Source organism: Malania oleifera, chromosome 5 (genome assembly GCF_029873635.1).
Source record: "Malania oleifera isolate guangnan ecotype guangnan chromosome 5, ASM2987363v1, whole genome shotgun sequence".
Taxonomy (NCBI): Eukaryota; Viridiplantae; Streptophyta; class Magnoliopsida; order Santalales; family Ximeniaceae; genus Malania; species Malania oleifera.
Genome location: NC_080421.1, coordinates 89,778,640 through 89,850,728, shown reverse-complemented (window position 1 = coordinate 89,850,728; position 72,089 = coordinate 89,778,640). Strand labels below are relative to the sequence as shown.

The 72,089-nt window shown below is 37.0% G+C and overlaps 1 protein-coding gene across 2 annotated transcripts; it reads right to left on the bottom strand.

The window, feature by feature from the left end:
* Positions 1-35,662: 35,662 nt before the first annotated feature.
* LOC131156745 (CSC1-like protein At4g02900) lies at positions 35,663-65,498 on the bottom strand. 2 transcript variants are annotated; one of them, XM_058110660.1, is made up of 11 exons: positions 65,185-65,498; positions 64,812-64,961; positions 64,234-64,369; positions 62,578-62,679; positions 62,082-62,201; positions 61,848-61,928; positions 41,246-41,586; positions 37,649-37,894; positions 36,494-36,818; positions 35,968-36,201; positions 35,663-35,881 (listed from the first exon to the last, which is right to left on the bottom strand). In XM_058110660.1, the coding sequence occupies exons 1-11, from the start codon at positions 65,496-65,498 to the stop codon at positions 35,663-35,665; spliced, it is 2,268 nt and encodes a 755-aa protein (XP_057966643.1). The 2 variants fall into 2 exon arrangements, with proteins under 2 accessions (XP_057966643.1, XP_057966644.1); XM_058110661.1 differs by lacking the exons at positions 35,663-35,881; positions 35,968-36,201 and having other exon boundaries at positions 36,427-36,818; positions 41,246-41,582; positions 61,844-61,928.
* Between the last annotated feature and the right edge of the window lie 6,591 nt (positions 65,499-72,089).

Below are 72,089 nucleotides of genomic sequence, written 5' to 3'. Positions count from 1 at the left end.
CAAAGTAAAGAAGGTCACTGCACTTAAGGCATCATCAAGTTACTCAAGTGAAAGAAGTGATTCCGAAACGGATGATGACATGGCCTTTCTAACAAAGAAGTTTGGGAAGTTCTTGAAGAAGGACAAGAAGTTCAACAGAAAATTTTGGAACTCTAAATCGGAAAGAGGAGAGTCTAGCATGAAGAAAAAGAAGGAGGATCCACCAACATGCTACAATTGCCGAGAAGTTGGACACATCAAGCCTGAGTGCCCCAAACTCGTGAAAGCCTCAAAGAAAAAAAGAAGGCACTGAAAGTCGGTTGGGATACTCATAGCACTAGCGGTTTAGAATCCGAATCCAGCGACGACGCGATTGCCAATCTGTGTCTAATGGCACATGATGACCTTAAGGTACAATCATCAGTTTCATCATCTTCATATTATTCTAGTGATTTTGAAAATGAAAATGATATGATTTCATATGATGAACTGAAACAAGAATATCTATACTCTATTAAAATGCTTGAGAAGAAAACAAGGAAAATTTTCGAGTTGAGAAGCAAAGTCAAAGAACTTTCAAATCTAATTGAATGCCAAAATGAATCTCATGCATCTTTCATAAAAGATAAAAATTTGAAAATTGAGAAGTAAGAAATGAATTTGAAAGATAAATATGAAATTATTTGTAAATTTACTGAAAGACAAAACAATTTTGAAAAGCTCCTAGGATCTTAAAGAAATTCCCTAGAAAAGGAAAGACTCGGTTTTAATGGAAAGGAAAATCTAAAGAATAGACATCTTTACATGGGTTATTTTAGAAGAGATTCAAAGTCATATGTTCCAATTAAGAATTATTATAAAAATACTACATGCTTTAAATGTAGAAGGTTGGGTCACATACAATTCGACTGTCCTTTCAAAAATAAAGATGTAAAAGTTAAGAAAGTATGGAAGGTCAAAGGTCAATCTAATACTAAGTCTGATTGTGTCTTGCAAATATGCTTAAAATTAGCATCCTCAAAAGATAGATGGTATATGGATAGCGGATGCTCACTTCACATGACTGGGGATAAAGCGAAGTTCACATCCATCACACCCAAGGATGAAGGGTTTGTTACTTTTGGAGATAATGCTAAGGGAAAGATCAAAGGTATAGGTAAAGTCGGTAATGATTCCTCACTCATTATAAATGATGTTTTATTAGTTGAAGGTTTAAAACACAACTTATTGAGCATAAGCAAACTATGTGATAAAGGTTACAAAGTGTCTTTTGAACATGACAAGTGCACTATTGAACACAAAACTGATAATAAGATATTGTTCACTGCTAAGCGTCATGAGAATGTATATACCACAAGATTTGATAACTTAACTTCACAGAGCATGACATGCTTATCTGCTATAAATGAAATTAGCTGGATTTGGCATAGGAGACTAGGACACGCAAACATGGATTTAATCTTAAAACTTGTTAAGAAAGAATTAGTTAAGGGGCTTCCTAAGACTAAATTCGTGAAAGATAAAATATGTGATGCATGTCAACTGGGAAAACAAATAAGAACAAGCTTTAAGAAGAAGAAAGAAATCTCCACTACTAGGCCACTCCAAATGCTACACTTAGACTTATTTGGTCCAAACCCAATTCAGAGCTTAGGAAGAAAATCATACGCCTTTGTCATAGTTGATGACTTTTTAATATTCACATGGGTATTATTCTTAGGGCACAAAGATGAAGCATGCAAAAAATTTATAACCCTGTGCAAGAAAATCCAAAATGAAAAGGGATATACAATTACTAAAAATAGAAGTGATAGGGGTAGAGAATTTAAAAATCAAGGCATGGAAGGCTATTGTAATTCATTAGGAATTGCCCATAATTTCTCAGCTCCTAGAACACCACAACAGAATGGTGTAGTTGAAATAAAGAATAGGTCTATACAAGAAATGACCAGAACTATGCTTAACGAACATAAATTACCTAAGTAATTCTGGGCTGAGGTAGTGAATACCGCCTGTTATGTTCTAAACTGAGTATTGATTAGACCATCTCTTAATAAGATCTCTTACGAATTATGGAATGGCCATAGACCAAACATATCATATTTTCATGTCTGTGGCTGTAAATGTTTTGTACTTAGAGACAATGACCACCTATGAAAGTTTGATGTGAAATATGATAAAGGTATCTTCCTAGGGTATGCATTAGATAGTAAAGCCTATAGAGTATATAAAATGAACATTGACGGTCATAGAATCTATTCATGTAGTGTTCGATGAGTCAAATCCCTTCTCCAAAAGAACTGATGAAGATGAAATTGAATTAAACAAGGAATTTGAAGAACTATCCATTGAGAATGACCCAGAAAAGAAAAATGAACTTAAGGAACCATCCATTGAAATGGATCAAACTGAAAATGAGGTTAATGAACCACCTAGAGAATCGAAATATGTAAAGAATCATCCCATAGATCAAATAATAGGTGAACCATAACGTGGAGTAGTCATTCGATCCTCTCTCAAGAATATGATTAGTCATTTTGCATTTCTATCTTAAGAAGAACCTAAGAATGCGAGTGATGCTATAGAGGATGAATCTTGGGCGTTGTCCATGCAAGAAGAGTTAAATCAGTTTGAGAGGAATAGAATATTGACACTAGTTCCCAGACCTGAGGATTAATCAATCATAGGAACCAAATGGATATATAAGAATAAGAAAGATGAACATGGAGTAGTTGTGAGAAACATGCTAGATTAGTAGCTCAGGGATACAAGAAGAAGGTATAGATTTTGAAGAAACATTTGCACTTGTAGCTAGAATGAAAGCCATTCGAATGCTTTTAACATATACAACTTTTAAGGATTTCAAGTTATATCAAATGGATGTCAAAAGCGCATTTTTAAATGGCTACATAAATGAAGAAGTGTATGTAGAACAACCCTCAGGTTTTGAAAACCATAAGAATCCAGATCATGTTTATAAACTAACAAAAGCCTTGTATGGTTTAAAGCAAGCTCCTAGAGCTTGGTATGAAAGGTTAAGCGGTTTTCTATTAGAAAATGGGTTCATAAGAGGAAAGATTGATACAACTCTGTTCATAAAGACTAAGAAATAAGATATTCTCCTAGTGTAAGTATATGTAGATGACATAATATTTGGAGCTACGAATAAAGAACTGTGTGATGAATTTGTCAATACCATGCAAAATGAATTTGAGATGAGCATGATGAGTGAACTAAATTTCTTCCTAGGACTACATATCAAACAAGAAAAACATGGAATATTCATAAATCAATCAAAGTATATTAGAGACCTACTCAGAAAGTTTAATATGGAAGATGGAAAAAATACTAGGTACACCTATGAGCACTTCATTGAAATTAGACAAAGATGAACAAGGTATACTAGTAGATGTCAAACTTTATCATGGAATGATTGGTAGCTTATTATACTTGACTGCTAGTAGACCTGATATAATGTTTAGCGTATGTTTGTGTGCAAGATTTCAGTTTGCACCAAAAGAGTCACATTTTTTAACCATTAAACGAATACTTAGATACCTAATAGGAATAGTGGAAATTGGATTATAGTATCCTAAGTACACATCTTTTGAGATTCTCAGCTATTCAGATGCTGATTTTGCCGGTAGCAAAGTGGATAGGAAGAGCACAATTGGTACTTGTCATTTGTTAGGAAATTCCTTAGTCTCTTGGTTTTCCAAGAAGCAAAATTTAGTAGCTCTTTCCACAACTGAGGCTGAATACATAGCGGCAGGTAGTTGTTATGCTCAAACGCTATACATAAAACAACAACTGAAGGATTTTGGATTAAGTTATGAAACAATTCCTATAAGATGCGATAATACGAGTGCAAGTAACATCTTAAAGAATCCCATACTACATTCATGAACTAAGCATATAGAGATACGACATCACTTTTTTCGTGATCATGTACAAAAAGGGGATGTGACACTTGAGTTTGTATGCACAGATGAACAATGGGCATATATATTCACGAAACCACTTGCGGAGGATAGGTTTATCCAAATTAGGCATGAATTAGGTCTCATACATAGTCGAGAGGTTGTCTAGAATTATGTTAGATGATATAATTCAGGGGGAGCAACGTCAATTACGATGTAATCACTTGGTATCATAATAATCAAATGTTCGGTATTGCATTAATCCACAATTGGTATTAATAATTCGACATAACATTTAATCAACATTTGGTATCCTCATGTAATCTTTAAAATTTATGCGTTAGCACGAGGGACAGTTGATATCAAAAAGCATGAGAAGGATTTTTTTAAACTAATGATTGAACATGTTTAAAATGGTAAGATTTTTAAGGGGAGAAGAACATAAGGGTATGTCTACTCATGTTTTATTATTTTACACTTTTTTGTTGATGTCAAAAGGGAGAGAAAACTGGGAACAAAAATAATAGAAATCAGAACAAAAAGCATAAATAAGAGAAATTGAAAAATTAAAACTTGGTGTTGGGGAGAAATATTAGGAGCGAAAACTATTGGCAAAACTAATTGTGCAAAAGGGTATAATAACAAAAATTGTGGAAACATCATAAGCATATTGTCATTCATTGAATATTTGATGCATTAATTGAGGGGGAGCCTTGTTTGGCATAACCCATTATATATATTTTTGCTAGTGCATTTGTCATCATCAAAAAGGGGGAGATTGTTGACTCTACGAGCCCAATCTGGTTTTGATAATGACAAATCACGTGGTATTTGATCTATGCATTGAGTTTGTGAACATGACTTATATTAAGCATGCATGGAAGGATAACAAGTCATGGATTTAATTTGAGGCTCAACATATACCTTAGAATGATTTTAGACTCATGCATTTCATAAACATCATTAGGGGACATTGATGGACTTAGAAATAATGTCAAAACCCTGGAAAATATTTTTATAAAAGAGCCAAGAAAGAAAGCAAAATAGATTTCTGAACTGGAAAGAAAATATGCAAAATTGGGGACTTCGATTGACTGAACTTTAAGTTCATTTGACTGAAGAATTTCCTCAAACATCTGAAGAATAAGCTCGGTCGTCTGAAGTTTTATAGGTGAAAAACAGAAACTGGCAGAAGCACTTCGGTCGTATGAACTTGACACTTTGGTCGTCTGAACTTGACACTTCGGTCGTATGAACTTGACCTCGGTCGTCTGACCCTGTGTATAGGCTATTTTTTTTTCGAAGGATAAAATGACTTCAGTCATCTGGGCTCTTGACCTCAGTCATCTGAACTTATGGGAAAACTTAAAAATTTATTTTTTATTAATAGAACTCGCGAGCTATCTCAATGATCCAACGGTTGAGATGAATTCTAAGGGTAAGACACTATAAATACTGAATATCTAAACCCTAGTACGTTAGCTAAGACACACAAGAAGCGAAGAACACATTCTATTGAAAGAGAATAGAGGAACTTGTGTTGATTGATAAACGATTGTCTGCTTGTCACTCTACATTCATCTACGTTGGGCAAATCTACTCAGAATATCTAAGTGGAACTCAGTTACTCATTTGGTTCTTCATTCGAGCATTGAGGTTTGATAAATGATATTTTTGTTAAGAGTTAGTTGGATAGATGAAACTCTGTTATTTTATAAATCATGACCTCGCACCATTTAATACAACCTCGGGCCTTGCCCCCCCCCCCCTTTTTTTTACAAACTCGGGCCTCCGCCCTCTCACAAAAACCCCTGCATTTCTCAAACAGTTTTAGTAAATTTCGCAAACATTTGAGCATTACACAAACATACCCATTCTGGTATTTCCATAATTCTCAAAATAATATTCACCTGCCACACAATTTTCCAATTTAAAAACATAGCCCGTAAGCAACCATAAAAACATTGTATAAATGGTTTGTAGAATCAAATTGAACTTTCCACCGTTCATTTCTACTCAAAATATCATATCGTATATCTTAAGTTAAAAAATGAGCCTTTTCAACGGTTGGTTTTTAAAAGAATAATTGAAAACATAATGTACTCACTCCACAAACTTTTCTATTGGTTCAAAATCATTAAAACACTGCATTAAACATAGTCCATTTACCTATCTCCTGAAATAAACCAAAACGCTCAAAAACCCAAATCTCAACTTTTCATGAAAATGAGAATCTGTTCCATTAGTGCTATAGATCTTAGCTCTCTAATCCTTGCAGTAAATTTCGATCGTCGAAATGGGTGACGAACGATGAAGATTCGTAGAGAGAGAGAGAGAGAGAGAGAGAGAGAGAGAGAGAGAGAGGACTTGTCGGTTCTAGAGAAAGAGAGAAAATTTTGGGTTTCTTAACCTTTAAGCAATGAAAAATCCTATTTATAGGCCTTTTGACCCGGTCAAATTCGTCAACGAATTGGTCCCTTGTCGACGAACCATAGAAGACTATTTGCGATGAACCTCCTCCTTTGTCGATGAATCCAAGGCTGATATTTTTCCCTATCAATTGGGATCTCTTTGTCGATGAAACACTGAATTTCGATGATGAAGCACTAAAGGGCCTTCATTGACGAGAACAATGACTTCGTCGACGAAGCCTACAAAAATCCTTTTTTTTTTTTTACCTTTTTCTTATTTTTCGGGTTTAGGTCTCTACAATCTCCCCTCTTTATAAAAATTTCGTCCTCAAAATTTGTTAACTGATACCGAATGTACTCTCACTTACAACTTAACTCTACGGAAAAGTCGGCAGCTACCCATATAGCGGCTCTGGCCCAAGTTTGTTACATACCTTCCCTTAGGGCGAAGGAATACCATGGATACAACATAAAGTCTCGTTAAATCACACTCTCATACTAACCTCTCTCTCAAATACATGAAAGTAACTAGTAACCACACCACCTACCTTACTTGTCTGGAGCTAACCCTCTCCAAAGAGATGTGGGTACTTTTGGCGTATCTCGGCCTCTAACTCCCAAGAAGCCTCCTCTACTGCATGGTTCAGCCACAGTATTTTCACTAAAAATATCTCCTTAGTACGCAACTGTTGTACCTTCGGGTCCAAAATCTGAACCGGTACATCCTCATATGATAATGCGTCTCTGATCTCCAGAGGTTCATAACTGAGCACGTGCAAAGGGTTTGTCAAGTACTTTCTCCGCACGGATACGTGAAACACATCATGAACTCTGGATAGTGCTAGGGGCAACGCCACCTTGTAAGCAACTGGACCTATCCTCTCTAGGATCTCAAATGGCCCGATGTAGCAAGGGCTCAACTTCCCTTTCTTCCCAAACCTCATCACCCCTTTCATCCGGGCAATCTTCAGGAATATCTTATTCCTGATCTCAAACACTAACTCCTATCAGTGAGTATCCACATAACTCTTCTGCCGACTTTAAGCTACTCTAACCCTCTCTTTGATAAGCTCGACCTTTGCAGAGGCATGCTGGATCAGTTTTGGTCCCAATACCTGCCGCTCTCTAGCCTCATCCCAATATAACGGAGATCCACACCGGTGACCATACAATGCCTTATATGGTGCCATCTCTATACTGGCCTGGTAGATTTTATTATATGCAAACTCCATGAGTGGTAGATACCGAATCCAACTATCCCCAAAGTCTAGCACACACGCCCGCAGCATATCTTCTAAGGTCTAGATGGTCCTCTCTGATTGTCCATCCGTTTGCAAGTAAAACGAGGTGCTAAAAGTGAGCCACGATCCCAAGGCATCATGAAAACCCTTCTAGAACCAAGAGGTAAATGATAGGGCTCGGTCTAAAACTATAGAAACAGGGATGCCATGAAGTCATACTATCTCCTGCACATATAACTCTGCCTGCCTATTCATGGAATAGCTGACTCTGATAAGAATGAAGTGTGCAGTCTTTGTCAACCGATCCACTATAACCCAGATGACATTCTGCCCATGCATCACTGCAGGTAACCTTAATACAAAATCCATCGAGATGTGCTCCCACTTCCACTTGGGAATGTCAAGTGTTTGTAGTGGTCCTGCTAGCCTATAGTGTTCTGCCTTAACCTACTAACATATTAGACATTGCTCCACAAATCTAGCAATTTCCCTCTTCATGTTACTCCACCAGAATGATTCTCGCAAGTCTCTATACATCTTTGTACTTCCTAGATGAACAGTATAGAGAGAGAGCGATGAGCCTCCTCTAGAATGACCCGTTTAATATTGGCGTCATTTGGTACACAAATCTGGGTATGGAATTTTAATATCCCATCAACAAAGATATTGAAATCTGGCTTCAATCAATTATGCACTCCTTCCATGACCTCTACTAGCTCCACGTCTTCCTTCTAAGCTATTTTGATTCTCTCTCCCAAGGTTGGCTGAACAACTAAACTAGCGATGAACGCCTGTGTATCTTCTTCCACCAACTCTACTCCCAACCTCTCTAGGTCCATCACGATCTGATGCTATAGAACAACTGCTGAAACCAACACGCTCACCAACTTCCGGCTTAAAGCATCAGCTACCACATTAGTTTTTCCTGGGTGGTAACTAATGGTGCAGTCGTAGTCCTTAATCAGCTTGAGCCATCTACGTTACCTCATATTCAGCTCCTTCTAGGTGAAGAAGTATTTAAGGCTCTTATGGTCAGTAAAGATCTCGCACTTTTCACTGTAAAGGTAGTGTCGCCAGATCTTTAGTGCAAATACCACTACTGCCAATTCTAAATCATGCGTAGGGTAGTTCTTCTCATACTCCTTGAGTTGGCGAGAAGCATAAGTGATAACTTTACCCTATTGTGTCAAAACACACCCAAGTCCTTTCTAAGACACGTCACTATAAATCATGTAAGTAACGTCCCCTGATGAAATGGTCAACATTGGGGCTGTGACTAGACGTTGCTTCAACTCCTGAAAGCTTTGCTCATAATCATTAGTCCAGTCAAACTTATTGTTCTTTTTCGTAAGCTGTGTCAACGGACCTAACAGCCTAGGAAAACCCTCGATAAAATGGCGGTAGTACCCTGCCAGACCTAAGAAACTTCTAATCTCATGAACGTTCTTCGATCTGGCCCAGTTTATTACTGCTTCTACTTTGCCCGGGTCTACTGATACTCCTTCTTTGGACACTACATGTCAAAAAAATGCAACATGCTCAAGCCAGAATTCGCATTTCTTGAATTTAGCAAACAACTTTTCTCTGTAAATACCTGAAGTACTAGCCTCAAATGAGTTACATGCTCTGTAGGACTCCTTGAATAGATCAGGATATCATCTATAAATACTACCCCAAACCGATCCAAGTACTCGTGGAATACCCGATTCATCAGGTCCATGAATGCTGCAGGCGCATTTGTTAAACCAAACGGCATAACCAAAAATTTATAATGGCTATATCGGGTTCGAAAGGCCATCTTTGGTACATAATCTGACCTCACCTTCATTTGGTGATACCCGGATCGCAGATCAATCTTAGAGAAAACCTAAGTTCCCTTCAGTTCGTCAAACAGGTCAACAATACGTGGTAACGGGTATTTGTTCTTTATGGTTACCTTGTTTATCTCTATGTAATCGATGCACATCCACATCGACCTGTCCTTCTTCTTCACGAATAACACTGATACTCCCTAGGGTGATACGCTCAGTTTAATGAAACCGTTATCTTGAAGTTCCTGCAGTTGCTCCTTTAACTCCTTTAGTTCTGTTGGAGCCATTCTATACGGCACCTTGGAAATTGGTACCGTCCCTGGTGCTAACTCAATAGTGAACTCCACCTCACGATTTAGAGGCAACCTTGATAAGTCCTCGGGAAAGACATTGGGAAACTCCCGTATCACTGGAATATTCGCCAACTTTAGTCCTTCATTTGGTACCGCTTTCACACATGCTTGGTACCCCTGGCAGCCATCTAGAAGTAACTTCCTTGCCTGCACCATTGAGAGGATCTGTGGTGCAAAGTGCACACACGACCCTACAAATTTAAACTCTTCCTCCCCTAGAGGTCTAAACACTACCTCCTTCTTTCAACAATCTATACTCGCATAGCTATATGCTAACCAATTCATCCCTAAGATAATATCGAATCCCTACATTTCCTAAACAATGAGACTAGCAGGCAACCTCCTCCCCTAAATCTCTACTAGATGGTCTCTAACCACCTTACTGCATACTATAACTGACCCTGTCGGCGTAACCACTCCTAACTCGACCCCCAACAACTGGGTCTCAACTCGGTATACTCTAGTAAATCTCCGTGATACAAATGAGTGGGTCGCACCTGAGTCGAATAACACAATATAATTATGTGAGAAAATTAAAATCGTACCTGTCACTACGCTGCTGGCGTTCTCTACATCGCCCAGCGTCAAAGAGTACACCCACGCCTATGCGGTGCCCCCTTGGTGACCTCCTCTGGCCGTCTAACTACTTCCTGCATACTGGGATTGTGAAGGCAAGTAGTTCAATACCACGCAACAATCCCGTATCTGGTGTCCCATACTGCCACACCGATAGCAGCCCAAAAAACCAGTCCTGCACTCGCCCGCATGCATCTTATTGCATTGAGGACAGGTGGGGCGCTGAAAATTTCCTTGAGTAGCTCGAGGTCATAATGCTTTTCGCTGGCTTGACGAACTACCAAGCAGCTTCCATGAGCTCTGACTAGTGTTGGATTGATAACTCTGGGATAAAGGCATCTTCTTCTTATTTGCCTCTTTCTTCGTAAAGCTTTGGACCAACAACGTCGCCACCTATGCGCATATTGCCCATCTCAGCCCCCTCTCGATCATCCAAGCATTCCTCAACTAATTTGGAAACATATGTGGAGAAAAATGGGATAGCTCCACAAATCAAGCTGCATACTACTACACGGCCATGGACCCCTGGGTCAGACGTAGAAATTCCTCAACCTTCACCTCTCTAGTGGCATTCAAAAAATATCTGTTGAAGAAGACTTCTTTGAACCGGCCCCAGGTAACATATACGTACCCTGGACGCTATTCCTCTACCAACCTAGCCGATCTCCGCCACCTCTTTGCCTCCCCCACCAGTTTGAAGGCGGCAAATCTAACTTTTTGTTCCTTGGTGCATTCCAGCACCTCCAACAGTTCCTCCATTTCCTGAAGCCATTCCTCCTCCGCAATAGGGTTTGGTCCACCCGAGAATGCTAGCGGATTCATCCATGAGAACTTATAGAACGTGTAGCCTCCATCTGTCGCTGGCTGACTTCATTCCCTAGAATCCCTCCGAGACTCTCTCTTGGCCTGTCATGCTTTACTATGCAGCACGACCAAAGCCTCAACATCGTCACTGCTAGAGGTATCCACATGGTTGTCCCCTCATTTCACGACTCCTTTTCCCATGGAATCCATCCTGAAGATAGGATAGAAACCGACTTAGAAATACCACATTTATCATGGTTAATACAAATATGGGATGTCTAATAGTTAAAACATATAAGTTTGCAGTTTAAAGGAACCACTTATACCTCTTTACTACAAAACTTCCAAAATATCGGACCTTATTCATACGATGACACAACGTACATACTTTCAAAGCCCAGTTCTTCAACTTAGAACCAAAACCGTCAATGGATTTACCATGGTTTTCCTGAAATTGTCATCCCAGGACAAGCACAGAAAACCATCGACAAACTTCCACTTCCAAGCCTCTAGACTAAAAATTGACTTTTCTTACCCCTTCTTACTCTTAACTTATCTCAACATATACTCTGGTAATTCTTACTGACAAAGTTTATGAAACCAAGCAAACCTGGCACTCTGATACCACCTGTAATGCTCCGACCCATCACGTGGGCCTAAGGTGCTACAGAGACTTCTATGTACCTGATACCATCTCAACATACAAGATATGCAATGGAATAATGAAACACTCTCCATTTTCTATTACTAGAGTCTAAACCACAATATACATCAGGGTTCTTCCATTCTCATAATACAAGTCATAATAAGAAGTCAACTAATCCGGTCCACATGACCATAAATACAAGCCCGAAGGCATACTACATAAATTGCTCATGTCTGAGTTCTTGAAGACACTCACAAAAGAACTACTCTAGTCTCCACCCCTTGGAATTTTCTAAACTCGCTCTCAGTGATTCCCTGAAAAGATAGATTGTATAACGGGATGAGACACCTCTTAATAAGGAAGATTAAGTTAATGACATTGTGTGGTAGCATTCTTTTTAGTGTATACAAGAATCATACTTCTCTCTTCTACTGAACATAGTATGTATACTCATTTCTCATAATATAAATCAATGCTGGAAATAATTAAAATATTATGTAAATATGTAGATATGCATGAAAGACACTCCCTGGAACTACTCGCCGTGTATAGACCCTCATGGTCAGGGTTGTGTAGTTCGAAAGCTGGACTAAAACTCGAGGGATCAACCCAAGAAAAGTCAACTCCCTGCTTATACTTTAACAGGCATCCGCAAGCTCGCTTACGGATCCAATCGCATCTCAGTCAATCAGCTAGGACCACCCAACACCACTTTCTCATAAATGTGGGCGCATGCTGTCAAATGGTGAAACTCTCTCTAACAACGGTACCGTGCTCACAACAACTGGGTTCTCAAGGTTCCTAAAGCATATCATGCAATTTAAGTAATTAAAACTCAATTCATATAATAAACACCAGCCTCGGCCGTTCAATACAAACTCAGGCCTCGGCCCCCCTCATAAAATAAAAACTCGGGCCTTGGTTGCCCTCATAAAATACAAACTCGGGCCTTGGCCCCTCTGCTACAAATCGACTCTCAGCCTCTAAATGAAACTCTGTTATTTTATGAATCACGGCCTCAAGCCGTTTAATACAACCTCGAGCCTTGGCCCCTTTTTTTTTACAAACTCGGGCCTCTGCCTTTTCACAAAAACCCCTACATTTCTCAAACAATTCCAGTAAATTTCGCAAATAGTTGAGTATTACACAAACATACCCATTTTGGTATTTCCATAATTCTCAAAATAATATTCACTTGCCTCACAGTTTTCCATATTAAAAACATAGTCCGCAGGCAACCATGAAAGCATTGCACAAATGGTTTGTAGAATCAAACTGAACTTTCCACCGTTCATTTTTACTCAAAATATCATATTATATATTCTAGGTTCAAAAACGAGCCTTTTGAACGATTGGTTTTCAAAAGAATAATTGAAAACATAACATACTTACTCCACAAACATTTCTATCGGTTCAAAATCATTAAAACATTGTATTAAACATAATCCCCTGACCTATTTCCTAAAATAAACCGAAACGCTCGAAAACCTAAATCCTGAATTTCACGAAAGCAAGAATCTATTTTGCTAGTATTGTAGATCTTAACTCTCTGATCCTCGCAGTAACTTCCGATCGTCGAAATGGGCGATGAACAGTGAAGATTCGTAAAGAGAGAGAGAGAAGACTCGCCTATTCTAGAGAGAGAGAGAGAGAGAGAGAGAGAGAGAGAGAGAGAGAGAGAATTTTGGGTTTCTTAACCCTTAAGCAATGAAAAATCCTATTTATAGGCTTTTTGACCTGGTCAAATTCATCAACAAATTGGTTCCTCGTCGACGAACTATAGAAGACTGTTCGTCGACGAACCTCCTCCTTCATCGACGAACCCAAGCCTGATATTTCTCCCTATTAGTCGAGATCTCTTCGTCGATGAGACTCTAAATTTTGGCGATGAAGCACTGAAAGGCCTTCGTCGATGAGAACAATGACTTCGTCGACGAAGCCTGCAAAAATTTCCTTTTTACTCTTTTCTTATTTTACGGGTTTGAGTCTCTACAATCCACTTGTCCCTTTAATGTGTTGTATTATAATTCTTAACCATACACATTCACGACTTGCTTCATGAACTGCCAATATTTCTGAATGATTTGAAAACGTAGCAATGATCGTTTGCTTTACAGATCGTCATGAGGCAGCAGTATCACCACATGTAAAAATATATCATGTTTGTGATCGAGCTTTATGAGCATCAGAAAGATATCCAGCATCAACATATCCTTTCAACACAAACTTTACTCCCTTTAGGTAAAACAAACCAATATCAAATGTGCGGAGATAACAAAAAACATGTTTTACTCCATTCCAATGTCTTTGAGTTGGTGTAGAACTAAACCTTGCCAGAAAATTTACCGCAAAAGCTATATCTAATCTAGTGCAATTTGCAAGATACAAGAGTGCTCCAATTGCACTAAGATATGGTACTTTAGAACCAAGAATTTCTTCATCATCTTCTCGAGGACGAAAAAGATTCTTTTTCACATCAAGTGAACAAACAACGATCGAGGAGCTTAATGGATAAGATTTATCCATATAAAATTGTTTCAAGATTTTCTCTACATAAGATGATTGATGAATAAGAATTCCACTTGTTAAATGTTCAACTTGAAAACCAAGAAAAAATTTTGTCTTCCTAAGATCCGTCATTTCAAATTCTTCATTGAGTAGTCAGCAGTCATTGATATCTCTTCTGGAGTTCCTACTATGTTTATGTCATCAACATAAACTACGACTATAGAAAATCCAGAATTTATCTTCTTGATAAAAACACAAGGACTGATAAGATTATTTTCATATCCAATTTTCAACAAATATTCACTTAGATGATTGTACCACATTTGTCCAGATTGCTTCAGTCCATACAAGGATCTTTGTAATTTAACAGAATACATTTGCCATCGTTTTAGATTATATGCTTCAAGCATTTTAAATCCTTCAGGTATTTTCATATATATGTCATTATCCAATGAGCCATACAAGTTGTTACTACATCCATGAGGCGAATGTCAAGTCCTTCAGAAACTGTTAAACTAATCAGAAATCTGAAAGTAACTGCATCCATAACAGGGAAATAGGTCTCATTATAATCTATACTAGGCCTTTGTGAGAAACCTTGTGCTACAAGACGCGCCTTGTATCTCACAATTTCATTTATTTCATTTCTTTTACGTGCAAAAATCCATTTATACCCAACAGGTTTGACATTCTTAGGTGTTTGGACTATTGGTCCAAATACCTTACGTTTAGCTAATGAGTCTAACTCAGCCTGTATTGCTTCTTTCCATTTTGGCTAATCATTTCGATATCGACATTCTTCTACAGTTTGAGGTTCAGGCTCATTATCATTAATAATTTCTAAAGCAATTGCATATGCAAACACATTGTCAACAATAACTTCATTTCTTCTCCTCATATTTCCAAATTTTAATGAGTTCTTATAATTTTCCAATACCAAAAACACTTCTGGTGCTGCTTCTGTGGAAATATGGGATTGTTGATCTATATTTCTTTTAACCTCTTCTTGAGTGTTAATGACCTCTTTTGGAGTGTCACTTTTATTCATTTCCTTTTTTCTTTTGAAGAATAGTATCCTTTGCACCAATTGGTCTACCATGGGCGCATTTTAGATTCATTAGATGCTATTCCCATTGGGTGTTCTTCAGGAACAATCAATCTAGTAGGAATATTTGCAACTAGAACATGTGATTGAGTGACCCTTTTGATGTCTGTACAAAAATCTGGCGATTGATTTGCAGCATTCTGCAAATGAATTATTCTTTGAATTTCAAGTTCACATTGATTTGTGGGTGTATCAAAATTAGGCAAAGTTGGTGTGTTCCAACAAATTTTTTGTGTTTTTAATCCTTTTCCTTCTCCTAATAACAGGAAAATTGATTCATCAAATTGACAATCTAGAAATCTTACTCTAAAAAGATCACCTGTTAGTGGTTCAAGATATCTAATGAAAGAAGGAGAATCAAAACCAACATAAATACCAAGCCGACGATGTGGTCCCATCTTACTTCATTGCGCAAGTGCAATAGGAACATATACTGCGCAACCAAAAATTCTAAGATGAGATATATTAGGTTGGTGGTTAAACACAAGTTGTGAAGGTGAAAACTTGTGATATGTAGTTGGTCTAATTATAATCAAAGACGCAACATGCACTATAGCATGATCCCAAGTAGATGCAGGAAGCTTTGATCGCATAAGCATAGGTCTAGAAATAAATTGTAAACGCTTAATGAAGGATTCCGTTAAACCATTTTGTGTATGAACATGTGTAATAGAATGTTTAACACTTATTCCTATTGACATGCAATAGTCATAAAATGCTTTTGAAGAAAATTCACCTACATTATCTAAACGGACAGTCTGAATGGGATGATAAGGAAGACTTGATCTTAACTTTATTATTTGAGCAAGAAATTTAGCAAAAGCAACATTATGAGTTGAAAGTAGACAAACATGTGACCATAGAGTGGAAGCATTAATTAAAACCATGAAATATCGAAAAGATTCGCAAGATGGATGGATTGGGCCACAAATATCTCCTTGTATTCTTTACAAAAAAGATTGAGACTCTAAAGGTAATTTAGATGGAGAAGGTTTAACAAGTAGTTTTCCTTGAGCACAAGAAATACAAAAATAATCACCAGGTGAAAGAATTTTCTGATCCTTTAATGGATGTCCATGTATATTTTCAATGATTCATCGCATCATAGTTGAACTAGGACAGCCAAGACGATCATGTCAAAGTATAATACTTCTAGGCTCGAAGCACTTCCGGTGCATAAAATTTGATTCAACCATCCTTATTTTTGTGAAATATAGGTCAGATGAAAAACTTGAAAATTTTTCCAATATGATCTTCTGGTTTGAAATTGTAGATGTAATTAAAAGATATTTCATATCTCCTTCATTTTTGGTTTCAACATAATATCCACTGCGATGTATATCTTTAAAACTTAATAGATTTCTTTGGGATCTGCTAGAATACAATACATCATCAATATACAATTTTGTTCCATTTGGAAGCATAATATGACTCTTCCAGAGCCCTCTATTACATTTGCAGAGTCAAATATTGTATTAACATTAATTTCACCTAATATTAATTGCAAGAAATATTTTTTAACATGAAGAATTGTATGAGTTGTGCCACTATCCACCAAACACATGTCATCCTCCATTTTATCAAGTTTATTTTGTATGATCTCGTAAATGAAAAATAAAATTTAAGAATTAAGAAAGATAACCAAATATTATCTAGCATATTATATGTAAAACTTTTAAAAATTACATAAATTAATTTTTCAAAATAACATAAACATAAAGATAATTTCATAGTAGACATTTCCATTATCAATCAAATGATCAATTTTGCCACTAGGATCCTAAAAAAAAAATTCAAAAACATCAAAATCAACATCCAAAGGAGACTCATACTTAGCATCAATGGGTTCAGACAAATTCACTTCACCATTTTTCCCTTTTCCTTTTAACAATGTCTTGTAAAGATCAATTAGGTGTTTAGGAGTGCGACAGATTCGAGACCAATGGCCTTTTGTTCCACACCTATAGCAAATATTGTCACTATTTTGTACTTTATTATTTTGTTCAGAACTTTTTTTATTCTTTTCCCATTTCCTTTGAGTCTTTTCAGCACCTTTGCTTTCAAACTTTGAAAGATGATCATCACGGGTCCAACAATTTTTCCTACCACGACCCCTTTTACCACCACGACCTCGTCCATGCCCCTAAGAAAAAAGCTACATTCACTTCAGGGAATGGTGTTAAGCCACTTGGACGAGATTGATGATTTTTCAACAAAAGCTAATTATTTTGTTCAGCCACTAGTAAATAAAAAAATTAGCTCAGAATATTTTGTAAATCAATGCTCTCAATATTGCTACTGTAGGAGCACATTCGAGACATGAAAAGTCGAATATGTTTCTTCTAACATTTCATCATCAGTAATTTTTTCTCCACATAATTTCAATTGAGAGCTAATTTTAAACAAGATTGAATTATATTCACTTACAGTTTTAAAATCTTGTAGACTCAAGTATATCCAATCACATCGAGCTTTTGGAAGAATTACCCTTTTTTTGGTGTTCATATCTCTCCTTCAAGTTGTTCCAAAGGACTAATGGGTCTTTAATAGTAATAGACTCATTTTTCAATTCTTCGTGTAAATGATGTCGAAGGAAAATCATTACCTTTGTGCGATCCTGCAAGAATGCTTGATTTTTTCTTCAATTGTACTACCAAGATTCATAGCATTAAGGTAAATCTCAGCATCAAGTACCCATGATAGATAATTTCTTCCAGAAATATTAAGGGCAACGAATTCAAACTTTATGAGATTTGACATTATAAAATCATTTTGAAAAATAAATAAAAATTCAAAGTTAGGTAAATATTAAAATGAAAATGTTATGCTCACATATATTTCAACATAAAAAATATTTAAGGACACGTATTCAAGATAAGAAATATAGTTAACATATAAATATAGTTTGATAAAAAAAAAAAAACTAAAGTCATATAGATAACAAATGTTTAAAAAAAAAAAAAAAAACAAGACTCTTACCTTGAAATAATACCAACGAAACTTAAAAGATTTTATTATACCATTACTTGATCGTATTGATAATATGTTGTAAATGAAATAAAGAGACAATTATAGAAAAATTAAAGTAAAAAAATTTGGAGTTATAGAAATTCAGCAATCTAATTCTTTAGGAATTAAATGTTACTAATCATCTTCTTTTTCTCCAATTTTGGTTGTAAAACATGTGTAGGCAACGATTATATTAATATCCCAAAGGTCAATTTTATAATGAGTCATTATGTGGACATATAAAAAATTATAATATATTTTCACCATATTCATTCCCAATAATATACACTTTTTAAAACACTTCTTTTATATTTTTCAATTGCTAGTTTGCTATCCACGCACGCACAAACCGTTATTTCTCCACGTACAAAACAACGGTTTTCCCACTAACTTTCGTCTATCTCCCAGAGCTGACGAAGGCAGCTCAGGAAAAGGGCAGCGACCATCTTCTCAGGGCGGCGCAGCTCTCTGCCACTCTCAACTCCGCCGGCATATCTCTACCGTCGACGGTGGTAGCCCACCTCCTCGTCTCTCACATTTGCTGGGCCAATAACATCCCCATCGCCTGGAAGTTCTTGGCCAAAGCACTGACGGCCAACATCGTGCCCCCAGTGCTCGTCCTCGCTCTCTCTACCAGGTTTAATTTTGATTCGCGCTGCTCTTCTTTTATTTATTTTTTATTCTCTGAGTGGGCATGATGTGGGCTTCGTGAAAAGTTGAAACTTCTTTTCTGATCAATCTTAAGTACTCGTTCATAACCAAGGGGAGAGGTGGTTTAAGTTTAGGATTGATGGCGTTTTAACTCTTTAGATTTTTGTTTCATTCTATGTCAAATACGTTTTGGGATTTTAGCATCTGGGGACATTAAATGTTTCCTGGTCTCTGCGAGGCAATCTCCAAAATTTTCAAATATTAAACAACTTGAGAGGTCGTTTCATGTGCAACTTTTTGTAGAAAATCCTCTTTAGAGTTTCACAGTGTGTTTTCTACCCCCGAAGGCATCACATGGAACCGCGTGTATATTATCCTGCAACCTGACATTAACTTCACTTTGTTATCTAAAAAAACTCCTTCGAGAATTTCCCCATTACGCCCATCCTTTATTTATTTGTTTTTTTTTTTATAACTTAAACAACACTGCTGCTTTGCATAGATTGCTAGTCTAACAATTTGCTACTCTAAAAGCTCAAGCTTGTGGTGTGACAATCTTCCCTGAAACCATTTGGAACAACCTGTGGCTCTGAAGTTTCATATTCCTACAATTATGTATTCACGTCCGCTGATTTTAGTATTTCTTAACATTTTCTTCTGCAGGGTCATACCATGTCGACAACTCCATCCTGCAGCATATAGGCTTTTTATGGAGCTTCTTAAGAGGCATGCATTTTCATTTGCATCTCAGATCAATGGACCGGACTATCAATAGTAATTCTCCACCCTGCCTCCCCCTCCACACACACACAAAGAATAAAAGAATTAAATGCCTTGAAAACACTTGAGCAATGGTGGCCTATTTTATTTTTTCATATTATTAATTTCCTTTAACATGCCTTGCTGTTACCTATCTTGTGATGTTCGCACCAGCACTGGTCAAAAGCTGATCAGAAGTTAATATGTGAGGCACTCTCTGATTGATACACCAAATCAAGAGATGGTCTCTTCAATTGTTAGTGCAGAATAATGGTGCACTACAAGGACTTACAACCTGTCCTTAATTTTGTTACTCAAAATTAAGTTCAAAGCATGGCACAGTTTTTAAATATTACAACTCAGTGTGCTTATTTATTTTAAACATTTATTACTAACTTGTCTGACCTTAGATGCTATGCTTTTATTCTAGTCATATCTATTTTGTCATCCAAAATTGATGAACTAAAAATTATTATACAACAAACACTCCTATGCTTACTAGTCACTAAATCCCAATAATAGTGGCATCTTCTTCTTATTAATTTTATTCACAATCTTTTTCATAGATGTTTGCTCTGTATCGTTATAATGAATAATTTGGCTGCTGGTATCAACATATCTTTGCTATGCTATTGCAGGATCATGAAGTCCATAGACGACGTTCTTCACCTTTCCCTAATATTTGACCTCCAGACTTGTGAACCTGGGGGTCTTGTAGTTGAATTTATCTTTTCAATTGTATCTCAGCTACTTGATGCATCACTAGATGATGAAAGTTTGCTGGAACATACCCCAGAGAAAAAGTTTACGTGGCCATCCAGATCACATATTATGGAAGTAGATGGTTGTGATAGCCTTGAAGAGAAGAGAACTGAATGTCATAGGGGAATGCACAAAACAAATACAGTAGTTGCTGTTGAGATAATTGGAAAATTTCTAGAAAATAAAGTAACTTCTGAGATTCTTTACATAGCATGCCAAAATATGTAAGTACTTGTTGTGCCAGTTGTTAGGAATATACGAACAAATTCCCGAAACCTGTGAGAAACAAATAGAGAAAGAATAACGCCAAAGAAAAAAAATTCAATCACACGCACAAGACAATATTTACGTGGTTCGGCAATTTTGCCTACGTCCACGGAGTTGCAGGGATTTCAATATTATCAGGAAGAAAGCACAGAGAGTGCGGCGATACAATTCTCTCGCTCTCGCTCTCTCTTGCGGATACCACCACGCAAAAAATAATCACCCGAAAGCACCCTTTTTATATGTTGCGCCTAGGGTTCCGTTCCGAATGGGCTCCAAAAATTTTCCCCAGGGGCGTTGCCCCCGGACCCCCACAAGTACGGTTTGTACCGCTTAATCCATGGAGCAAAGGCTTGGGCCGTGAACCTTAGGATAGAAATCTCTAATTAAACAAAGGTCGGGTCGTCATCCAAATTAAGACACAACTAGGCTCCACAAAAGCCCAACACCAGTTACCATGTTTATTGTTTGTTTGCATATTTCTTTTTTAAATCATTTTTTGTTCGTGGTGCATACATTCTCTCATTTGTTCTTTGAGGTTTTCAATTGAAAACAAGCAATTCACAGAGTGGCTTGTTGGTTTAACAGAAGAAATGCCTGAGTGGGGGGGTTTTTAGTATGATCAGCTAAAATTTAGAATAGATTTCAGGAAAGATAAATAACTTGCTTCCTCCTTCATAGGCCTTCACACTGGGGAGGCTTCATGCAACGATTACAACTACTTGCAGCAAACTCATCAGCTTTAAGGACTTCGAAACATTTGGCTTTAGTGGCCATTCTACAGCTTGTTGTCAAACTTGAGACTGTTACACCTAACTTTACCACAGTTACAATTGTACAGGTAAATAGAGAGTGAATAATTGTACAAAATTACACCAGGTAAATTCCCAGGGAAGTGGGGGGTCACAACGGACCACTTAAATCCCTCTTTCCTAGACAGAATTTTCCTTAGACATGTAATTAACACAATATATTACTACAACTATACCCGACAAAAGTTAACTACTGAATAGATAAAATGAAGAACACCAAAATTAACGAGGTTCGGCTAATTGTGCCTACGTCCTCGGACACTATCAATCAATATTTCTCTATTGTAGAAATATTACGAAATGAGAGAGAGAAGAGAGAATGTGCCTAAGAGAGAAGTAGGCAAATTTGGGGATGAGAATACAAATGGAGGTGATGGGTTTATATAGGTTAGGAAATACCACTATTACAACCACTAATCACCTACCTTTGAAAAAAATAGCCCACCATTGAAGACTTCAATGACAATTGTAGGCTTCTAGAATGAGCCATATTTCAACAAGCTGACATCTAATACAAGTGAACTCTGGTCCCAGAAATGCAAAAGAAGTTCACAACAACAGGTCCATGCACTAATGGCTTCTAGATCTCTTATATCTTCTGTTGGTCGATGTCATGGGGCTATTGGTTCTGCTTTTTGGCTTCCCATTGATCTGTTTTTGCTTTGGTTGGGTCAGAAGTATTGTCATCAAGTGCTGCCGATAATCTCACTGGTATATATCATTTCTTGTTTTTAATGCCTAAAATTATAGGTCAACTTTAAATAATGTGAACTTAATAGTTCCAAACAATGCAATTGTGCTGAATTTTTGTAGGTTTGGTAAAGGCTATGCAGGCTGTTACTAAGATCACATGGTGTGATACATTTTTAGGGCTATGGATTGCAGCTCTACAGCTCATCTAAAGGGTGGGATCTCATGCAATGCAAGCACTGATTATAGGAAATTGATTATTCCTGTAAACACGGTTTTTTTTTTCCTTCTCTATTTTTCAACATTAAGAAACCCTAAAATGATTTGATCCATGACAAGGGTTTTTTCCCCCACTTATTCTCCCAGTTGAATAGAAGTCTGCTGAAGGCTTCAAGTTCCAAAAAATCTCTGCTATTTTTGTCCAATTTAGATTTGTCTTCTAGAATTCATCCCAGTTCTGACTAAGCCTCACATAGTTGATGAACTAAAACTTGGGAAGTGGTCTTGGCCTGACATCTATACTGCCAAATTTTGCCTGAAAATAGGAAATGTAGGATGTGGGTAAGGATTTTATCTGTCTGATCTAGACCTGGAAAAAAGGGATGGTAAATGATAATCAACCTTTAGTTAAAAATGATTCAATCAAAGAGAAGGTAGCTGCATCCTCAACACCCTTATGGTTCTAATTTTAGGTCTTTGTGTTCAGGTGTCCTTGATGAGATTGTTTACATCAACCAGAGATTCCAGGGTAGCTTCCTTAAAATTTCTGTTTCAAGCTATTTGTCAGGGTGTGGCTCGTATTGGAGTCGGCAGCCGCACCACCCAGCCGCAATCATTGACGCTGGAAACCGACGGCCACCAAACAGCTGCCTACCATGTTGAATTTGAAGCCACCTTGTATGACTTTCCCCCCTCCCATATGTGTATATATATGTGATGTATATGAGTGGCAAGTGTGTGGGCTGAGAGCTATGTGCGTTGTAAGAGGTGTGATGTGCTGTGTGAGGCAGAGTTAATCTTTGCTGAGACTGAGAGAGAGAGAAAGAGAGAGATGGAGTTGAGGGCAGTAGCCTCCCCCTCCTCCTTGTAACTCTACAGGCTATAGTGGATTGTGTGTGCTCCCGTGGATGTAGGTCACAGAGGACTGAACCACGTAAATCTGGTCTTACATTATTGTGGTCGTGTATTTTGCTCATGTGCGATTGTTGCTTCTAGATCCACCCCAATAAATGGTATCAGAGCGAGGTTGGAGCAAAATCTCCAAATCGGAGTGAAATTCCCAGATTGGAGCCTCTGCCCAGTAGCTCAAAACTCGTTTTTGAGACCACCACATGTTCCTCTCATCCAGATGAAGCCAACGGTTGTAACCAAAGCTCGAACGGAGCTAAGACAAGGTCGCACGCGCTCACACATGCCAACAACGGAAAGACAACATTGCCACGCATCCACACGCGCCACCACGCACCAGTTGGTGATTGGCAGGTGTGCTCACACGCTCTCATGCGCCGACAAAGGAATGGAAGGTGGGTTTATGCACTCCCACATGCTGGTGCACGTACGGCAAGCGTCCGGAGGTTGAAGACGTTGACGTCAACGCCACGTCAGCACTGAGTCAGTAGACACGTTAGCGGGTCCATGGCCACGTAGCGCCACGTTAGCACTAAGTCGGCTGCACAGCCAGCAATGGACCCCACGGTGCTACATCAGCAAGTGGGCTCCAGTGCCACGTCAGCAGGTAGCGTCAAGTAACGGCGTCAGTGACCGTTAATGGCATAAAAAATATTCCGTTAAAATTGACGGATAGTTGATTGGTAATTGACCGGTTTGACCTGAAGTTTGACCGGGCTTTTCAGAGCCATTTCGGGTCGATTTTTTGAACGGCTTGAACCATTTCTAAGGTTTTTGGCCCCTTCAGAGCCATTGGGGGTGTCCATTTTGTGAGATTTGGAGCAGAATGGCAAGTGTTGACACTTCAAAATTTGAGGTGGAGAAGTTTAATGGGCGGAACAACTTCAGTTTATGGCAGAGCACGGTGAAGGATATTTTGGTTCAACAAGGCTTGATCAAGCCGTTGATCGGGAAGAAGCCAGGTGATATCATAATGATGATTGGACCGAATTAGAGATGAAGACAGTCAGCACAATCCGATTGTGTCTGGCAAATGAAGTCAAATATTCGGTGTTAGATGAAACCTCACCGATGGAGCTCTGGAAGAAATTGGAGCAAAGATATATGTCGAAGTTCCTTACCAATAAGTTGTTTCTGAAGAAGAAACTTTATCAACTCCGAATGAATAAGGGAAGTAGTATTTTTTATAACATGAATGATTACAACAAAATTTTGACCTAGTTGTTGAGCCTTGGCGTAAAAATTGATGAAAAGGATAAGGCGCTTCTACTTTTGTCGTCTCTATCGGCTTCATTTGACGGTCTGGTAACTACATTGCTTGTGGGGAAGGATACCTTGAAGTTGGATGATGTGATGACATCACTTCAAGATTCTGAGATGTTAATGAAGCCGATTGTGACTTCTCATGAGCAAGTTTTGGTGGCTAATAGTGAGAGACAAGGAAGAAGCAAAGATCAAAAGCTCGGAGGTAAACAATGGCGTTCAAAATCAAGAGGACGAGATACGAACGAGGTCGTATGTTATTGGTATGATAAAAAGGGGTACTTTAAGAGGGACTGTGAAGATTGAAAACGATACGAAGAAAAAAAAAAGACACGGGATGGTGTCAATGTATCGGAGCATGCCACATGGCGTGGAAATGATGAGGTCCTTGTAATGACGAGCAGCTTACATTGACAAATCAATCAAAGAAATGTGCAGTGTCGATACTGCAAGAAGTACGATTATATGAAGAGGGAGTGCCGGAAATTGAAAAGAAAGGACAAGAATGCTCGCTACAATCCAAACGATGATGGATGGGTTTTGGACTCTGGGAGTTCAGTTCATGTTTGTTTTAAGAAAGAATTTTTTCATTCTTTCAAAGAAGTATGCGGTACGGTCTCACTTGGTGATGGGTCTTCATGCGATGTCAGAGGGATTTGATCTATGAAGTTGAAGACGCTTATTAAAGCGATTCGTATTTTGGATGACGTAAACTTCGTTCCAAGGATGCGAAGAAATTTGATCTCCCTTAGTCGGTTGGATTCTAAAGGTTGCCAAATTTCTGTCGCAGGTGGAGCTATGGAGGTGACCTGACGTGACTTAATGGTATTTACTGGGAAGGAGTCTTGTGGGCTATATCGGTTGATGGGAACCATAGTGGTTGGTGGTTTGACCTCGGATGATGATAGCAGCACATCATCAAAAACGAACAAACAAGTTCGGTTTGCCGATGAAGAAGGCGGTACTCTTTGTATGGTTCAGATGTTTGAACCAAACTATGAAGATTTGCCTTAATCAAGTTCGTATCAAGGTGGAACTGTTGACTTGGGAGTTGATACTCGCCAAGGTGGAGATTGTTAGGGTGTGGCTCTTATTGGAGTCGGCAGCCGCACCACCCAGCCGCAATCGTTAACGCTGGAAACCGACGGCCACCAAACAGCTGCCTACCATGTTAAATTTGCAGCCACCTTGTATGACTTTCCCCCCTCCCATATGTGTATATATATGTGATGTATGTGAGTGACTAGTGTGTGGGTTGAGAGTTGTGTGCGTTATAAGAGGTGTGGTGTGCTGTGTGAGGTAGAGTTAATCTTTGTAGAGAGAGAGAGAAAGAGAGAGAGAGAGTGGAGTTGAGGGCAATAGTATCCTCCTCCTCCTTGTAATTTTCTAGGTTATAGTAGATTGTGTGTGCTTCTGTGGATATAGGTCATAGTGGACCAAACCATGTAAATCTGGTCTTGCATTATTGTGGTCGTGTATTTTGCTCATGTGCGATTGTTGCTTCTAGATCTACCCCAACACTATTTACTTTGATTAGAACAATAACAACCAAACTTTAAGTCCCATTAGGTGGGGTTAACTACATGAATCCTCTTGTGCATTTTGCACAATCCAAGGTAATATCCTAGGAAAGTTGTGTTGAGGAATGCCGCACTTCACGGCATAAATCGAGCGTTGAAAAATGCCGCAATTTGCGGCATGAATTAAGAAATCAAACCATAGCTGAAATCACGTAAGGAGAAAAGTCAATCTTGGCGTACAGATTGTTTGAATGTTTTTGTATAAATAGGGCTTGTACAAATTGAAATAACACACAGAAAATTCAATCCTTCCTTCTTTGATTTTTCTCCCATTTCTACTTCAGTTTTATCATGGTATCAGAGCAAGGTTGCAAAACCTCTATTCCAATTATTTGATTATATATATATTTCTGTTCATTACCCTTGGCAAAAGTGTTTTAGAATCAGTTTACGATCACAGCGGCTCCCGATCACTACAACGGCAGCAACGCAAAGATGATCACCGATGACCAGATCGCCACTGTCGCTGTCGCAATCATGCTTTGCCGCCGATCTCTTTGGCATTTGTTGTTCTGAATCCTTCACCGCATTCTTCTCCGGCATCTCTTCCATTCTCCATCGTCTCTGCTACAGCAAATCTGCTGCTCACATTTGGTGAGGAAGAATGCTTTTGATATGGGAATTATTATTTTAAGGCTATTATATGGGTTTTGATTATTACATGGGTGAGAGTGATGTACAACAAATAAGCATTTGCTGGATAAGACGAACAATATTTAGATATTTGAAGTGATTATTTTATTATAAGGTTAGTATTTTAAAAAAAAAAAGGAAGGGAGAGGTTTACCTTTATGGCTCAAGAGGCAACCAAGATGGAAAAATATGATGATCCAAATCATCACTTGTATCTCCAACAATCAGATCATCCTAGATTGATTTTAGTTTCTTCACTGCTTACAGAGGATAATTATTCTACATGGAGCCGTGCCATGATTCTTGCACTTCAAGCGAAGAATAAAACTGCTTCATTGATGGCACACTATCTCCACCACCTTCTGATTCCTCATAATACTCGCAATGGAGATGCAACGTTATGGTAATCTCTTGGCTTCTCAATTCTATTTCAAAGGAAATCTCTAGTAGTGTGATCTATTATGAAAATGCACATGCCATATGGGACGATCTAAAAGATCGCTACTCCCAAGTCAATGGCCCCTGCCTATACAAGCTTAAACAAGATATTGCTAATCTTGTTCAAGGATCCTTATCAGTTGGTGCATATTTTTCCAAATTGAAGAGTTTGTGGGATGAATTATGCACAATTCAAGGAACACCTGCTTGCACTTGTAGCGCAGGCAAGGAGACCTTCAAACAGCAAGAACTAGACCGTGTCTTAAAGTTTTTGATGGGGCTCAATGATTCCTACACTACAATTCGTGGGCAGATACTTCTAATTGATCTACTTCCCACTCTCAACCGTACCTATGCCCTTGCACTTCAAGAAGAACATCATCGCGACATCTTGTCTCCACCATCCATTGATGGTATTGCTTTGCCTACCCCCAACCATCAGCCACGAAAGGAAGGATGGCCTGGTCCACCGAGGAAGTCTTTCAAATGTATGCACTGTGGCAAAGAAGGTCATACTATAGATCGATGCTATCGCATCCATGGCTTCCCTCTAGGGCATCGCAGTTCAAAACCTACTCAAGGTCCCAGGCATAGTGCTCATTAGGCTTCTTCGCATCCATCTACTAGCAGCCTTCCTTTTTCCCCTGAACAGTGTCAACAGCTTCTCGCCATTCTTAACAACTCTGCTCCCTCTCAACCCATGACACACCAAGTGGGTAGTGTTGAATCACCATTGTCAGGTAAATCTCATAATGATTTACTATGGATTCTTGACAGTGGCGCAACTGATCATATGGTCTACTCACCTGCTGCTTTCACACAGTCCATCCCCGTACATGGCCATACCATTCAATTACTAGATGGATCTCATGCCACCGTTACTCATATTGGATCAGTTCACTTATCTTCTAATCTTGTTTTAGATAATGTCCTTTGTGTCCCGACTTTTCATTTCAACTTAATTTCTGTCCCTAAATTGTGCAAAATTCATCAGTCTCATTATTTTTTCTTCTGATTTTTGTTTCATTCAGGACCTACGCTTGATGAAGATGATTGGGATGGGAACTGAGTAGGATGGCTTATACCGATTTACCAGGAATGCTAGTTGTCAAGTGGCTACATCCACATCCACTTCCCAACTTTGGCATCGTCGTTTGGGTCATCTGTCAAATAAAAATTTGTCTTTTATTTCCAATAAATTTCCAGAAATTTGTAGTTCTAATTCAAATCCATGTTTAATTTGTCCATTAGCAAAACAAACTCGTACACCTTTTCCATCTAGTTCCATTTCTTCTCTTAAACCTTTTGACTTGTTGCATGTTAACATTTGGGGGAGCCATCGTGTTGCTTCCACTAGTGGTGCACACTATTTTCTCACCCTTGTTGATGACTATGCCCATTGTACCTGGGTTTACTTAATGCACCACAAATATGACACACGCCCTATTTTGCAGTCCTTCATCCACCTTATCGAAAATCAATTTTCCACCACCATAAAATCATTCAAAGTGATAATAGGCCTGAGTTTGACATGCCTTCATTCTATGCACCCAAAGGCATTATACAAACTAGTTGCATCAACACTCCCCAATAAAATGGAGTAGTTGAACGCAAACATCGTCACCTCCTTAATGTTGCCCATGCATTAATTTTTCAAGCACATATACCTAAACACTTTTGGGGAGATGCCATTCTTACCGCAACTTATCTCATTAACCAAACTCCTTCCCCTATTCTAGATGGTTTGTCTCCTTATGAAAGATTGTATAATATCAAACCTGCATATAGCCATCTGCGAGTCTTTGGATGCCTATGCTTTGCCTCCACTCACTTGCAAAATCCATCAAAATTTGACCCCAGAGCGACTCGATGTGGTTTTCTTGGTTATCCATATGGTCAAAAAGGCTACTGACTCTATAACCTTGCAACACACAACGTCTTTGTATCTCGAGATGTTCTCTTTCATGAAGATTCCTTCCCTTTTGCTTCATCTACTCCCAAAACTATGGAACCCGTCTTACCTTGTCCTATTGCTTCTCTTGACATCACTGAAGTTCCACCCTTTTCACCATCTTCACCACCAAACTCCCCTCCATCCCCATCTAAAATTTTACCCTCTTCTCCACCTGCCCGACGATCTAGTCGTCCCACTCAGCCACCGACATACTTGTAAGATTTTCATGTGGAACAGGTTTTACCATCTCGGCCCGCTCAATCATCTGACTCTGTAATGGTTCGTTTATCAGGTAACCCTTATTGTCTGACTGATTTTTTATCTTATTCCTGTTTATCTCCTTCTCATCGTGTTTTCACCACAGCTCTCTCTCTTGCCAAAGAACCACAGTCATTTTTACAGGCCATGAAAGATCCCAACTGGCGTACTGCCATGCGTGCTGAAATTGATGCTCTCGAGCACAACAACACTTGGCAACTTACTCCTCTTCCTCCTGGAAAGAAACCCATTGGCTGCAAATGGGTATACAAGATCAAACACAACTCTAATGGATCCATCGACCAATACAAAGCTGGCCTAGTTGCCAAGGGCTACAGTCAACTAAAAGGCATTGACTACACTGAGACATTTGCTCCGGTTGCTAAAATGACCACCATCCGTACCATTTTGGCTCTTGCTTCCACTTGCAATTGGCACATCCATCAACTCGATGTCAATAATGTCTTTCTCTATGGCGACCTTCATGAAGAAGTCTATATGCAGCTTCCTCCGGGATTCGGACGAAAGGGAGAGACTAGAGTTTGCAAGCTTGTTGAGTCTTTGTATGGTCTCAAACAAGCTTCAAGGAAATGGTTTGCCAAACTTTCTCATTGATGTAGGATACAAACAATCCAAGGCAGATTATTCACTATTCGTTCGATCCCATGAGGGTAATTTCACTGCCATTCTAGTCTATGTGGATAACATTATTGTTGCAGGAAATAGCTTGAAATCAATGAGATCAAGAAATATCAAAGCGATCATTTCAAACTCAAAGATCTTGGAATTCTTAAATACTTTCTGGGAATCGAAGTCGCCCGTTCAGCCAAAGGAATATTTTTATCCCAAAGAAAGTATGCACTCGAGATATTAGAAGATACAGGCTTCCTTAGAGCTAAACCTAGAAACTTTCCCATGGATCAAAATCTTGCACTTAACGAAAGTGATGGCGAACTTATCTCAGATCCTTCATCATACAGGCGACTTGTTGGAAGATTAATTTATCTAACCATCACAAGACCCGACTTAGCCTATTCAGTGCATGTGCTAAGTCAGTTTATGGACAAGCCACGAATACCACACTTGGATGCAGCACACAGAGTCTTATGGTACCTTAAGAAAACCCAAGGTCAAGGAATTTTCTTATTTGCTTCTAGCGAAATTCAGCTCCATGCATATTGTGATGCAGATTGGGCACGATGTAGGGATACCAGACGATCGATCACCGGGTATTGCATCCTACTCGGAAAATCACCCATTTCCTGGAAGACCAAGAAACAAACAACAGTTTCACGCTCCTCAGCCGAAGCAGAATATAGGTCTATGGCCTCCACATGTTGTGAGGTCACTTGGTTAAAGTCTCTACTCTCCGATCTTGATGTAATGCATTCTCAACTAGTCAGTTTGTACCGTGATAACAAGGTCGCTATACACAGCTTCAAATCCAGTGTTCCACGAACGAACCAAGCATATCGATATAGATTGTCATGTGGTTCGAGAGAAACTCCAGAGTGACATCATCCAAATGGCTTACATGCATACAAGTCAGCAACCTGCTGACCTTTTTACCAAAGCTCTTGGATTCGCACAGTTTAATTATTTACTTAGTAAGTTGGGTGTCATAAATAGGGGGAGTGTTGAGGAATGCCGCATTGTTGAGGAATGCCGCACTTCACGGCATAAATAGAGCATTGAAAAATGCCGCAATCTGTGGCATGAATTAAGAAATCAAATCACAGCTGAAATCACGTAAGGCAAAAAGTCAATCTTGGTGTACAGATTGTTTGAATGTTTTTGTATAAATAGCGCTTGTACAAATTGAAATAACACAGAAAATTCAATCCTTCCTACTTTGATTTTTCTCCCATTTCTACTTCAGTTTTATCAAGTTGGACCTCTATCAAATCCTTATTATCTTGGTCTACTCCACCCTCTCTTACAGCCTCCAACACTAACTCACTCATTCCTCCTACAGCCTCTAAAAACAACTCGCTCACCCCTGATTGGTTCGCTACAAGTGCATGTACACTCTAATAAGTATTCCATTTTTATTTTTTTATTTTTTTATTTACAATCTAAACTATTTTTTATTTCTTTTAGGAAAGGGATCCCAGAAGGTCCTCTACCTTGCCTTGATACCTGCTTATGCTTGCTACTGTCGGTTACAACACTTGCAATTAATCTTGTTGACGAAGAGGAATGCATACCTACTGAAGAAATTGAATGCTGCCCCACTAATCAAAGGAAAGAGGAACGGATTCTGGGAAAGCGTCACAAGGACTTTGGTTTTGAGCTTACATTTGTTGGGTGATTATAAAAGCTTGTTGACTCCGTCGTTAACTGTTACTTCAACAGCCAATCATGCTGCTGCCAAAGCGGTGGTGGTTCTTTCAGGATTCAAAGTTGGGTGCAAATGCCTTGAGGGCATGAGTATGAATGACATGTTGGTAAATTGCTTTAAGTAATTTTCTGTTCTTCAGCATGACAACTAATGTTTTTCACACTGGCATAAGAGTGGGGGCTTGTTCTGATGCACATGACTTGCAGGGGGCTAATCATCTCTGTGTGACTCTACTCTTGAACTCAAAATTTCTTTTATGTAGTTTATTAAAAATAAAAATCTGGATATTCCAAGAGGGTGAATTGTGCTTGTGATTTTTACTATTTCTTGATCTGGTTGATTCATTGATTGGGATTTATTTCGTGTACCTAGGTACTGGCAGCTTTTATTTCTGAAATTAAGCTTGGATTCTTTCTTTTAATATCCTCTTTGTTGTTCTTTACGTCCTTCCAGGTATTTTATTTTATGTCTGACAAAATGCACTGACCTCCCTGACTTTTACAAAAAATAGACATTAAACTCCCGTGATTCATACTACGATTAAAATTTAAAGAAAGGCTAAGAAAATGAAGATGTAATTATTTTCTTTAAAAGGGAATTTACTTGGAAATTATTAGTTAAAGAACTTATGAATATATTAATCTTAGTTAAAGCTTTGATATTATATTGCATGATAGAATTAATATATATTAATTTATATAGGATATTTTGGTTTTGGGTTGGAAATCGAAACCTAACCGAAAACCAAAATTTTCTATTTTCAAGAACCGAAACCAAAACCGAAAACCGAAAAACCGAACCGAAACTTATTTCGGTCTGGTTTCGAGTCTTTTTTTTGGTTTTTCAGTAAATGTTGTACACCCTGCCACTGGGTGTTCATGTCCCTAGTCTTGCTGCAGGCACTTTCTTCTTAAATAGGTCCATATGTTTTGTTACTTGTATTGTCTGCACAAATAAATTTCCCAGTCATACTCTGCTTCTGCTGCAAAGATTGAGGCTTTGTTGGCTATGACTTCTGGAATGAAGTTTCATCAATTGGAAGTGATAAGTTATATTATCTCTTTGATTCACTCAGTGTCCTTTATTGATGATGACAAGAATTTCATGACGAGAGAACAAAAAGACATGAATCTATTCAGTTAGCTCCTAGTTGTGAGACAAGGCCCTATATAAACTGATCTATATCATCAAATGAAAAACTTATTCTATGAATTTGTTTGAAAAATAAAGTATTCCAGTGGTCCCTTCTTAAATGTTTGCAGCTATAATTTCAGCAGAGTTTCTTGGGGCTGAATCTTGTTTTTATTGCGGGGGAAAGCTTACTAGCTACACTTCCTCTACCTTTGGGCTTTGGCTGTCCTAAGCCTCCCGATAACCTATAAATTTGATAGAGCGTCTCATCCCTTCTTGACATTGGTTGGTCCAGCTCTAGCCAAACTTGCAGTTTGTTGCCCTTGGCCATGTATGCCCATCATAACTGCTTTATGGGCTCAGAAGGCAAAATGTTGGAATGACTTCCTAGTGTTGCTTGCTTCTTGTTCTGTCTTTGACCACAATAGTGATGCTGTGGTGCAACTCCTTAAGATTTGTTTCTCTTCTATTATTGGGCTCAACACCCCTCCCATCTCCAACCATGGTGGCACTAGTGCTCTCCTTGGCCATGCGTTGATTTCACCTGTTGCTCCTGGAATTCTCTACTTAAGGCCCAAGGGTATACCAGTCTGTCAGGGGCATTATATTCTTGGCAGAAGAAATCGTCTCTCTTTTAATGTTTTCTGTTAGGGAGAGATTACAACCAGCGGTTTACAAGGGGAGCAATTGGAGAAGTTAAAGAAGATGAAGTCTGGGATGAGAAACGGTGAGTTCTCTCTTATTTCAGCTTTGATGCATGTTGAGCTTGCAGCTTCATTTGGAGCTTCATTAGTTTGGATATCTGGTGGATTAACTTTGGTCGAAACTTTAATCAGAGAAACTTTGACTTCTTGGTTCATATCAGGCCATGAGCTGGAGGCAAATGGAGGGAACTCTGGTGGCATAGTTGCGGTGCTAGGAGTTGTGCACTAGTGGTGTTTTGTGGGACATTTGCTTGGGATGTGGACTCAGCATCACTGGCATCAAAGTGGCGGCCAAGCATTATTGGCAGCCACATAGAGTTCCTAGCCAGTGCACTTGATGGGAAAATATCCCTGGGTTGTAATTCAGCTACTTGGCGACCTTATGTGTTGGGATTTGTGAGTTTGATGGTGGGATGCATGCCGATGTGGATGCTGAGGCTGTGGAATGAGGAAGAATTGCCCCTTGCTGTGCTGGGAGCCAGTGGGGTTGGCACAATGGATGCAGCTGCCAAAGTGATTATAGAGAGTAGCATTTGAATTTTGTGTCACATATTTGTCTAAAAGTTGAACTTGAATCAAACCCTTTTGCAATGGCCTGCATTTTTTTAGCAACACCAGTGGAAGCTGATGACAGAGAAGACTAATGCTTTGTTACAATAAATTTGGTCCAAAATGTGAAGTACAAAATGCAAAATGGGCTAGATCTTCAAGCTGTTGCAATAAGATGAAGCAATAGGAGAACCAACATACTTAAACTCAGTCAAAGCTCTGCTAAAGCTGGCCATTAATTTCAAATGTTAGTCATGCTTTGGCTTTGGGGTTCATTTATGTCAATAATGTAGAAAGGAAGAAAAATGAAGTGCTTATAATTGTTGGGTTCTTTAGGAAAGGGTTTTTATGATCCTAGCCTGGACCATCAACAAAACTTGTGCTCTACTCAAAGTTTGGATCGCAAATGTTGTTTTGAGGTTTTCTGTATTTTCCAGGTCATATGAATAAGCAGAACAATGTAAAGTGCTTAGATTATACTCTACTAAGTTTGGCAATTGCTGATATTGTTGTGAGGTTTCCTTTATTTCCCAGGTCATGCGAATAGGCAGAAACATGTAAAGTGCTTAGATAATATTTCACATGGGTGCTTCTATTGTTACGTGCATTCCTGTTTTATTTTTAGTTAATCTCATATTTTGCAGAGCCATCCCAGGAGGTAAACTCTTTTCATACTTTTCCAAACTGAAGTGGCAAAATCTATCAAAATGCAAACATCATGGCAACTTCCAACCAAAGCACCAGATAAGAACTCTGCAGACTAATCTTTCGGAAATCATTTTCAGGGGGGGGGGGGGGGGTGGGGGGGGGTGAATGAAAGATTTAGTGCTTAAAAGGATGAGCAGCCATAGCCCCCAAGTCTACAAACTAAATTAGTTGCTAGAAAGCAAATCAATAAAAAGAATGTGCATTTATTTGCAATTGCAATACATATATTTGGTCATGAATTATACCCCTAAAAAGGGGCTGAACTGCTGCTGGATGTCACTGATCATGTGGCGTGCCATGAAGTCAGAGTTTGTTCCCGCAAATAACCAGAGTCCTTAAAGATGAATCAGTGATCTAATTGTACTCCCAGAGCATTGCAAAGCACTTGAAAATTGAACCCTTTGCTCCAAAATCCAAATAAATTCCATAAAATGAACCAAAAATGTTCACTGGGTTAAAGGTCAGCAGACTAAGGTATACTCTCGAAGTCTTTTATTCATTTATCTGCACATTTCTTACTTTTTAGACATCTAGAGGCGAAGTAATTCTGACAGTTTTCTTCATTACAATGCTGAATTGATGTTAAAATCCTAGGTGCATGTACAATTTTTTTAAGGAAAAAAAATGGAAGAATACAAGAATAAATGACTGAAATAATTTATTTTTTAAATGTCTCAAATACCAGCATCAGAACTCATATCAGAATTATATTTACTACTATTTGCGTTCCTCTTGGTTGGTACCAGTGGATTGTTTTCTTCCTCATCAATGGCTGCCGGTCTCTCCATCTCACTGGACTTGAATACTGGATGTATGTAAGCATCCTGGAGATACCATTTCAAGTTTAGGTTTGGCTCTGTTGCTCGTTCCAATGTATCCTTTACCATTGCATCCTGTGAATCAAACATAAAAGACGTGGGTCATTAGTCTTTGGAAATCGTCTCTTAAAACACCTTAAATAAATGTATTTCTCACTAACCTGCAAAGGAAATTTCACAAATGCTGATTCAAAACGTCCCTTGCAGAATCTATGGAACCAGATAGTCAAAACAGGAAGTACAAGGAGCAATGGTGTTGACTTCTTAGCATCTCTTGTTTCAAGCAATCCCATCAGTAAAATTTGTGATATTACTAAACTGATTATGACACGGCGATGCACATCTGGCCAGAATGCTGCCCCACTCTCGTATTTTTGATCATAAACATTGATAATCTTGCAAGCAGTGATTAGCACCATTAGGAAGAAAAATATTTGGACTTTTCATCAGAATATTTGATTGACTAGAATTAGCAATAAAAATATTGACTATGTCACTATAGTATCCACATATGTACATATGCTGTAAGAAAGAAAGTTGCCTAAAGAAAAATAGTTCAAATGTGTATTGCTCAAGAAAAATACAACAATTTTATCTTCTTGGCAGGGGCAAGGGAAAAAGGAAAGAATGGATTTGTTAAAAATGATTCAAGGAATGGTATTGATAGCCAATTCTAAAGCTACATACCTGGTGACGGAACACCATAAATGCAAAAGCAAAGAAAACAATGATGAAAGGAAGGAGTATTGGTGTGACAACCGCATAAACAAGTCCCAACAAGAAATAAAGCTGTATTCGAGGTTCAGATGTAGCGAAGCCCACGCAACCAGGATCCATTGCCTGCACCCTATCTTGCTCTGTCTTGACCAGAAATGTGTTCTTCAGGTGGAACATAACTAGTGGAACCAGTCGGAAGATCTCTGCAGCAATGCCAGCCCAACCATCAACCATTATATAAGTAATAAAGAAAGTGGCTTTCATTGGGATGGACACACCAACAGTTTTGGGAATCCTGCAAGATAAGTATAATGTCACATATTGACATCATTAACAGAAATTTGAAAAAACTTTAAAGGACATGCGTAGTAACAGTAATTTATTGTCTTCAAAAACAAAAAATGAGATTACAGACACGACAAATGTATGCACGGTTATAACCTGTGGATTAGATTTGTCGATATATATATATATATATATATATATGTAGAGAGAGAGAGAAAATCAGTGCACAATGCTACACATCTGCACTTTGTGAAGGCTGTTCACAGCCTTATCTCCAGGTCTGAACCAGATGTAAATTTTTTTTTTTTTTCCAATTATATAGCACTACTTTTGTTTTTGTGAACATACACAGCAATTATGGAGGAAGCAAACTTGGTAGTTAAAGGGAAAGAAAAGCGTAAAAGCGAGAAATTTTATTAAGAAAACAAGTACAGATTTTTACCAGATAATCTAAAATTTTCAGGTGATGTCGAATTCACGTATCCAGAAAATATTAACTAAAAATTAAAGTGAAAAATCAGAAATATACATTTGTAAAACTATGCATAGCCTTCAAATAAAAGATGTGACTACAGTTTTCCCAGAAAAAAGAAAAGCAAGCGACTGTAGAACACAACATACAGTATCAGTAAGTTAAAAACAGAGAAGGATATGTAAGGGTATCTTTCAGTGAATATGATAGCCAACAATTTTGAGTTAAGCATAAGCTATGAATTGCCCTATTTCATCTGTTACCCAACAAGAAATTTGTATTAGAGTATCTTTTTCCAATAATTTAATTGGAAAGAGTGACATGATTAGGATAAGTTTTCTTTCCATAGAAATGAAGTGAGAACCTACTCTGTTGGGGACTGGTTTACAAAGTTGTGGAGTTGCTGAAATGCTGTTCCTGTAATAATGCTTCCAAGAAACACATTGACAAGTATGAACAAATGATACTTCCCCGCTGATCTCCTCTCTAAAGATGACAGTGATGCAAAGCCTTCAATTTTGGACATAGCCATGAGAATTGTTGGAAGAACAATAAGAAATATCTTTAAAGCGATTCCTGGAAGAAAACCTTGAATGAAAGACTTGACAACATCTCTGCAACAGTAATTTCCACCATTCTGAAATTTCATTACTAATTCTTCTCACCGCCACAAAATTCAAAAGAAAAGAAAGACTTCATCAAAAATTGATTTTGGAAAAGGAAATAATCCAATGGACAACACCAAAGATAAACTCAAATTTCTCGCTATGTAATCACTTATAAGCTACACATATTTTCTCTATTTTGAATAAACAATGACATACATGTATTAATGCATACAGGTACATGCATGCATACAAATACTACATATATGTTCTAGAAGAAATAACTTATTTTTGGTAAAAAAGGGCGACCATATCCTAGAAAGGGAGTTGTAAAGAAATCAACTTATTTGTCCTACAAAGAAGTTAGTTTATACTAGTAGAGGAACTAAATATTATCGCCTCAAATGTGCAGTCAATCATATGTAAAATTCACTCTACTGCTTAAGTGAATTAGAATCAATTTTGAAGCATTTTCATATCAACATTTAAACTACATGAACTTAGAGCAAGTCTTGTCTAGCAGGAGAGAAGATGATTAGGGTGGGTGGGTGGGTGGGAGTGCGCACAAGCACATTTTTGTGGATAGAAAAAGAACTTTATTGAAAAGCAGAAATAAAAGATTAAATAATAATAATAATAAGTAGTTATCAATCAAAAGAAGAAAAGAAACATAAAAACACTACTACGCTATCTTAATAAAGCACTCCAGTCTCTGATGACATCTTGAAAACAGCAAACCCTAAACAACCTGCAAGCCCAAAGGGAAGCCACACATGTTACTGGCAATGTTTCCAACTTCTCACAGAAAATTTTCGTTGGCGGTATAAAGTAATCCGTCATTTATTAGTCAAACGTGTGACAGCTAGAACAAACTTGAACTGCTTAAAATATGTTGTTTGCAGTGGCTTTATGCAATATAACACAGACCTCACACATTTTAACAGTCGCTGGGATTTTTATCACTTTAGTTGTCCCCATTTTTGCATTTGGATTTCTTCTTTCCTATTTACCAATATCAATCATATGAAAAGTGCAACACCCAGTGAGCTAGGCTCCCACACCATGTCAGGGGTCTAGGAAGGGCATGATGTATGCAACCTTAGCTCTAGATTTAAAGAGGATGTTTCCGTTTCCATGACTTGAACCTAAGAATTTTAGGCTTGGTACAACATCCTCAATGTGGATCCATATTCATCATTAATTTTATAATTTGTCTTGGTCCAGTTCAAGTAAATTTGTGTATGCATAAATATAGTATTTTCATTCGATTGTTCATAGATTCTAAATGTATTATTTTTGCTCTATTATATATTATTCTACAAGAAAGGTTATGTTTTATCAACGATTAAGTTATATTAAAATAAGATAACTTCCATTGCCAAGTGGGGAGTTTGGCTATGGCAGCCCATCTATTCAAAGATTCGCAGGTTTCTCAATATGAAGCCCAACAAGAACAGAAATCTCATTGGAACAAAGGGGTAAAGGCTCATTTAATTTTGATTTTCAGTACAAATACCAAGCATGAAAGTGTGGCCTAGATCCTTTAAACCTTTGGAATTTGAAGCTAGAGGTGGCAGAAAAGTTACTAGCTTGTGCCAACCAAGCTTTCTAGTGATGTTGCTTTCTGATGCTTCAATGTTGGCTCTTCCTATCATTGTGAAGCAGAATTCAACAAGGGTTGAATTGTTCATCGACCAATAGAGTACGTAGGCCAAGTTTGACTATCATGAAATGGTTAGTTTTACCATAACAGCATTGCAACAGTAAATCTACCTAGAAGAACGGTTGATTCGCACGAATAGTCATTGCACTTGATTGAAAAGTCAGTGGAGCAAAGCTACTATGTGTTGGATTATGATTGAACACCTCTAAGTAAAAATCCAAGCTAGAAGCAAAAGATGTGCCCATTGCTTGTTTGCCAACCCTCAGTAGGGGTCTACAAAGGCATGTGTCGGAGGTCAAGATCTTGCATCAAATGAGTCGTGTAAGCTACTTTAAAATAAAATTTTCATGCAATAGGTAGAGTCCTTTGTAGATGACTCAAATTCGCAATGTGGTATAAGTGGCAGAGTGGCCTTGCTGCCATGATCCATGAAGATTTACCCTATTGTTGCTTTAATTGCCCTCAAGGTTTGGCTCAAGGGACAGCAAGTCTCTTGGTAATAGGAGGTCTTGGGTAAAATTCCGCACAAGAGCTAATTCTCTTCTAACTTGGGCATGCTAAGGGGGTGAGCCTCTTCCTCTGGTTTGATGCTGCCCACCCGCGGGGGGGGGGGGGGGGGGGGGTGGTTTGGGTCCAAAGGGCTCATCTAGGGATCCCCAAATGAGGTGGAGATGGGGACTTTGGGTGGAAGCCGGATTATTCTTGGCAGGATACATTCAAGTTATGCCCTTCCCACTCCAAATCCACACCCTTTATACCCCTAGTTAATATGCATAAAAGCATATTAAATAAAAAATTTGTCATCATTCTTATGGAGAGAGTACCAAGAATGTCTAGTTGTTGAGGTGACGGCATTCTTTAACTTGATGCAAAGCTCTGATTATTTCTTCATTGCTATGATACACTACTATTTCATCTGTCCTTTACACACAAAAAAACAAACCAACAAACAAAACACATGCACACTCTAACATTATGAATAGTATGACTATAAAAATGGATGGACAATATCATATAAAACCATCTCAACTGTCTAATAATGTGCAGCAAAGACCAAAGAGTGCATACTAAAAGCAGTTTCACTCAGCCCCACAAGTGAAAGACAAAGGTGATAAAGAATGAAATCCAAAAATATAAGGCATGATCACTGATGATCAATTATGTAAAAGAAACAATGACCCAAAAAATCAGGTTATATCAATAAGGCTTTGTTGAGTGACTAAAAATAGCTTTATGCATTTTCCATCTCACTGTTTTTCTGCAGAAGCAGTGTCATATCTAATTTACTGATAACAGATTCAGGCTATTAATTAGTCATTGGAGTGGTATACCCATACAAATGCTGTTTCCTTGAAATTATGAGAAAAAAGCTGACCTGTTAAGTAGCAATCCTCTTCCTTTGTATGCAGATGCATATGCATCAGGTATTAAGTTTTTTTTCTGAACAACGTTATAATTGATTGTCATAAGATCTATTAAATTGCCATCAAATTTTCCTTTTTAGATTCCTCAAAATCCTTGGTAGGATAAGATAGAAAGAATATCGACAATGATATCATATTCATATAAAGAACAGATTCAGGAATCACTTAGAAACTTAGTATTTTAAAAGCATGGCTGCGTGTTATATGAGAAAGAGAATGATTGAGTGGGCTTAAGGAAAGCATTAACTGCTGTAAAGCATGAAGTTAACTTACATTTCTATCAGTTCCTTCAAGAAAGGAAAAACCTTCTCAATTCCCTCAATGTTGGCAAGAGATTGAACAAATGCTATAGGGATCATAAAGAAGAATGTCAGAAAAAAAAGAGCAACGGCCATGAGCAATCTTCGGACGGTGAGTTCAACATATGGTATTGCAAGATTATCCCAGTAAACATCACGTGGTTCAGGAGCCCATTCTGTCAACCATATTGTAGGGTTCCTGGATTGCTGAGTTTGAGCACAGATAGCTGCTCCCCAGCGGGTTTTGAATGAAACAAATGCTGCAGAAATTATAGACTTGGGATCACTTATTACACGTTCTCTTTCTTCAGCTTCCTGAGAGAGCAAGAAAAATTAACTAAGCGTCAAAACTAAAGAAATAAAACCAATACTCTTACAAGTTGGGCTTCTTAGAAAATGAAAGTTTTGTTGGTAGCACATTTGGTGAGTTGGTAAGAATGACACCAAATCAAGGCCATCTCAGGGCTCAGCCCCTGAATTGGCTTGGATTCATGGTAGGTTTTTAACATCATGTGGGTTTTTCTCAATCAGTAACTGGTTGTAAAGTAGTATAATGATACAAAATTTACTATTTTTTTTTAAATACTCACAAGAAATGCGTTAATTAACAATTTGAAAATACTAACTTGTTAGGAAAATATTTTATTTTGATAAAATTAGCAATGTGATATTTATGTTCTACATTTTTTAACTTTAACCTTATTTTATTTTCTAATCATTGTATATTTGTATTATTCATAAAATCATATGCCTTATGTGTCTAATAGATTAATGGAGTATATAATGTACTTTGTTTTATAATGCTGTCATTCTAGCTGGAAAAGGTTTGTACTGAAGCAAACATCATGGAGACTGGGTGAGTGTGCTTTAGTCCTGGCTATAAATCATAAATCTCCTTAATATACATGTGTATACATGCAAACATGGCAGTGACAAAGTCACTACAAACCTCTACAGATACAATCATAATAAAGGGAAAAAATGACAATGAGAAATTCAGTACACAACTCTACAAATACTATCATTAAAAAGAATGTGCATGTGCATGGTTACAAATTTGATATGCAAAGTCGATGCATGAGCTGGCTGTAGTCCTACCATCTGCATTCTGTCCTTTTATTTTTCTCTTTCTTTTTTTTATGATTGAACAATTAATTCTAACTAAACCTTGATGTCATTATATTTGAAAAGCTAATTGGACAAATGATCTAGCCGCAGTCCTATTGTCTGCATTTTTTCCCTGTTTTTATGATCTTCTTGAACAATTATGTCTAACTAAACCATGATGTCGATAGCCACATACATTCGTGCCTCACGAAATACTTTTGTTGACCCTATGGGTCATTCCCTGTTTTGATTTTGACAAATACTCTGGTATTTAATGTCTATCTAGTTTGTGTGCAGGTTTATATTAGCAAACCAATTGATGGCACATGAAAACTTGAAGACTAAAGACCCTGAAAACTTATTGTAATTTATATTTTGTATAATTTGGATCTGTAATAGTAATTAGGAGAAACAGTCTGTAATAATCTCTGCATGTCATGCATGTAGGTTTTGTAAGCTCAAAATGACCGTAGAATAACCATAAGGGCTGAATGACTTTAGGGCACCCTTCGGTCGTCCGACGCCGGATTTTTGGGACTATCTAAAAACGGCCCTTGAAAAGACCTTAATGTGACTCTAGGTCCCAGCACTCACACACATATCATATAATATATTGGAGTGTTAAATCTGTGCTTAAAATGAATATTATTAGGGATTTTGAGAGAGCTCGGGCGACCGAACCCTTGGAGTTTAAAACTCCTCGCGTGCCCAAACTGTTGAGAAGTCAACAGTTGACTTGAGCTCTCAGGCAACCGAACTATTTTGTGCGTACCGGCCACGGGCACCCGAATCCTTTGAAGGGACATTCCACCAACTCGGGCGACCGAACTATTTAGTTCAAAATGGGCCCCGGGCGACCGAACACACAAATTCGAGCCACCGAACATATGACCGGGCACCCGAAGTCACAAAGCAATGCTACTGACTTTGATTCGGGCTGCCGCAGCATGACATGGGCGACTGAACTCATTTAAATTACTTTTATCCCTGTATCTGTTCGGGCGACCAAACCAAAGTTTAGCCACCCGAACCTTGCCGGGTTAAAATTAATTTAACTGAGGTAAAAATGGGTTAAGTTGGGTTAATTGTGTTTAAACCATTTGAAACTTTTCTAATAATACCCAATGGGTCCCAAACGGTTATATTTTTGCCCCTGCCTATAAATATGGGTTCATTTGAAAGGATTAGTGTAAGATTAGCCAAAATAATTAGCCAAAAATCCTCTCTTTTGAAAATACTCTTTTTGTCCAAATACTCTCAAATTTCTATTCCCTTGATATATTTTAGTATTGTGAGAGTATATTGGTTGTGCTAGTATTGCTAATACTCCCAGTGTGTTTGTATGATTGAGATATTGTTTTTGGGGAGTTTAGCTTAGATTTATCCCACAAATTCTCATACTATAAATCTTGTGTTGGGATAAACTAGTAAGCTTAGGATATTTGCATTGTTATTGCAAGTGTCCAATAGCTTTGCTTTTGGTTGTGCAAATATTTTTACAAACTATAATATTTTTCAAACTACTCTTGAGCATATTACATTGAAGAAAATATTTTGAGTTGTTTTTGAATATTTGCAGCATCTTTGAAACCCTAATAATTATTGAGATTTGATATATACTGTTTCAAAGAAATAGCTTGATTAGAAAACTCTTGAGCATATTAACGATCATACCTTATTGAGTGTAGCTTGCACAAAAATACACATCACTGAGCTTACATTTACCTACATTTTTTTATGTGTATGTGATTGCGCTTATATTGGGTACATATCTGCTTTACTTGAGAAGCATAATCATTGTACAGATTACTTTGTGAAAAATACTATTGTATTTCCAGGCGTGGCCTAAGGGGGTTTGATCTAGCCCAGAAGGATCAGGTTGGGGTCAGCCCTGTGAATTTGACCTAGGGCCTTCTCCGCCCCGCAAGGAGAGTTTGTAAAGGTTAAGATCAGCCCTGTGCTAATTGACCTGGTTGTATTAGGTGCCGCTCCACCCGTTAAGTGAGTCATTAGTAGAATCCTCGGGCTTGCGAGCTAGAGACGGGGACGTAGGCACAGTTGGCCAAACCCCGATAACATATCTTGTGTGCACTGTTTATCTTTATGCAAATTACATTCCTACACATGTATGTTATAGTTGGTGAATGCTGCACAAGATTTTAATTTTCGTACGTTATATTTATCTGCGCATTTGGAACTGCATAGATAGACCCTAGGTTGTGAATGTACTGCTGTTGAACTAAATAAACCTTGGAATAAATTTTAATTTCTAATTCACCCCCCCCCCTCTTGGGAATACACCAAAGTTAGAAACTTTTATGTCCTAAGGCCTCAAAAAATTCAATTTATACAATGTTTCACTGATGTAAGCTACCTAAAATTTTTATTAAAAAAATCAAAATTTTATAGCCAAACAAATTATTATTTACCCTAAAATAAATTTTATTTTCTAGTTTTCATTAATAAAAAGTGAGTCACCCAACTTTCCATAAGCTGATCCTCAGCTAAAACTTTGTAATATAGTTAATGTGATACCAAGTTCCTAATCTTCATTTTCCATGCTGTAAAAACTTGTTAGACACCTTTATCCCCATTTTTTGTACCCTACTGTTATACAATTCATTATGACTTTTAATTTAATCTCACCTTCTACTTCCTTTCCAGCTATTGGCTTTTACTTGTGCATTACAAATGTTTCAGGCTTAGAACTTTTAACAATGTTGCAATAAAGTACACATTCCTTTCTTACAACATTTTCATAAATACTTGTATTTTCAAATAGAATGGTAGCATTTTTCTCTAATAAATGTACAAGTTGATCAACAAATTGTTTAGCCATGAGGAATGGATCCATGCCCATGCATAATTTCCTAGTTTATTTATATATCATCTACTAGTGAAGCAAATGGCTTTAAAAAGGAGGGATTACATCAAGAAAAAAGCTGATAAGTGCCTAATACCCAAGGTCTTGGATTTTGACTTCAACTAAAATGTGAAGGTTCAAAAGTGGAAATTTTGGTTTTGATGTCAATTTCATTTTTAAAGATATTATGCAAATTAGTAGTAAATCATGGAATTCTTTTATGAAAATTTAGAAATAGTTGGAAGACATAATAATGCAAGTTCTAGAATACATCAATGATAGGTGTGTTGTATATAAGGTGCAATAGGTCTAATATAATAATCATCTTAACGATATTAAGTTAATATAAACATCATTTATTAATTTATTAAATATACAAATATGGATAATTTAGACATAAATGGTCCAATAAAATGTTGTGGCCAATACCTAAGTTTATTTTTCATGCAATTCCAGAAGTCCTTGTTGCAAGTTTTGGTATATAAAAGCATAGAGAATTCCACTTTGGATTTAAATCTCAAATTTGAATTGTATAAGAATTTTATTCAATAGTTAAAATTTCTACAAATTTTCACTAAAATTTTGGATGATTAGTAGAAAGTTTGATGAAAATTTTTTAAGACGAAAATTGATTGCCATTTTGACTTTGAGGGTGATGGAAAGCAGAAATTTCAAAAATTTATTGGAAATTGAAGACCATGCTACTACCTAGTACCTAGAGAAATTTGATGATGGGTTCTAGAAAAGAAGGGAATCGGTAGTAGACATGTAGAGGTCAATGACTAGTTGGAGCAAGGAAGAAAAAAGATAATTTCCAAATCATAAATTGTATGCATCAAGACCCATTGTGGTCCGCCATTTCCTCGGACCCCGCATACACGGCAGCTTTGTGCACTGGGCTGCCCTTTTTTTTAAAACTTGAATGCATCAAGAGTCTGCTTTAGGTCTTTCCTTTTTCTACTTTAGTAGCAGTTGAACTTACAAGGCATATCCAAGATGAGGTTCCACATGTTGTTTGAAGATGAAATTGTCTTGACAAATGAAACTAGAGGCGGAGTAGACCTACATTAGAGTGAATTAATTTAATAGAATTAATTTCTGGCAGACAGAAAGTTCTCAGCCGCCTGTCTAGCCAAGTGACCATGTATAAACACTTACCCAGTCACCTGTCCAACCAACTGACCCTACAGAAATTTAAATTTTGAACTTTAACGGGAAAATTCTAAAAAATTGTTTTTCAAATCTAAACGTTATAAAAACTTGGGGGACACTCCAAGCAACTTGAGAAACAAGGAAACTCACTCTAAAAACTCTATAAATACACAGTTTTGCAAATCAAATTATACCAAGCAATTGAAAATCAATTCTCAAAGCTGAAACTCTCATACTCTTAAAGCTCTCATGCTCTCATCTTTGCACATTTGAATTGCTAAGATTTTCTGGAAGCAACTGATCAATCATTCTCTATGTTTATGAATTGTTGATTCTCATCTAACAGGAAAACTTGGTGAAATCTCTTTTGAGCTTCAATTGTATTTCATATTAATATTTTGATTGAAGTATATAGTATTTGAAATTGTACTAATCTACCCTATCTGAGGGTAATTCTTTGTACATAGATTATTGATCTTGTTCTTGTAGATTTAAGGATTCAAGGATTGTTTAGATCGTTGCCCAAACATGGGGTATCGCTTGGAGAGACATTGTTCTAGTCTAGTGAAAGAGTGTTTGAGCATGGGGTATCTCTTGTAAGGTTTTGTTCCGCCCGGAAAGGAACTAGTTTAGTGGAATCCTTTGGTGGTTTGCCAAAGGCGAGGACATAGGGTGGGGATAAGCCGATCCTCGTAAAAATTCGGTGTCACTCTCTTTCCCTTACTCTCTTTAAATTCTAGCAAACATATAAACTACGTGGATGTTTTAAATTCCTTAATCATAAAAACTTCGTGGATTAAAAATTAAATAAACCAAAGTTTAATTTTAATTTGGGATTGTGGAAACCGAAAGGGAGTAAGTTGGTTGATCAATACTTTGCAGAAACCACAAAGGAAGTACGTTGATTGGTTAACACCCAAAGATAAATTAACTAAGAGTTTATTTAAATTCTGAGTTGTTGGGAATTTGAGTTGTGGTTAGCATTGTAGAAATAAATTTCATTCTCTACAGGGCTTGAATCAAACTTACATATATTTACAGGGCTGCAAACAAGAAAATATCTTGAATTCTTGAAAAGCTGTAAATTGCCAAAAGGCTATCTTGATTGGGTATTTTTGGATTGAACACTTTGATTGTTGAATGGTTGGTTGATGGTTTAAATTTTTATTTACTGGTTTTGTGTTGAATACTTTAGTTGTTGGTTTGTGGATTGAACAAGTAAATAAGCTTTTGCTAAACAAGTAAACACTTTGCTGTGTGATTGTTAAATCAACAAGAGGTGAAGAATCTTAAAAAGAATTAAAAGAAAATTTTAATAACCCAATTCACCCCCCTCCTCTTGGGACTACACCTTGGTTTTCAATTGGTATCAGAGCAGGGTTATACAAATCCTAATAAGTAGTTATATAAAGATCTAAATGGCACACTTAGGCATAGCTCCCTTTGGAGAGGGTCAATCCTCAACTAGGCCTCCCATCTTTTGTGGTTTAAACTACACATTTTGGAAACAACGCATGAGAATCTATCTACAAACCATGGATTGGAAAGCATGGAAGGTTGTCATACATGGTGACCTTATCCCCACTAAACTTGTGGATGGTAAAGAAGTACCCAAAGAAGAAAAAGAATGGACCAACCATGACATAAGATGCTACAAATAAATTATTATGCTATGAATGCTTTGTATTGTGCTCTAGACATAAATGAATTTAATAGTGTCATGGCATGTAAATCAGCCAAAGAAATATGGGATAAATTAGAAGTAACCTATGAAGGTACTATTGATTCAAGGGACAATCGAATCGATATGCTCACTAACGAGTATGAAGCTTTTAGGATGAACCCGGAAGAATCCATCACTAGTATGTACACTAGGTTTGCCCACATAACAAACTCCCTAAATGCATTAGGAAAAACATACATCACCTATGAAATGATCCGGAAAATTCGTAGAGGGCTGCCGCCTATATGGGAACCTAAGGCCACTACAATAACTGAAGGAAGAAATTTGAAAACCACCTCCATAGATGAATTAATAGGTTCTCTCCTCACATATGAAATGGCAATGAATGAAAGAAGTGGAAAAACTAAAGCTCAAGAATCTATAGCCTTCAAAGCTTCAAAAGAAAACTCTAGTAGTGAAGATGAAGAGCATGAACTAGCCTTCATATCTAAGAAACTTGCAAGAATACTAAGAAGGAAAAATAAATTCAAAAGAAGAATCCAAAACTCAGAATCAGATGAAGAAGAAACCAATACAAAGAAGTCAAAGAATAAAATCCCCACATGTTATAATTGCAAGAAAGATGGACACATAAAACCGGAATGTCCACTACTTAAGAAAGATTCTAAAAAGAAAAAGAAAAAGGCAATAAAAGCCACTACTTGGGACAATATGAGTACAAGTAGTTCCGATAATGAATCAAGTGACCAAGAAGTTGCTTATACTTGCTTTATGGCATGGGACGATGATGAAGAACAAAGCTCTTCATCCAAATAGGTTAATGGTTATAGTAGTGATTCATCTAATGAATCCAATGATGAAAGCATGCCATCTTATGAAGAGTTACAAAATGATTTATTCAAAGTGCATAAGATGCTAGTCAAAGTAACTAAACAATATACTTCATTGAAAAACAAGAATGAAGGAGTTATGAAAGAGTTAGAGTTCCTTAAACTTGTTGTAAGTGAGAAAGATTCAAAAATCAAGAAAATAGAAAATAAGAATGAAGCTGTGATAAAAGAGTTAGAATCTAAAAATTTTGTTGAAAAAGAAAAAGATTTGAAAATCAAGAGACTAGAAAGCAAGAATGAAAAGTTGATAAAGGAAGTAGAAGACTTGAGATCCCAATCCTCTATGGAAAATGAGAAAGATCAATATATCTCTGAATTAGAGAATAAAATCACAAAAATGTCTCAAAATCATGAAAAGGGTAAAAACATACAAAATTCAGAAATCTATGATCTTAAGAAAGAAATTGAGGATCAAGCCAAAATCATTTACAATTTCACAAAAGGAAAAGAAAACTTTGACAAAATGATTGGCTTACAAAGAATGTCCTTCAATAAAGAAGGCATAGGATTCAATGGAATTGAGAATACCAAGAAAACGAATCTCTACATGGGATACTTTACAAAAGCATCTAAAAATTATGCTAGCACTTCTTCAAATGCTTACACTCACACCACATGCTACCTATGTAAGAAGAAAGGACATATAAAGTTTGAATGTCCATTAAAAAGAAAGGGTGTGAAAACTAAACAAGTATGGAAAGTAAAAGAAACATCCATTGTTAAACCATCTAGACCCAAGAAAGTATGGGTACCAAGATGAAATAGTATGACTAAATCCTTCAATTTCAATTGATATCAAATCTATGGAAAATCATACAAGGATATTGAACAAAATTGAAATAGAGAATAAGGATAAAATTATTCAAACTTATCAATGCTTATCTTATTGAAACTAATGAAAATTGTTGGCCTCAATCAATGAATGAATCATACAAGGCTTAAATTAGAAAGTACTAAAATATATGGATGTTTGTATGAAATCAAAAGAAAAGAAAATATAAAGCAAATGGAGCTTATTGCATAAGTATTTTTGATAAAGAAGAGAGCTTGGCAGAAAATTTGTGAAAGAAAGGATAGGTCAGCCGACTGACTGAAGGTAAAATTCTTTAAACAAGTTTAATATGAAATATATTTTAGAATAAGAGATACTTGAGCAACATAAGAACAATCTAAGCAAAAGTGTAGTACAATGCACATGATAATGATATGCAATATGCTACATGTGTATGTCTTGAAATTGGTATCTTGAAATCTTTAAAGACAATGAAAATATTGATGATTTATGGCTCACTATATTTTGAAAATTTGAGCATAAAGTTAAGCATGATTTAGAAGCATAAATTTTGGTATGATATTGATATATGAATATGATTTGATTAATTCTTGATCATACATGCTAATGATGGATCACATGGATAAATTGAAAAATTTGCATCTAAATAATTTAGTATCCATGAGCAGTGCTGTAAGCAGAAGCTTTGAATCTTTTTTTATTAATTTGTTCATATGTACATCCCAATATATAATACGATTACCTATTCTAAACAAGGAAACAATTCCCTTACTGAATAATATCAAATCCCCCATATTTACCCACTTTCCTAATTTGTGTATTATTTACAATGATACTTGGGATTGGGATTTTAAGACTCCCCCTCAAGTTGGATCATAAATATTAATCATCTCCAACTTGCTAATGAGATCATCAAAGTTCTGTCATCCCAACCCTTTAGTGAAAATATCTGCAGTTTGTTCCTTGGTAGGTACATAAGTCATACAAATAATCCCTTCTTCAATTTTCTCTTTGATGAAGTGTCTGTCCACTTCCACATGTTTAGTCCTGTCGTGTTGAACTAGATTGAGATAGATGCTGATAGTTGCCTTATTGTCACTATAGAGTTTGATAGGAAAGTTCACAGGGACCTGTAATTCTTCCAAGAGTTTCCGTAACCATAGTCCTTCCCATATCCCTTGTGCGATTGCCCTGAATTCAGCTTCAACACTACTACAAGCCACCACATTCTGTTTTTTACTTCTCCAAGTTACCAGATTTCCCCAGACAAATATACAATAACCTGTGGTAGACCTTCTATCTTCCACTAATCCTGCCCAATCTGCATCTCTAAAGATCTCTACTTCCTTGCTTTCACATTTCTTAAAGAAGAGTCCTCTTTCCGAGGATCCCTTGAGATATCTAAGGATTTTGTACACAACATCTAAGTGGGCTTCTTTTGGTGAATGCATGTGTTGACTTACTACACTAACTGCAAATGCAATATCTTGTCTAGTATGTGATAGGTAGATTGGCTTGCCAACCAGTCCCTGATACCTCTCCTTTTCCACTGTTATTCCACAGTCTTCAACCCTCTTTACCTCTTCCATCAGGGTTTCGTTGGGTTTGCATCCCAGCATGCCAATTTCAATTAGGAGATCAGTAACATACTTTCGCTGAGAAACATTAATTCCCTTTTTCGTTCTCGCCACTTCCATGCCCAAAAAATACAGCATTTGTCCCAAGTCTTTAACTTCAAATTCAGCAGCCAGAACTTTCTTCAATCTCTCCATCTCTACAGTATCATCACCAGTAAGGATTATATCATCAACATACACTATTAGAATTGTTCTCTTACCTCTTTCAGACTGTTGGAAGAACAGTGTATGGTCTGATTGCCCTTGTTGATAACCTTGATTCTTTATTACTTTTGCGAATCTGTCGAACCATGCTCTGGGAGATTATTTGAGGCCATACAAGGACTTCTTGAGTTTACACACTCTGTTTTCTTCACCTTTCCCACTAAATCCTGGTGGTATAGTCATGTATACGTCTTCTTCTAACTCTCCATTTAAAAAGGCACTTTTAATATCCAGTTGTTGTAGTGGCCAATCTCTAAGTTGGCTACCAAGGACAAGAGAACTCGAACTGTATTGAAGTTTGCCACTGGTGCAAATGTCTCCGTAGAGTCAATGTCATAAGTCTATGTAAAACCTTTTGCAATAAGTTTGGTTTTATATCTTTCAACTATTCCATCAGATTTATATTTCATTGTGAAGACCCATTTACAACCCACTGGCTTCTTCCCTTGCGGTAGATTTGTCAACTCCCGCATTCCATTTTTTTCTAGGGCTCGCATTTCTTCCATGACTGCCTCTCTCCATTTAGGTATTTCTAGAGCTTCCTGAATGTTCTTTGGCATTTTCATCCTGTCAAGGTTAGAGACAAACGCACGATATCCTGTAGACAAGCTTTTATAAGACATGTATTTAGACCAAGGGTATTGAGTACATGACCTGGTTTGTTTTCTGATTGCAATAGGTAAATTGATATCATCAAGTACAGGATTATCAGAAGAAGACTCAATTACCAGATCAGGATTAGGCGTGGGCTCATGGTTATTCGGAGCCATCACCGGTTCCAATGCTCGTGGTGCCTCAGGTATGAGATTCTCCCTATTCTTTGTTTTCGGCTTTCTTGAGTAAACAAGTATGTCTGCGTTGTTTTGCTCTCCTATATCTTCCCCTGAGGTTAAGTGTTCTATTTTGTTTGGCAGGTCAAGAAGTAATGCAATGGAAGACTCGATAGATGGGTCAGGGAATAAAGCAACAGGAGGGAATGAAGGGACAGGAGGCTCAATAGGTGGTACTGGTTCAGATGACGCTGATTCAGTAGTAAAGAGATCAAAGAATCGATCTTCACTCCATTGCTCCTCCTGAAGAGGGGGCTTTAGGAAATAAGGAGTGGTTTCAAAGAAAGTAACATCAAGACTAACAAACAGTCTTTTTGAGACCGGATCATAGCATTTGTAGCCTTTCTAGGTAGGAGAATAACCAAGAAAGACACATTTAATGGCACAAGGATCCAATTTATTTCGGTGGTGTGCATGAACATGAACAAAAGCAGTACAACCAAAGATTTTCAGTGGGAGACTAGAGGGGAGTCGAGAGGTAGGAAAGTGTTCCTGGAATTTCTGAAGAGGGGTGACAAAGGAAAGTACGCAACTCAACAATCGATTAATGAGGTGTGGCTGTTAAGATGGCATCGCCCCAAAAATAATGTTTCATATTGGTAGTGAACATTAATGCCTGGGCTACTTCAAGTATATGTCTATTTTTTCGTTCAGCAACCCCATTTTGTTGAGGGGTATCCACACAAGAATTCTGATGAACAATCCCATTTTTTTGAAGATAAGTTCCCATAATAGTATTAAAATATTCCGTACCATTATCAGTACGTAAAATTTGAATATGAGTCTGGAACTGTGTATGAATCATGGAATGAAAACTGATGAAAATGGAGCGGACTTCAGTTTTGTCTTTCAGTAAGTAGACCCAACAAAGACAAGTATGGTCATCAATAAAGGTAACAAACCATTTTGTATTGGTGCGATTGAGGGAACGTGAGGGACCCCACAAATCACTGTGAAACATAGTAAATGGGCAAGATGGTTTGTATATGGATGATGGGAAAGAAGTACGACAGTGTTTTGCAAGCTCACACACTTCACATTGAAACTCAGAAGACATTTTATTTGAACAAATAGAAGGAAACAAACGTTTTAAATATTGGAAATTGGGATGACCCATCCTTGAATGCCATAACAAAAGTTCACTATCTCTAGAAATAGATGCAGAGTCACAAATTGCAGTATTACATAGTGCACTCAAGCTTGCCTCCTCAAAGTAGTAGAGTCCCTCATACGCCTTAGCAGTGTCAATGGTCTTCCCCGATGACAGGTCTTGAAAAACACAATGAGAGGAAACAAATTTAGCAGAACAATTTGAGTATTTTGTTAACTGACTGATGGATAACAGGTTGCAAGATAACTTGGGAACATGTAGGACAGATTGTAAAGTTATAGAGTCAAATATGCGAATACATCCTTTTCCAGCAACTGGTGAGAGAGAGCCATTTGCAATTTTTACTCTCAAATTCCCAACATATGGTGAGTAGGATGAAAAACATTGATAAGACCCAGTCATATGATCAGATGCACCCGAGTCAATTATACATGGAGACTTGTAACAGGATGTAATATTTAAAGCTGACAGATAATTACCACGGTGAGCCAAGGAACCAGAGGAAGACTGACCCGATGTTTGAATTGACGAAATCATTTTATACAGTTGATCCAACTGTTCAGGACTGAATGCACTACTTGAAGAGGTATTGGTTTTTTCTCCTTGTAATCTTTCTGTTGACCCGTCAGTGCTAGCTTGGTACCCACGATTTTTTTTGGTATTGTCTCAACTTCCAATCTGATGGTTTTCCATGAATCTCCCAGCATGTATCTTTTAAATAACCTATTTTTCGGCAATGTTCGCACCATAATTTCCCTTTTTGTGGTCGTTGACTAGGTCCTCCTGGGCCTTTTGATACAAGGGGCAAAAAATTAGGCCCATTAGTGTGCCCATCTATTTTTTTGGTGGATACGGGTACGGGTAGATCTAGCCCAACACGATCACTTTAGGGCCTTAGCATCACACACCTCCTGTTCTCCTCCCTCCTAACCTATGCAAAGACCTCTCGGGTTGAAGGAAAAGGTCGCCGGCCAAGGATCCATCCCCTCACGTCCTCAAGCTCTCGGTTCAGGTCGGCAAGGAACTCGAAGACCCTTTCGTTTTCGAGCCTCCTTCGGTATCATGTACTGTCACCAGAGCACTCCCACTCCTCGTCGATGCTCAGGTCGAGCTCCTGCCAGATATGGGTCATCTCCATGAAATACTCAATAACGCCTCTCTCACCTTGCCTCATCTGCCACAATCGGGTCTTGATTTCAAAGATCTGCAAGTAACTCTCAACATCAGAGTATGTCTCACAAACGGTGTTCCAGACGTCCTTCGTCATTGGCAAGAACAAGTAGACTTTTCCGATTGACGACTACATTGAGTTGACAAGCCAAGCTGTGACCATGGAGTTTTCGGACCTCCATTTTTGCAAGGCTACAACGTCAGTAGGGTCTAGTTTCCTCCATTAACCGGTAAGATAACCTAGCCTCCCTTTTCCTTCAATCACCAATTTCATGGATTGAGCCCACTCAAGGAAATTTTTTCCATTGAATTTCTCCAATGAGAGTGGAAAGGCTATGTTATCTAGCCCATTCGAACCCCCAACAGATGTGGCTTCTGAGACACCGTCGATCTTTGCAGAAGAGGTCGACCCTCTGCGGTTGACGGTGCCGCTAGCCACAGTTAGCTAAGGTTGGGAAACCCTAGCTCTGAGACCATGTAAGCAAAAGCTTTGAATCTTTTTTCATTAATTTGTTCATATGTACATCCCAATATATAATACAATTACCTATTCTAAACAAGGAAACAATTCCCTTACTGAATAATATCAAATCCCCCATATTTACCCACTTTCCTAATTTGTGTATTATTTACAATGATACTTGGGATTGGGATTTTAACAAGTGCATAATGTGACATTAGCATTAGTATCTATGAAGTATATTGGTATCCATGAATATATCAATTAAAATTTAAGCATGACAAGCATAATAATATCCATGATCATGTTGTGATATTGATGATATTGACATAATATTGGTATTAGATATTAGTATCAATGAGCACATACATGATATGAATCAATATTTAAAGCATGGGATGATAAATTTCAAAACATAATTAGTATCAAATCTGAATGTATTAAATTCGGGGGGAGTCATATGACTTATAGCTTGTACTGTGTTTTGTTTCTCCCTAATTTTTCAATTGATATCATGAATTAATGAAATGAACAATTAGTATTATTCTTTAATGTTTTAATTCGTATCACAAGTTCAATTGGTATCGTGAATTAATGAAGTTTTCAATTGGTATCATGACTATTTGACTATTAAAGCACACTACACTTGCCATATTGAAAAATAATGAATTGAGTATGTACATAAGCTTGATATGCATGTTTGATATTCATATGCTCAAAATATGATTTATTTTTTATATCCTACTCTTTTTTATTGATGTCAAAAGAGGGAGAAGTTTTGAGCAAAAATTCTGCATGGTATTGAAAAATTTGAACATGATATATGTATCAAAAGGGGGAGAAGTATTTGATATTGAATGATCTTGATCTTGAATAATGTAATGAGCATGATAGTAAAAGGTTTTTTAAAATTGATCTTGATATTGTTAAATATGTTGAGATGATCCTTATTTGATATTGAATGATGATCTTGAACTTGAATAATGGATGATCATAGTAAAATAGTTTTTGAAATTGATCTTAATATTGTTAAGTTTGTTGAGATGATGCTTATTGTAAAGGGGCGTCTTTTTAAGGCTCACTCAATTTTTTTTGCTCCTTGTTTGTCATCATCAAAAAGAGGGAGATTGTTGGCCTTACAAGGCCTAACATCCTGTTTTGATGCTAACAAACAAGTGGAACTTAACATGTTTGGTTAAGGGATGACATTTCAGGACTCAATTATGAGAAAGCAAGGTCAAGTGTTCAGAAGGATTCATGAAAGCTTATATTTCAAAGAAGGATAATCATATGAAGTTTAAAGCATAGATTCAAAAATGATATCTATTAAAGCTTGAAGATCATGAGAGTGTGGGTGTTAAATAGAACGTGCTAAAAGCTTAATGCTTAAAGACAAGAGAGCCAAAGAAAAGCAAAGCATGAAGACTTAAGCGCCTAGAATGTCTAAAGCCATAAGAAGTCTTTATGTAAGTACTTCATATTTTAAATATCTTATGAAATACTTTGAAGCTCATTAGGATGCAACAAAGACTTAGAGACCAGTTTTTAAAAACCCTGGAAAATGTTTTTGAAAAGTCACATTTAAGTTTTTCAAATAACAAAAAGGTTTAAAATCTTAAAAAATAGAAGTTTTGGAAAAAATTGACTGGTCAGCCAACTGACCAGAATGCTCTGAAATTTCTCAGCCGACTGACAAATATAAAAGTTGAATAACTGCCCAGCCTACTGACCATTTTGACCTATGATCAGTCAGCTGACTGATAAGAGGGTTTGTCCAGCCGACTGACGCTTTTGAACTGTGTTCAGTCAGCCGGCTAACAATTTAATGGAATTAATTTCTGACAGACAGAAAGGTCTCAGCCGCTTGTCCAGCCGACTGACCTTGTATAAACACTTACCCAATCACCTATCCAGCATACTAACTCTACAGAAATTTAAATTTTGAACTTTAATGGTAAAATTCTAAAAATTTGTTTTTCAAATCTAAACGTTATAAAAACTTGGGGGACACTCCAAGAAACTTGGGAAACAAGGAAACTCACTCTAAAAACTCTATAAATACATGGTTTTGAAAATCAAATTATACCAAGCAATTGAAAATCAATTCTCAAAGCTGAAACTCTCATACTCTTAAAGCTCTCATGCTCTCATCTTTGCACATCTGAATTGCTGATATTTTCTGAAAGCAACCGATCAATCCTTCTCTATGTTTCTAAATTGTTGATTCTCATCTAGAAGGAAAACTTGGTGAAATCTCTTTTGAGCTTCAATTGTATTTCATATTGATATTTTGATTAAAGTATATAGTATTTGAAATTGTACTAATCCACCCCATCTGAAGGTAATTCTTTGTACACAGATTATTGATCTTGTTCTTATAGATTTGACGATTCAAGGATTGTTTGGATCGTTGCCTAAGCATGGGCTGTCGCTTGTAGAGGCATTGCTCTAGCCTAGTGAAAGAGTGTTTGAGCGTGGGGTATCGCTTGAAAGGTTTTGTTCCGCCCGGAAAGGAACTGGTTTAGTGGAATCCTTTGGTGGTTTGCCAAAGGCGAGGACGTAGACTGGGGATAAGCCGAACCTCGTAAAAATTTGGTGTCACTCTCTTTCCCTTACTCTCTTTAAATTCCAGCAAACATATAAACTACGTGGATGTTTTAAATTCCTTAATCATAAAAACTACGTGGATTGGAAATTAAATAAACCAAAGTTTAATTTTAATTTGGGATTGTGGAAACCGAAAGGGAGTACGTTGGTTGATCAATACTTTGCGCAAACCTCAAAGGGAGTACATTGATTGGTTAACACCCAAAGATAAATTAACTAAGAGTTTATTTAAATTCTGAGTTGTTGGGAATTTGAGTTGTGGTTTGCATTGAAAAAATAAATTTCATTCTCTATAAGGCTTGAATTAAACTTACATATATTTACAGGGCTGCAAACAACAAAATATCTTGAATTCTTGAAAAGCTGTAAATTGCCAAAAGGCTATCTTGATTGGGTATTTGTGGATTGAACACTTTGATTGTTGAATGGTTGGTTGATTGTTTAAAGTTTTATTTACTTGTGTTGTGTTGAATACTTTAGTTGTAGGTTTTTGGATTGAACAAGTAAATAAACTTTTGCTAAACAAGTAAACACTTTGTTGTGTGATTGTTAAATCAACAAGAGGTGGAGAATCTTAAAAAGAATTAAAAGAAAATTTATTAACCCAATTTACCCCCCCTTTTGGGACTACACCTTGGTTTTCAGTGCCTAACGAAACCAGATTCTTCCTCAACTCTGGTATGTGCCTCACATCACATAACGTCCTCACTACCCATTATACATCTTGATTCTGATATTCCCCATCCCGACAACTATGCACACAGCATCGTTCTCCATCAGAACGGAACGAGAACTCATCAATCTGTACATAGTGAACCAATCCTTGTTGGGCGTCATATGATAAGAACACGCTGAGTCTAAGATCCAAGAATCTGCGAATTCATCCGACCTAGATGAAACCGAGAGCATATCACCATCACCACTCCCAAAGTCTCCTTCTTCTACTACATTCTCTGTGTTTGATGAACCCTTTTTGTTTTCAATAACCCCCTTCTTCCTTTCCGGACACTCGGGTTTTATGTGCCCCTTTTTCCCGCACTTAAAACACTGCACATCCTTCCTCTTCCTGGATTTGGATCGAGCCCTATGGTTGCTCGACCCACCCCGGAAGTTGCTCCTCCCACAATCCTGATTCCCCTTCGCCATGAGCCCTTCACCATGTGAACACTCATCACTGGCCTTCTTCCTCTGATGGAACCCTAGCAATGCACTTGTGATGTCCACCAACTCTAGGGTTTCTTTCCCCCAAATTAGAGTCGTAACCAAATTCTCGTATGTAGGAGACGTCAGTAGGGAATTAAGCAGCATCAATGTCTTGTCTTCTTCCTCAAACTTCACATCAACTCGCTTCAGATCACTAATGATCTAATTGAATGTGTTGATGTGCTGAGTCAATTCCAAACTCTTTGTCATCTTAAGCCAATATACTTTTTACTTAAGATACAACTTGTTCGTCAATGACTTGGACATGTACTGGCTTTCTAGTTTCAGCCAAACCGCTACCAGCGATTCCTCATCCATGACGTGATACATCACATCATCAACCAGACAATGTCGGATAGTGAACACAGCTTTTGCTTCCAGCTCCTTCCAACTTGCATCGTCCATACTTTCCGACTTCTTTCCGTATAGAGCCTTCACCATACCTTGTTGCACTTGCAAGCCTTCACCCTCCTCTGCCAAAGTCCGAAATTCCCCGTTCTATCAAACTTATTAACATCGAACTTCACGAAGAGATCCCAATCATCATGAACCAATTGCTCTGATACCAATTGTTGTACCAATTGGCGCTTTGATACCAATTTTTGTTCGCGAGTTCGCAGCAAAAACCTCACACAAACTCGAAACAATCACAGAACAAGCAATGCAAGCACTCAAAGATGAACAATACGGAATAAGCAATCACTCACAAAGAGAATCAATAAAAGCAATAATCAAAGACACAAGGTTTACGTGGTTCAGCAATGTGCCTACATCCACGGGAGCAGCAACTGAATTTTCACTATCACAATAATATCAAGCTTACAACTAGGGTTACAAAATATGATTATATATGAACCCTAAGTGTACAGGAACCTTAGAGCCTATCTAAATCATCCCTATAGCAATCCCCGGAGGAAAATCCTCAGATCCCCCTAATCTATTGATATCCAAATTCAAAAATCATAACTTGCGCCGAACAAAACCCTCGACGGTTTAGGCCAAACCATCGACGGTTATCCCTCAATTCTGAAACCGTCGAGCAAACCATTGCTGGTTTTCATCTTGCAAACTTCTCTCTTGTTCTTCACTTCACGATGCGTTCCCGGTGCATGCGTCCACTCAAAATATGAGCCACAAACCCAACAATAGGAATGGATGGGGTACTACTGTTGGTGCTTCTTATTCTAGTTCTTGGAAATTGATTTCTCAAGTTGCTTATTTCTTCTATCCCCTTTTTATCGTGTTCTCGAAATATTATTCAGTTTTGGGAGGATATTTGGGTGGGTGAGGTTATGTTGGACTCTTTGTAGATCTTTTCAGATTCCCTCTCTACCACAATGCTTTTTATTCTTTTTCTTTTCTCTTTTTAGGGGGGGTTTCTTGAGATTTTTTTTTTTTTTTTTTTTTAAGAAATGGCTGAGGATATGACCATGTTTGTGCAAGTGCTGGAATATTTTATTCCTCGAATGGGTAGTGACTTGAGGATTTGGATTGGGTATTCTTTTGGTGTGTTTTCCACAAAATCTTTTCTTTCTTAATTGTTGAAAATGTGGTGTAAGGATTGGACCTATCTCAGTAAAAATATACCTTGGACTTGCTAAGAGTCATATGTTGAGAGCTAAATTAGTTTATTCTCATAGGGATCCCAACGTGAAGTTGTCAAAGGATATTGGACCATAATTTTAAGAGAAACGTCAACGTAAGCAATTGGTTGACGAGTTGATCTACTTGATTATCACTAGATGTGACATATCTTCTGTTATGGGGGGGGGGGGGGTGAGTTAGATTATGGAAAATCCTAACTGCCACATAGGGATGCTATTTGTAGGATTCTGCAATATCTCATAGGCTCTCCAGGAAGAGGTTTGGTTTATAAATGTAATAAAAATTGCCCAGGAAGCTCTAACAGATTAAGGTCATGGGAGGTAATCCCACAAACTATTGTAGGAAGATCTTGGGCTGAAGCAGAATACTGAGCTATAGCTCCTACTGTAAGTGAGCTGTGTGGTTGGAGTCCCTTGCAAAGCTGGGATTCTCAGTATTGAAGCATGTAAATATGTTTTGTAATAAGCAAGCTGCCATTTATATTGCTGGCAACCCAGAGTCTATAAAAGGATAAAGCACATTGAATGTGGCTGTCATTATTGTTATGGATGCAATGGAGAACGTTGTGCTGACTACATTTGTGAAAGTTTTAATTAGATAGCTGATGCTTTCACAAAGACTTTATTTAGACCTCTCTAATTGTTATAACTAGCTGGGATTAGGTGATATTTTTATCCACTTTTTAGAAGAAACTGCGTGTTCGCCTCCCAAGACTCAATTCACTCAACTTTAATAGCTGATAAAGAGAGTGCTGAAATGGTAAGCACCTTTTAGCATATGTATGTGTGTGTGTGGTGTACCTATGTATGTATGTATGCATGCATGCATGTATGTATTTATGTATGTATGTATTTATGTTTGTGTGTGTGTATGTATGTATGTATGTATGTATAATCTTTAGATAAACAAAGAAATTAATTAAGGAGAAAATAGAAATACAACATGGAGAACGAGGCATCGTCCAACAACTAAAGAAGGAAAAAAATCCACAAAAGCAGCAGTAATGAAGCAACAGTGAGATAGCAAACACAAGAACCTATTTTTGCGAAACAATAATGACGACATGGCAAAAACAAAGTGGTTACTTTTATGAAGACTGATGAATGAAAAAATAAATAAATTTAACCAAAACTCTTGATTTGATTGAAGAAATCTCAAGATTAAAAGGAAAAAAAAAAAACAAAAAACAAAAAAAGAATAAAAGAGTCAGAAAAAGATGATTAAACGTCCCCTGCTCACTACATTTAAATCAAGACTTACTTCTTCACTCATCTTCTCGATTTCAGCAGTATAGTAATCAATAGCATCCACAGCAGCTCCCCAAAGGCCCCAGAAACCTGTCTATATATTACAAGATTTCAATTGATGAACTCAAATCTTAGATAAATAAGAAAATTAAGTTATATTCTTCCAATAAGTTAGACAGAATGCCTCACAAAGAAAGAAATAGATGAGAAACAAAACCTCCGCCTAATGTTCACAATATAAAGATACCTTTGTAGTTGGTCTTTTTGCTGGATTTCTCTCATATTTATTTTGGTAGTAGGTATGCCAATTTTGCAAACCCTTCTTCTTTGCCACCAATTTCGCAAGGTTATTTGCATTGTATACAACCTACAAGGTCAGAACCATGTGACTCTTTTTCATTGAGCAAATCATGAAATTACACTTATTAAGCTTGGACCCAGATTAAGAAAACATGATCCATAAAATCTACAAACATGACAGAAAAATGCAAAAGTTTCTGATCTATTCACTTACCATCATTTCAAATGGTTATAGAATTGCAACCTTCTTTCATTATTAATTGTTTTTTAAGCACAAAACAAAAACAAAAAATTCCTTTCTCCAGCCAAACTATATTACTCACAGTTTTTCTTCCTTTTTCGATTAATAAGATTTAAACCCTGGATCTCCCAAGCCCCAACCCATCCCTTTATCACCTGAGCCAAAACTCTTATACTCACAGTTAATTAATAAAGAAACTAACCTGATGTGTAAGATAATGATCAGGGTGATTTACACAAAAGAAATGTTCAACATGTTCACTGACTGATTCATCAGGATCTGGAGGAACATTTCTTACTAGAACCTGCAGTAGTAAATAAAATCAACAAAAAGCAAGTTGAAATGGAAATTATGAGTATATACATACTAAAAAAAGATGATACATTAACAGTCTTCGTCTGTTTACATATTTAAGTATGTATGCATGGGCACATGTACAATTGCCTGTCTCATTGAATATCCATTAACTTTCTTGTGATTGATAGCTTGAATCAATTATGTATGTATGAATATTTGTGGAATTAACTTTCTTATGACTGAGAGCTCAGATCAACTTTAGGTTTGGAAAAATAGTTAAATAAGAAAATCAAGGAAAGATGTGTTGAATTCACAACTTGTCTATTTAAATATACTTACATTACATTGCTGGGCAAAGCATATCTTTCATCATATGATTTGCAATCAGAAAGGCAAGGTGTAAAAGAATATAGCTATAATGATGATATGAGTTTACAAGATGAGCACTCACAATAGACACTGAGGTACTTGTCAAACTAGTTCAAAAGATACGACAGATAAATTCACAATTTAGCAGTAATTTTAAAAGAGAATTTGGGCTAAATATGTCCGTAAAAAGGACTTTGGGTTAAAGGGATATTTGAGGAATTAGAACTATTTGAGGGCAAGCCTTGGCCAAATGGCTAGCCCAAATTCCTTCCATTGAATAGTGTTGGAAATGTAAAGGCCCTGTACTATTGTGTATTAAGAGTAGCAATGTGGTGTGCGAGCTTCTCTATAGTGCAAAGATAAGGCCGTGGACATTATGCCCTCCCGAGACGCTCAATGAGGAGCGGGAGCCATGTGTATAGGGTGATATGTTTGTTTAGATTTTAAATGTTATTGATTATACTTACGTACATGCAAAATATCCTTTCTTTATCTTACAGCAACAAAACTAGTTGCAGTAAACAACATTAGCAAACTGAGCAAATGCTCAAACAATCGATCAGAATGGAAGGAGAATGAACAAAAACAATGAAGATTTTGATATTTAAGAGTCTTTTCATGCATTTCTCCAATTGAGAGAAGGGGGAGGGGGGTTACATTACATATTTATACGTCTTGGGAATAAAAATATTCATTCAATGGTTAATTAAATGCCTGCTAACAGCAGCATAATGTGGCTGTTATTCAAACAAGAAAACACTCTGATGTTTCCTGCCAGCTGTTACTTCAAAAACAAAGTTCCTTGTCTTTTATAAAAGAGCCCAAGATTTTGATAATTAAAAAATTATATTAATGAATTCAGTCAAACTAGAGTTCAAACCCTTAATTATGGTTTCATACCATGGTTGTGTAACTTGTGTTCTTATGGGCAGTCAATGGTGCCCTGAATGCAAGCACTTTCAGACTGCAACTTCTTTCCTTTTAAGGAGGCAGTCTAGCACTCAAACCCTCTAATAAAGGTTCACTTGTATAATAAAGGTATGTTTTATGTATGCCTAAAGTTGAAATCATATGCTTAACAGAAAGAGACAGACATTGCTTTCACTACATGCAAAAATCAACATAACCTAACAAAAGACACAAGTAGTCAGTGCTGAAAAACAGAATTCAGTCTGAATGAATTTAAACTCACTGTGAATTGATCTGGACGTCGAGATTCAGATGCAAGAAAATGCAACCTCATAGCAGCTATGATCTTGTATTCCTTGTACAGCACAAAGCACGTCCAGAATGTGAAGACATATGCCATTGCTAGATGTGCGTAAAACCTGTTAGAGACAACAAAGAGAGTTTCTTGCTTATGACATGGCATGATTTTTCAACTTCTAAGAGGTTCATACAAATTACTAAAATCCAATTTTGCAGAAAAAATAAAAACATTTACTAATATTTAGAATCTTAAGATCTTATCTGCCTTAACTAAGAAATCAGCTTAGAAGAATTTAATGATTTTATAAGGTTGAACACAATCATAAAATAATTGAAATTAAGCATTTTTTAATGGTAGTCCATGGTAATGATTACCTGATCTGAACTGCAGCAAGATGTGTTGGTAGTATTAGTTTTTGTCAGAAACTAAAACTTCATTATTTTTCAGATTTTGCAACAACTGCTGTTTAAAGGCATCTACTTAACTTCAAAAGGGAAATAAATTTAATTTGCATCATTTTATTTCAGTCCAGAAAACAGCCTCGGAAAATTTATTCTCACCTATCTGATCCGTATGGAACATTGGATATGGAGAGCTTGTCAATATCACTAAATGTTAAATCCTTAATATGCTCCAATGTATTTCCCGTCATATTGACAGGTACCAAAACCGCAAAAGCAGGGATTGTTAGCGGTACAAATATTTTCAACCTGTAGATGAATCCTCAAATTAGAAGATATAGCTAAAATAATTAATGAGCAACAAACAACAAAAAATTAATAAACAAACAAATAAATGAATAAAATATAATTTGTCTTCAGAAAATGATCTCAAGGATAACATAATATGCTTGGAAAACAACAAAAGAGACAAAAACATAACTATGCAAATGAGAATGTTTGAAAAGTAAATATGAATGCATCTTAGACTCACCCAAGAAGGTAAATCCGAATGTATACAGCGGAATCAAGCCCTGCATGATCAATAAGCTCTGGTTCTGGCATTCTTAATGCTGCAGGCATCCAATTTAAAAACCTTATATACGATCTGAAGTCCAAGTTGACAAATTTGCTCACAAATGCTCCAGCACGTCTTGGGCTGCCTCTTAGCCCCTTAAGATACCATTTTGGGAAATAAACTCTATCATTGAATGGTTGAAGCCTTAGTACCGCAAAGGCCACAAGAAATGCGAATGCAGATAGAATATTAATTGCTGCTGAAACACTGATATCTTGAAGGGTAGCCATTTATGTCTCTGAAGATTATTGATCTCCTAATATTTGAGACAAAAAGTGAGGTATGTCCTAACTAAGAAGCTACTAAAACAGGAGAAATTATAAGTTTTTTTTTCACATATTTTGGTGGATCAGTGACTTGCGCTGCCACTGAATCAAACTGGAATTCTTAGTGATCCCCAAAATATTGAATTTTGGTTAAAAAATTCATTTATGAACTGTTTCATCAAAATTGTTTTTCAAATGGTACGGGATTCAGTTATGTAGTTTGCTTATAAATTTTTTTTAATCATATAATAAGAAAAAGGCCTCAAATTAAAATCACAGGACAAAATCTCATACTTCTGAATATAAAAACTGGATTTCAAATTTTTCACTTTTTTTTTTTTTTTTTTGCATTCCTGTCTTCTGATGCACACCTAGATAGCTTGATAACATGAAAAAGCAGTTTTCAAAGCTCATTTAACCGGTGTAGAACTCAAAACAACTCTTTAGCAGTTATACATTAATTTATTATGGTAAATTTCATAGCAAACTTTCCTGAGAACAAAAATCCTGTTCCAATGGCAATGGTTTATTCCTCCTATCTTTGAGTAGTTTACAAGTTAAGATGCATTGCTTCAACTTTCTAAAGAAAAAGAAAACAAGTGCTACCACTTCATACAATTGGCCATAAAAATAACTATAATTAATATTAAAATAACAGTAGTACTAGTAGTAATAGAAAGGTTTCTGACAGTTTTAAAAGTTCCATTAAGACAATATAAAATAGTTTAAGTGATATGGAAAAGTACAAAATAATCGTCTATGATCAATATCTTACCGAGATAACATGGTCTGAAGTCTAAAAATTTTATTGGCATATTATTACTTAGTGGCACTGGCAACTTCCTAATACAAACATTGTAAATCAAACCTATACCAATTTTCGAGGTCTTAACAGAGGTGTAAAACAAGTTTTGGCACCCGCAACCACCGTACATGCACCCAGTGAATTAGAATATAATTGCAGATTCTCCAATTCCTAAACAAAAACTTTATTCCGCCATTGAATGGGGAAAAAGGAAATAAAAACAAAACAGAGTATATTAGGAAAAATATTGTAATTTACTAGACTCAGGGACCATTTTGTGCCCAAAACAATACATATACATCTTTCTTTCCTATTGCCAATCCCTTATTTTGCTAACTTATACAGAAAGATGATTGCGTTGCATTGTAGCATTAAAAATGAAAAAATATAAATTTATATCCATCTTATATATCTCTGTGTGTGTATGTGTATCTCAAAATGAAAGCAAATTTTAAAGGAAAAAAAAACTTAAGAAAGAAATCACCAGATTTGTCAAAATTCCGTTGACGCTGACTCAACTCGCACGGACAATGATATTTTCCAGATTTCTACCAAAACTCAAAAACCAAAAAAAAAAAAAGCATATATTTGGCTGTTTCCACGACCATTCTATGCTGCTAATTAGAAAATTCCACCTTACAGACCATGGTTAGAAGAAAGACTTTCCCCGTTAACGTGAAACGAATCATAGCTCCCTTCACTTGGTTCCCGGGAAAACAGAGGAAATGAAATGCGAAGAAAAAACATAAAAGTCTGAGCTTTAAAAAATTTTAAATTCATGATCTTTTCTTGTCCTATCTTTTCCTGCATTTTCCTAGAAACCAGCGGGGACCAATGGGGCGAAGGTGAGAAAACAGAGGCAAAATCACCTGGCACGTTACTTTACGGATTGCAAAAGAAAAATGCAATTTTGAGGAGACTCGATTCTCGGAAAACAGCATTCAGACATCTCGAGAGACTCGTCTGGCTGGAGGCTATGGTGAGATTAGGGCTTTTCTGGTTCAGCGTGATGGAAGAGTTTGAGAATGCAGGAGCGAGGAGAACGGCAATGACGGGAGGGGCGGCGCGGAACCAGATGGCAATGCGAATTATGTTTCGTTATTTGCCGTTAGTGCGCTGTTTGTACGTTGCGGATTATGCCGGGTGAGTATTTGAATGAACGGGATGTGAAATCCCAAGTTTACCCCTCCGCTTTTGTTTTTTTTCCTCCTTATCTTGTACTTTTTGTCTAGAGTTTTTTTCTCATTTTATCTTTAATTTTAAATAATATATTAATTAATACCCTATTTGGGAAAATATTTCCCAAAATGATGCTCATATAATCTCGCTACTTGTTCCAACGAGATTTAAAGGAGATAAACACTCGAGTGTTAACGCATGTCAAGACAAATCTCACTAGACCAAGCAGCGATATTTGTTTGGGAAATGAAACGGTCAATCGGTTTGTGACGTGTGACAAATCTCGCTACTTGATCCAACAAGATTTGCCTTAACTGCCTTCAACTCCTTCTTTCTCCTTCGCTTCACTCGCGAATGCAAGGAAGGGATAGAGTGCAGGGTCTGGCAGGGAGGAGGACGGCAGCAGAAGCAGCAGGTGACCGTTCAAGGAGTTTTGCAAGTAACCGTTCACGGAGTTTTGCAGGTGATCATTCGAGTAGGCTATAAAAGGGTAGAAATTGGGTATGTATTTTACCCTAAATCTATTTTATTTGCATTGAATCTTGTTGATTTTAAAATAGAATGAACATTTAAATTCCTGGAATTCCACTTTGAAGTTGTAAGAACGTGAAGGCCAAGTAGTGCTACGTTCAAAATTACATAGGTCAATCTCCATCTCAGAATTCCCCTTTCCAATTTTTTTTTTGTGTTTTAATACTTCTGTTCATGAATTGGCAAACAATCAATAAGTTTTCCGATTGGATGTTGAGCATCGTTATTGTGCACTGTGGTTGTTTGCTGATTGTGTTATGTTATTTAGAGCCATTGTAAATTTGTATGAACTCATTGTTGACCAGAACATAACCATCTAAGTTGTAAGGGGGATATGTATATCAAATTTTGAACTCCAATACTTACTTGATATTATTCATATTATAGAATAATGGTTCAAAAACAAATAAACATCTCAAAGTGCATGACTGAATATGGGCAATGGGAGTCACTAGTCAACAATATAACAATCATACGTTATAAATATACACTAATAACAAGATTATTTTTAATTAAAACTATTCAATACCATCATTTCTATAACAACCCGAAGAATAATGGTATTTAAATAATAAAGAGTGAGAGAAATGGAAACAGTAACAGAAGGAGGCAGTTAACTTCGTCGACGACATTGCACTTTGGGATGTAATGACCCAAAAAAATTTATCAGATCCTCGTCGACAAACACAAGGGATTCGTCGATAAGGGTACAAGAAGGCTTCGTCGACAAAGACAAGTTTTGTCGACGAGAAGATACTGAGAGAGGATTTTTGGAAGTCTGAAATTCATCAATGAGGATGCAGGTTCGTTGACGAACTTTCTACAAGACTCGTCGACGAGGTGACATGTCTCGTCGACGAATTCGGCTCTATAAATAGCTGAAAATTGGATTTTATACTGAAAATTTACAGAAATTCAATCTCTCTCTCTCTCTCTCTCTTTTTCTCTCTCTCTCTCTCTCTCTCTCTCTCTCTCTCTCTCTCTCTCTCTCTCTCTCTCTCCTATGGCTCCATCTCCATCTCTCTTTGATTTCGGTTCTATCGTTCGCCGGATCGACGATCTGAGGCCACCACGATGCTCTTAGGGAAGTTCTCCTTAAGTCCGCTGAGTAGATCTTCGGTGAGACGAAATTGGATTTCATTCCAAATTTAGGGTAAGACCTTTTTGTTAAAATTTGACTTTCCAGCAGTTGTAAGAAATGTTGTAAATGTAAAAATAGTAATATTTTGTTCTGAGATATATGGTTTTCGGGGTGTTTAGTGGAGAACCCTGCGGGTGTAGGACCCGTCACAGTAGGGGGATTTTAGCATAAATCAGGTAAGAGAAATATGTTATGTTAGGCAGTTTTCGTATGATTTCAGTATGAATTATATGTTTTTACCAGATTACTATTTCACAGTAGGAATTTATACAGTTTATCAAATGCATTTAAAATGTTTTAAATTATTGTGTGGCATGAGAATATGGATATAGTACAGAAACGTGTTTTTACAGTATTTTTAGGATTATGTTTTATAGAATATACAGACAATAAATATATTTTATAGTAATTACAGAATACCATGATTATACAGTTGATACAGATACAATTTACAGTACCATGACATACAATTTTACTGTTTATTTCGAAAAATTCAATTGATACAAATACAGTTTATCACAACGTCATGGTTTATACAGTTATTACGGAATCATGGTAAAACAGATAGTTGTATATAGAAATGTATTATATAGTATCAGACCCTGATGGACATTACAGATACAGTTTACAGAGCACTGTGTTGTAACTATATACAGTATAGAGTGCAACCACCTATTCTGATAATACATGGTATGAAAGTCGATCGTATAGAGCCCACGAGTGGACAGGATCCCCATCAGATATGGGTTGAGGAGGGCTGATCATACTGATGGAGTATAGTGGTTTATCCTGGTCGGCCAGCCAAGGTAGATCCCGCCTATGGGCCGCACAACCCTATCATAAGGGGTTAAATCATAACATACAGTTATCCACAGGGAAGTTTTCAGCTATTAGATGTACATACAGTTTTACAGTAACGGTGGGGGTACTTCTATATAGTAGAAGTATTATGAATGGAAAACTTATAAAAACAAATATGTTAAGCAACATGGGTACAGGTGGTGGTTGTATATGTTATTTGTACATATATTCTCATATTCAATTATACATGATTATTTAGAAACAGATCTTTAAAGTATTGTAACTCTTTTGCCACACACTAGTAATAGCATATTTCGTCTTACTGAACGTCGTCTCATCCCATTACTTTAACATTTTTCAGGTAATTCAGGTAGGCGAGTAGATCAAGCTCGCAGATAGAGGGGCCTCAGGACTGCCCTGTCAATAGAGTGAGTATTTTTTAGAGTATTTATGTATAGCCCTAACCCAGTTGAGGGTATTTTAGGAAACAGTCATATATGTATATTTTGGGGACACATTTTAGCATTTTGGTATTGTATATTTTCTTGGTGGTGTTTATATGGATTCTACTTCTCGCTGCTTAAGTTGATGGTTTGGTAGGTATCAAAACAATATAAATTTCATAGTATTAAAAAAAAAAAAAACCCCAGTTAAATAGGAGGTCGTTACAATTTCAGTAGCTACATTGGCCCGAATCTACTTACACATATGATAAAGAATGAACAAGATCCTACAGGTCATCTGCAGAAAAACCAAACTTATCCAACAACACATGGTAATGTGTGGGCATTGTGGTCCCTTGCAAATTAAAGCAAGCAGTAAAATAATTACAATTGGCATATAAGGTTGAAAGGCGTAAATAACTTTAATTATCCACCTCAATAACATGTGAAAATGTAATTGGGATTCTGGATCATTAAATAGTCAGTTTAAGAATTTGTTTATATCTCCCAACCCACAGGACCCCAGAAGATGAAAGATGAAAGAAGAAAGAAATGGCGGTGTTTTAGCTAGGCACTACTTCACACTTGAAAATATGGTATCTACAGCTACAATATTCCTTTTGGACTATAGCAGAGTCCTCCCAAGTACATCTCATGTGGAGACGACCTAGTTGATCTCAGAAATAAAACATGGAAGGGATTAAGATGCATTGATTTTAGTACTAATTAGAACCAATCCAACTAGTAAGTCAATATGAGAGGGGAAGATAAATGAAAACTGACGAGATATAACCAATTAATGTGCGCCTACCAGGAGGAACATTGTCTGGACACCCACTAGCTTGGAAGAACTTAGTGTGATGATTATTTTGAGCAACAATTACCACAAATTTGGGACACCACTTCTCATCAAGGAACTTACATGGCTACACATATGAAACATTGTTAAAAAATAATTAATGATCACATATCTATTTCAAATTAATCCAATGAAATAGTGGGGGTAACAAGTGTGAAAAAAAAAGGACTTGGATAAACACAAATCTATAATTTGATCCAGCTCAATGTTCAAAACCTAGTTGAATCGAGATTCGCTAACCCCATCCCTTAATCAAATAGTTAATTAACTAATGAGTGAAGATTAATCTAAGATAAATAAATAAAATAATTGATAAGAAAATCATCCTTTTAATACTTGATAGCATTAATACTTTGGATCCAAAGGATATGAATATTTATATTATTAAGTATTAAAAGCCATATTTTTGTTTCTATTTAGGCGAATGATTCAAGCAACAAAAGAATCCATCCATTTGTTGATCAAAGCCACTGTTGATGATCTCCACTAGTACACTTTAGTCATTAATTAATTATAGAAAACGGTAGTTAGGAAAGAAGCATATAATGACTGCTACGTGGCTCATTCCATCCATCTGTTGCCTCCTACTATTACAGGCTCGCATTTTAGAAATTTCATTAAGACATTATTTGACAAATAAATAATGCTTACATGAAAGCAAATGTTGTCGATTACGAATATGAAACTACTAAATTTGTTCTTTCCTTTACTAGTGATGTATGCTTTAAAAATCATTAGGTGATGGTTAACATCCTCATTTCACATGTTTCTCCATAGAGATTGGTTTCCTCGTATG

Coding starts and splice junctions, on each gene's coding strand:
- LOC131156745 (XM_058110660.1), bottom strand. CDS start 65,498: ATGGCTACCCTTCAAGATATCAGTGTTTCAGCAGCAATTAATATTCTA. Junction 64,962..65,184: donor ATTCGGATTTACCTTCTTGG/GTGAGTCTAAGA, acceptor ATTCATCTACAG/GTTGAAAATATTTGTACCGC. Junction 37,895..41,245: donor TTGAAGGAACTGATAGAAAT/GTAAGTTAACTT, acceptor TTACTGTTGCAG/AGATGTTGTCAAGTCTTTCA.